We start from the raw sequence: 72,089 nt of genomic DNA, 5'->3' as shown, positions 1-72,089 counted from the left end.
AGCGGGGGGTGGGACACTGCATGGTCCCCTTTAGGCTTCATGAAAATCTCTGCTTTCTATAGCATTTTCTTCTTTAAGACACACTTTTTGATCTTTTTTGCATTTTAAAACTTTTAAAATTGGGAGATGTCTACAGTTGATTATGCATTCAACAAACAGAGTCCTTTTCTTTCTCTTGAGAAGTTTCATTAAGTCAGTGACACGTCCTACATTAGAGGCATGTGAGAATTAAGGAAGCAAAGTAATAAATCTCCTTCTACTTAAGGCAGACCACACCAGTTATTTACTCCTCAGAGTTAGTTTGTCGGATGAGTTTCTCAGCTGACCATCAACTGAGGCTAGACGCCGGAGCCTTAGGACAGAATGGAGAGTGAGGGCAGCAGATTTGCCACTCCAAAATGTGTCACTTTGGCATGGTGATTATTTCAAGCTGGAGGCACTTGAAAAACAGAAAATACAGCGAGAAGTTTTCTCTGAACTTCCCTCATCTGCCTAAAGATGGAGCCTCTACAAAGAACTCACTTGTCCTAAATGCCTCCCAGCAGTGCCATCACCAGGGAGGACTGGCCCATCACAAGAGAGGGGATGAGAAGCCAACCCTGCACCCGGACACACTGCACCCCGTCACAAACTAGCCTGCCTCCCATCTATTCTCCTAATGGCCCCGTCACGTTTCCTAAAAGTCATTTATCCTGCCCTAAAAGGCCTGCAGCCAGCCCTGCTGGCCTAGTGGTTAAGATTTGGCGCTCTCACCACTACAGCCTAGGTTTGTTTCCAGGTCAGGGACCCACACCACCCATCCATCATTGTCATACTGTGGCAGCTGCTTGTTGCTGTGATGCTGAAAGCTATGCCACCAGGATTTCAAATACCAGCAGGATCACCCATGGTGGACAGGTTTCAGTGGCACTTCCAGACTAAGACAGAATAAGAAGGACCTAGACACCCAGTTCTGAAACAACTGGCCATGAAAACCCTGTGAATAGCAGCGGAGAGCTGTCTGATACAGCGCAGGAAGGTGAGAGGGTGGCACAGAAAGTCTGGGCAGGGTTCCACTCTACTGTGCACGGGATAGCTAGGAATCTACTTGTTGGCACTAAAAACAAGAGGCCTATAACCCCCTCCCCCTCCTTTTCCTTATTAAGATGGTATTTAAGTCTGAATTCTAAGCCCCTTCAGCGAGTTACCCACGTCTCCCTGGGTATCCCCCATGCATACGTGAGGAATACATGTTGATAAACCTGTTTGCTCTTCTTTTGTTAATCTGCCTTTTATTTCAGGAGTCTCAGCTAAGACCTCTGAAGGACAGAAGGAAAATTATTTTTCTTTTCCTACAAGAGTGATACATCCTCTAGCCAGAGCCTTGCCAAAAGAAGTCTTCAGTCACCATCACTGGAAGTACCAGGATACTGAGAATTCGGAACAGGGAGGAGGCAGAGGGCTCCAGGAGGTGGGGAAAGAGATAGAAGGGCAGAGAAAAACAGAAGACAATGCACCTACCAGACAAGCGTCACTCAAGGCCAACCCTGCATCCTGCTTCATTTGTGCTCTTTACCTGATATTCCCATAGAAAAAAGGGTAAGAATTTGGATGGACAGTACCTCAAACTTCTTTCGTATGAAATATTGGCTATCATTCACAAATTCAGGCTTTCAAAAAGGCGTTAAACACTATATCCAATCAATTACGGTAAAGCGATCATTTTGTTGCTCTCTAGCCTGATTCCAGAAAATGTCTATGACCAAGATGTGCTTTTGTGTGTTGGGCATGTCCATGGCATAACAGCCTAGCCTTGTATCACTATTCAATCTAAAATAACATACAATATTACTTTAAAATAATGTCCTTTCGTTTATCTCGTTTGGTCCTCACTGTTCCGTTGTGCGATAAGGAGCACAAATTTGATTATCTGCTTTCTCAGCTGACTTGCCCAGAGCAGACCCTCAATAATGACTTATGGAATAGATAAAAATGAAGAAGCTGTAACTCAAAGATTGTGAGCACATGTGTGTGTGTGTATGTATGTGTGTGATTCGCCTTGGGTCACACTTTTCATCCAAAGCAGAATGCAAGTTTTCTGGTGTCTAGTGAGAACACTTTGCCAGCAAGGAACGGTCTTTCCTGAGCTTCTGCCAGTCCCCCTGCAAAGGATGAGAGTGAGCCCCAGATCTGACCAGGGTCAATTCCAAAGTGAGAGTTTCAGGAATCAAATGGAGGAGCAAGTAAGTTCTTTCACAGTTCTGGGTCCCTGAGGCCAAGTCACATGTTGGGTAGGGTCTGTGACGTGGGTGATGACTCTCAGGCAGATCACCAGGCAGATAGGAGGGAGGGCAGGAGAAGTCACCACTCTGGAGAACCGGATCTCTTGATCTTCTGGGAGATAATACTTTTAATTTTCATCATCGTAAGACGATGTCCCAAACCAGAAGGGGTTTGCCTAATTCATCATGCTCCCTGGCCACACAATGGGACCCCTGACAAGCAGAACATTGGGGAGTGAGAGAAATGGACACCCTGGATGCTCATGAATTGCAAATGCTTCTTCATTAAAGGATGCTGTCTTGCTTGGGACCATCTGCTTGATATAACTGGGCCCGGGTCCTCGGGCTAGAAACATCTGCTACTTTAATAATTTTACCTCTTAATTAAAGCACAACCAAAAGGAGGCCAAACATAGCAATGACCCTGGATATGTCAGACTTTAGCCACACAGAGTGGAGAATGCATCTGCCTTGCTTTGGCATGAATGGGAACACGTGGGTGTGCAGTTCACCCAATATATGTGTTCTCTACTGAGATCAAACAAATTTGGGCAAATGAAGCCCTGTTCCTCATTGACTTTGTGTGTCCGTTCAAAGACACGTTGTCTTCAAATTTAATTGGTCTTCCACTGGTAGGGCCTCCTGACTAGTTGTCTTTAAGCTGCTCTGCCCTGCAGCATCTTGGTCAAGTAGTTAATGATCTATAAATAAACACTTTAATACACTAAGGGAGATGCTATTTAAAGGAACACTGTCTTAATCCTTTTGTACCACAAAGAATTCTTTTGTAATACAAATAGTCACATTTTAATTGATCTGTTTTGTAAGTTCAGATTTTCATATCAATTTCACAGCCCTCATCAGGGAGACAACGTGTGGAAACACTCCAGTGTGTACACAGAAAAGTGCTAAATAAATGGTAGGTGACACTATTATCTCTCACTTTTGGATGAACCTACATTATTTTGAACTTAGGTCCAATTGTAAGCATGCCACAGAGATTCTGGGTACACGTCTGCCTACTCCCCCCACCCCCCCACCCCACCGCCTACCCCCATTAGTCTGCAGTCTCTCTAAGAGCCTAGACACTTACATTTTGTTACTGCACCAGGTTTGTTTTTGCCCACCGCCCGGAAAGCCAAACACTGAGATGACGAGATTGCAGCAGAAAGAGAGTTTACTCACAAGGCAGCCATGTGAGGATGCAAGAGCATGAGTCTCAAATCCCCTTTCCTGAAAATAGGGACTCAGGGACATTTATGGGATAGGGGGAAAGGTGGCCTGAAACATGGAGAGAGGTGATTGGAGGTGAGGAGAGGTGAGGTCATTGATGATCTGTGCAGGTGTAGTCAGACTTCACGCCTCTTCCTACGACCCATGTTCACAAAATGGTGGCGTTAGCCTGATCTGAGGGTGGAGTTTTTAGCCTCTTGACATCAACAGGTTACCTATCAGACATCTGCGCGGGCCCAGTTGATGGGTTGGCGGTCTCAACTGGCCTGGAGTGGACAAGGAGTTCTAATTCCTGAAAAACAGGTCTCACACCCATTACCATGGTGACCCAGGCTCCACAGAGATGTTCTCTATAGGAACCCAGTGGGAACCAGACAGCATGTTGCCTAAACAGCAGTTAACAATGGGAAGAGGAACAGTTAAAAGCCATAATCAGTAATTGCAAAAAGGAAAAGACCTTTAGTTCCTAGCCTACTTAATCATCAATGGCTAACTCTTTACCAGTTTCAATTTCTCTTATTTTGTTTCTCAAATAGTTGTCTTATACTGACTTCTACACCCGAGGAGTGGATGCTGCCAAAGGGATTAGGTAAGAAATGGGACCCTTCATTTGTTCATCATTCATTCACTCAACAGATACTTATTTAGCATCATTTTGTGCACCGGGAATACAACCATAAGCAAGACAAGGTAATGTCTTTGTAGAGCTTTGTTCAAGTGGAGTAGAGAGAAGCTAATACATAAATAAAAACAGAGCGCTCAATAAAATGTCAGTAATAAGTGACGTCTATGAAGAAGAATAAAGCAGATGAAGTAACTATTTCAAATAGGCTTGGTCACAGAACACCTCTCTTCGGAAGGCACACTTAGCATAAAACTGAGAAGACTGCCGGAGCACGCCAGGGAACATTATGTAGAAGGAACAGCAAGTGGAGCAGCCCTGATGTGGAACAGTGTTGAGTATCTTTGGGGAAGAGTAAGATGGCCATTATGCATGGAACAGAAAGAGTAAAAGGTATGGTGGGAGGAAGTGTGGTTTAAGAGGGATGTAGGGGCCAGATCATGTAGAGTCTTGTATGCACGGTAAAGACTTAATCCCAAGAGACTAAGTCTTATATAAGAGAAAGGATGAATGTCATGTCCTAATGGCTGTAAAAGGGAGGACTCGTTATATTCTGTTCAGCTCTTTCTTCTCTGAGGAAAAGAAGGAAGTAGAATGACTATAAAACCCACAACACCATTATAAGCCTATAAAAATTCACTAAAGCCTCTAACGTGTCACCAAGGACCCTGAGGGTCCAGCATCCACATTGGACAGCTGCAACCTGAATAAATTCTGCTGTTCTATGTGATCCAGGCTCAAGGAAGTGTCTAGCAACCAAAAGCAATCAAAAAGTCATTCAAGGGGCAGGCCAGTGTAGTAGCGGTTAAGTTTGCGTGCTCTGCTTCAGGGCCTGGGGTTCACGGGTTTGGATCCTGGGCACGGATCTAGCACTGCTCATCAACCCACCCTGTGGCGGCATCCCACATAAAGTAGAGGAAGATTGGCACAGGTGTTAGCTCAGAAACTATCTTCCTCACACACAAAAAAGTCATTCAAATACTTATTTGAATCACTGTAAGAGGGACTAAATGTACGATTGACAAAAGACTGCCTGAAAGCCCTCTCTTCTCCTCCTACTTGCTCACACTCCACCACTGTTTTATTACAGTTTCTCCTTTCCTGGTCCGCTCAGCTTTCTCCCCCACAATTTCACAGACACCCCGAATTTGCAGGCTCACCTCTCCTCCTTCACCCAAACACCCCACGCTGCCTCCCAACCAGGAGTCACTCCTGCCCCCCAGAAGGTGCTTCCACCCCGAACGGTCAGCTGTGCCATGTCTGCGAGGGCTGGAGAGACCCCCAAGCTCCACACCCCCATCCTCCTTTTGCAGCACTCCCCGGAGAGAAGAGCTCTTCTCCCATGTCAACTGCTTTCTCATGCGAATACCTTATAGAGAATTTCTGGAACAGAAAATTATTTGTTCTGTTACACAGATGAGAAAAGATCTGGCTCAGCATGGGGAAGTGGCATGTCTAAGAAGAAAACTAAGATCCCTCTGTGCTTGGAAGGGAACACTTTTTCCTGGATGAATGAAAAACCATATACGCCCCAGATTCTATGCTAGGCATTTACACCTGCACTCTCTCATTCCATCTCACAGAAGACTAAGCACAGGCTCAGAAAGGATGACTCTACCTTTCCGGTGACACCCGGCTCCCATGTTCACCATGTCTACTAAGGTCTAATCAAATTCTCTGTCCTCCGTGCTTCTGATTTCAAACCCACTTCTCTCTCAGCTAAGACAAAGGAATGGCATTCTCTGTCTTCAGTCTACAGACAGAAAACTAGTGAAAAACTAGTCTCCATTTTTCCCCTGAGGGCAAAATTTGAGAAGATACAGTTGATTTTCAAGTGAATCATCCGGGTCACATAGTTTATCTGTAAGTTGGGGTTTACCTGTTTCTTTGAACAGGCAATTCGGGCATGGTACAACTTTCGGAATGTCAAAGGGCTAAAGTGAAAAGCAGGCATCCTTCCTCACCCCGCAGTTATCTGGGTCTCCTCCCAATGCATCTTTCCAGAAGCATCCTGTGCATTTGCAGACAACAGATTGATGTGCCAATGACAGACTACTAAACTGATTTCCACTGTGTTGTTTCATAAAACACATAACGTTTCACATATTATATTTCATGTAATAGTATGTTAGCTCCCTTTTCATGTCAGTACACAGAGGTTTCCCATTCTTTGTTACAGCTGAATAGTGCACTATTGTGTGGATGGACCACAACTTGTTAACTAGTATCTTTTGACGCACATGTATGTTACTTTCGTTTCTTTACTGATACAAATCCTGCTGCCATATTTAATTTCACATCAGTTCTGATATATGTGGCTATATCTAGCATATATCAAGTAATTTTACCTAACTTGGAATGAATGCATCAAGAGTATAACATTTTTCGTTTTAATAAATATTGTCAAATTGACCTCCATGGGGCCTCTACCACTTTCCACAGCAATCAGTGTAGCATGAGCAGGTAACAACATTTTTCCCCTCATTTGAAAATCTCTTTACTCCAGGACACAAAATTGTCTCCTTCACCAAGCTTAGAGGAGGTAATTTCACTTTAAGCCTGAAAAAGAGTTAATCGTTTTGACTAATCTACTAAAACATAAACATAAACATGTACACTTTACTTTATAAAACATTACTTATACATGGAGAAAGCAACAAGTGTATTATCTAATTTTCTAAGGAACTCTCCAATTCTGGGCGTTTAAGAGATGGCAGACATCGATAGATGATGTTACCTCTTGCTAACGAAGCAAGCAGCACGGAAACTTTCTCAACTTGGATGAAAACTATAAAGCCACAAATCTAAGAATCTCCGCAAATCCCAGCACAAGAAACACAAACAAAACGACAACGCATAACACAATCAAACTGTTCAAAACCCGTGATAAAGAGAAAATGTTAAAAAGCAGCTGTGGGGGTGGGTGGAGACATGTCACCTCCAGAGGATGAAGATAATACTGCCAGCAGAATTCTGGTCAGACACAATGCAAGTGCCAAGAGAATGGAGCGACATCTTTAAAGTACTGAAAGAAACTGCTAACTTAGAATTCTATACACAGGATAATCATCTTTCAAAAACAAGGTGAAATGAAAACATTTGAAGGCATAGAGAAGCTGAAAGAACTCATCTCCAGCTGACTGGTACTATGGGAAATGTTAAAGGAAGTCCTTAGCCAGAAAAAAGGATGCCAGATGGAAAACAGATCTACAAAGAGATGAAGAGCTCCAGAAATAGTGACTACGATATGTAAGACATTTTCTTACTATGAAAATCTCTTTAAAAGATCATTGATGGGGCCGGCTTGGTGGCGCAGCAGTTAAGTTCACATGTTCCGCTTCTCGACAGCCTGGGGTTCACCGGTTCAGATCCCAGGTGCGGACATGGCGCCACTTGGCAAAAGCCATGCCGTGGTAGGCATCCCACATATAAAGTAGAGGAAGATGGGCATGGATGTTAGCTCAGGGCCAGTCTTCCTCAGCAAAAAGAGGAGGATTGGCAGTTGTTCGCTCAGGGCTAATCTTCCTAAAAAAAAGATCATTGATGACTGCCGTTCTGGACAAGATAGAGTAAACTTGTCTCTCCCTTTTCATTCCCACTACTAAGTACAACTATAAAGTCTGGAAATAACACAAGAGACAACCAAAGGAGAATTCTGACAGGTGGCAAGAGAAAGGCGGACTGGTTTGAAACCCCGGGACTGGAGGAACAACAGAGTGACAGGCTGTCATAAGACCCATTCTCCCCAAAGCCCTTTACACAACAGAATTAGGCCATCCAGCACTTCTTAATCCCCAAACTAGCAAAAGAAGACGTCCAAAGTAGGTTCATTTCCCCCTTAGGTCAAAGGGAGTCCCCATGGCAACTCCAGGAAACCCAGCAGAATTGGCCCGGGAACTGATCAGAAGCCCCCTGCCCCCAGTAGTAAGCAATCAGGGAAGTGCCATTCTTCCCTGCTGGGCCTGAGACTCTCCTCTCTCATCTAGAGACACTGTACAAATGGCGACACCAGCAAAGGGAAACCTGGACAACAAATGACCCCCTCGAGGAGCGCTCTCCTTCCGTGCCAGACCGAGACTCCCCTCCCCCATCAGGAGACATGACATGGCCAGGGGCAGCAGCAAAGGGGATTCCACCAAATTAACACCCATCCCAGGAAGCACCCTCTGCCTCAGTAGGTCAGAGTCTCCTGCTTGGAGGCACCAGGAGGCCTGGTCTGGGGAAGCTCCTTCCGTCCCTTCAGGCAGCACCAGCAGGGACTCTGAGATCCACAGCAGCATCAGATAAACAGAGCAGACCAAAATAGCCCCACAAAGCCTGTGAAAGCTAGATTGTTATTGGAACCACAGCCCACAAAAATAGGCTAGGACCTGTGTGCTAAACCTGAGCAATGTGACTTCCTAACAAAATTTAAGAATTTAGAAAGTCTTCTAACTTAAGAGTCAACATACCCAGGATAACAATACGAAGTTTCTTCTCATACCAAGAACCAGGAAAACCACAGCTTGCACAAGAAAAGACAGTCAACATTAATAGAGAGGAATCAGATGTTGGAATTATTTACCAGGGATTTTAAAGTAAGCATCATAAAAATGTTTCAACAAATTCTCTTATAATGAAAAAAAGAGAAAATCTTATCAAAGAAATGAAAGTGTTAAAAAAGACACAAATGGAAATTATGGAGCTGAAATGTACAATATCACAAACAAAAAAGCTTGCTGATGGGCTCAATAGTAGAGTGGAATGATAGAGGATAGAATCATTTAACATGAAGACAGAACAATAGAATTAACACATTCTGAACAACATAAAGAAAATAAACCTAAAAATAATAATAATAACCAGAGCCTCTGGGACCTGTGGAACAATTAAAAAAAAATTTTTTTTTTAAAGTTTGTATCATTGGAGTCCTAAAAGGAGAGGAGAGAGAGAGGATCTTGGAAAACTATTTGAGGAAATAATGTGTGAAAACCTCCCAAATTTGGCAAAAGACATAAGCCCTCAGCTTTAAGAAGCTAAGAAACCACAAATAGGATAAATCCAAAGAAATTCGTGCCAATACACATTATAATCACACTTCTGAAAATAAAGACCAAAAAATCTTGAAAGCAGCCAGAAAGAAATGATGCATTAGCTGTAGGAGAGCACCTTTTGAACGTCAGCTCACTTCTTATCTGAAACCACAGAGGTCAGAGGGAAGTGACAGTGTTTTTCAAGTACTGAAGGAAAAGTACTGCCAACTGTAAATTCCATATCTGGCAAAACTACCCGTTAGCCATGAAGGGGAAATAAAGACATTCTCAGACAAAGGAAAACTAAAGGAATTTGCTGCTAGCAGACCTCCCCTTAAAGAATGGCTAAAGGGAATTCTGCCAGCAGAGAAGAAGTGATAAAAGAAGGAATCTTGGAGCACTAGGATGAGAGCAAAGAACAACCAAAAAAGAGAAACATGTATATACAGTACACTATTCTTCTCATCATGAGTTTTCTAAATCACTTTTGAAGGCTGAAACAAAAATTATAACACCATCTGATGGTCAAGATTTAAAAATGGAGAAGGTAAAAGGATCTAAATGGAAGTAAAGTTTCCACGTCATTCAAGTGCCAAAATGTTGATATCATTAAAAGTCATATATGCATATTTTAATACCAAGAGAAAACACCAAAAAAAACCCTATACATGGATGTACACTCAAAAACACTAAAAGATACCAAAATGAATTGAAAGCAGAGTCTCAAAGAGATATTTGTGCACCGTGTTCATAGCAGAGTTATTCACAATAGCTAAAATGTGGAAGCAACCCAAGTGTCCATCAGTAGATGAATGGATAAGCAAAATGTGGCATATACATATAATGGAATATTATTCAGGCTTAAAAAGGAAGGAAATTCTGACACATGCTACAATACAGAGGAGCCTTGAGGACATTATGGTAAGTGAAATAAGCCAGTCACAAAAAAGACAAACACTGTATGATTCCACTTATATGAGTTACTTAGAGTAGTCAAATTTATAGAGACAGAAAGTAGAATGGTGGTTTCCAGGGGTTGGGGGGAGGGGAAAATGAGAGTTATGGTTTACTACATATAGAGTTTCAGTTTTACAAGATGAAAAGAGTTATGGAGATGGATGGTAGTGATGACTGCACATTACAAACATGTTTAATACTGAACTGTATGCTTAAAAATAGTTAAGATGGTAAATATTATGTGTATTTTACCAAAATAAAAAAAACTGGGAAAAAACACTATGAAAGACCATTATTTAGACAAATACAGTAACAATGTAAAGTAAGGCTAATAATATATGTATAAATGAAGTGTATACAACAATAACACAAAAGTTGGGAGGAGAGAAATTGAAGCATACTATTGTAAGGTTCTTATACCATACATGAAGGGTATTATGCCAATAGAAGTTAAAATATTATATGTTGAAGATGTATATTATAAACCCTAAAGCACTAAAATACAAAACAAAGATCTACAGCTTATAAGCCAACAAAGGAAATGAAATTTCATGATGGTTTTTCATGTGTCAACTTGGCTATACCAAACTACAAGGACACAGGAAGAATAATAGTCGTTTTGTGGAATACACATGCTTTCTCCCAGTATTCAATCAAACACTAATCAGGTGCTGCAGTGAAGGAATTTTGCAGAAGTAATTAATGTCCCTAATCAGTTGGCTTTAAAGTAAAAGAGATTATCCTGGTGGACCTGAATTAATCAGTGGAAGCCCTTTAAAAGAAGACTTGGGCAGTCCCTGAGCCAGACACCAAACAACAGTTGAATCTATAATTGCTCTCCCTTTGCTGGATTTTCCCTTCCTGACTGCCTGTAGACAGCAGCTTTGGCCTGTGGGGTTCTAGGATGCTCATGATCGTCTCTTCTTGACTGTCTAACTCATGTATTTCAGACTTGCTTAGCCAGCCGCCACAATCATCTAAGCAAATTCCTTGTAATAAGTCTATCCATCCATCCATCTACCTACCTATTTAAATCTATCCATATGTATATGTATCTCCTACTGGGTCTGCTTCTCTGGTTGAACTCTGAATGAGACAAATGGAATCCTAAAACATACTCAATTAATCCAAAAAAAAAGCAATCTTTTTCTTAAATAACCAGATGGTAAATATTTTAGGCTCATGGACCATATAGTTTCTGTACCAATTACCTCTGACTTCTTCACGTCTCACCTCTTCACTTCTCATTGTAGTGAGAAAGCAGCCATATATAATACATAAATAAATAAGTGAGGTTGTGTTCCAGTAAGAAGTTATTTGCAAAACACATGACTTGCCCACAGGCTGTAGTTTGCCAACCTCTGCTCTAGCTAGACTGATCAGAAAAAGAAGGGAGAGAACATAAATAACCAATATCAGGAATGAGAAGGATAAGAGATTGCATTATATTCTGCAGATAATAAAAGACAAATGAGAGAATTTATAAACAAATTTATAAATTTGATAAATTATATAATTTAGATGAAATGGGCAAATTTCTGGAAAGACACTCACTATCTAAACTTATTCAAGAAGAAATAGAAAATCTTGATAGCCCTATAAATATTTTAAGAAAATGAATTTGTTGTTAGTAACTTTTTCACAAAGACAACTCTAGGCCCAGAAGTCTTCAGTGGTGAAATTTATCACATATTTAAAGAGCAAACAATACTAATGCTACACAAACTCTTCCAGAAAATTGCAAAGTAATGTATACTTCCCAACTCATCCCCTGAGGCCAGCATTACTCTGATACCAAAACCAGACAAAGACATTGTAAGAAATGAAAGCTATACACCAGTACTACTCGTGAATCTAATCTAAAACTCCAAATAATATTTTTGCAAATTACATCCAACAGTATAAATCAGACCAAGTCAGGTTTATATCAAGAATTCAGGGTTGGTTTAATATTTGAAAATTAATCAATGTAATCTTTCATATTAACAAAGTGAAAATGAAAAAAAAAGATCATCTTCATAATTGCCAAAAGAGCATTGGATAAAATAACATTGATTCTGGCTTTACAGACAAAACAAATAAAACCCTCAGCAAATTGGGAACAGAAGGAAGTTTCTTCAGCCCAATAAAGGACATCTATGAAAGATACACAGCTGGCATCATACTTAACAGTGAAAGACTGAATGCTTTCTTCCTATGATCAAGAACAAGCCAAGCACAGGTGCTCTTACTGCTTCCATTCAACATTGCACTAGAGGTTCTAGCCAGTGCAATAAGACCAGAAAAAAAAAAAAGTTACCAAAATTAGAAATGAAGAAGTAAAACAGTATTAATTCACAGGTGACAGGATTGTCTACACAGAAAACCTGATGGAAACTACTAGAACAAACTAACGAGTTCAGCAAGGTAGAAAAATACAAGTTCAACATACCAAAACTTAACCATGTTTTTATATACTAGTAACAAATACTTGGAAATTGAAACTAAAAACCAGTACCACTTACAATACCATTGAAAATATGAAATACTTAGGAATAACTGATAAAAGATACATAAAGCTACAAAACACCACTGAGAGAAAAAAAGATTAAATAAATGGAGAGATACACCTGTTCATGAATCAAGAGACCCAATTTTGTTAAGACAACAATTATCCTCAAATTTATCTATGTATTCAAATCAAATACCCAGCAAGTATTTGATCAAAACCCCAGCAAGATTTCTATAGAAATGGGCAAGCTGATTCTAAAGGTTTTGTGGAAATACAAAAGACATAGCATGGACAAAAGAACAAAGTTGGGTGGTAAGACTAACTGATTTCAAGACCTGTTATAAAGCTACAGTAATCAAGACAATATGTTTTAGCATCAATATGGACAAATAAATCAAAGACAAAGAACAAAGTGTCCAGAACGACACCCACACATATACGGACAACTGACTCTTGGCCCTAAGGAAATTTAGTGAAGAAAAGATTCTTTTCAACAAATGGTCCTGGGACAACTGGATATCCACATGCAAAAAAAAAAAAAAAAAAAAAAATGAGAGAAAGAAAGAAAAAGAACTTTGATCCACACCTCACACTTATACAAAAATTAGCTCAAAATGAATCATAGACCTAGACAGAAAACCAAAGACTATAGAACTCTAGAAAAAATATGAGAGTAAATGATTATGACTTTGGCCTCGGCAAACATTTCTTAGATGCAAACACCAAAAACATAGCCCATAAATTAAAAAATTGATAAACTGGGCTTCACCAAAATTAAAGAATTCTGCTCTTTAAAAGACATTATTGGGATAATGGAAAGGCAAGCCAGAGACTGGGAGAAAATATTTACAAACCCTACATCTAACAAAGGGCTTATATCCAGAATGTATAAAGAAATATTGAAATTCCATAATAAGAAAAGAAACAACTCAATCAAAAAGTGAAAAAACATTTGAACAGATAGTTCACCAAAAATATACTGGTTGAAAATAAGCATATTAAAAGATGCTCAACATCATAAGTCATTCAGGGAGGAAATTAAAACCATAATGAGATACTAACAGATACTAATTAGAATGGCTAAAATTGAAGACTGACCGAATGAGGACAAGTGTGCGGAGGAAGTGGAATGCTCATACACTGCTGGTGGAGACACAAAATGACACACCCACTTTGCAAGACAGTACGGCAGTTTCTTAAAAAGTTAAACTTACACTGACTATAGGATCCGGTCATTTTATTCCTAGATATTTATTCAAAAGAAAAGGCAATATATGTTCATTTGAAGACTTTTACACAAATGTTCATGTCAACTTGATTTGTACTAGCCCCAAATGGAAACAACCTTAATGTCCATTAACAAGAGAATGGTAAACAAAGTGTGTTACTCATACAACGGAATACTTCTCCACAATTAAAAGAAATGAGCTATAGATACATTCAACGAATATATTTTCAAATATTTTCAAGAATGCACAATGAAACAGATGAAATTAATTTCAAAAATATATTTTATTTTACCCAATATTTCTAAAATATTATAATTTTGACATATAATAAATACACAAAAACACAGTACTTAAAGTCAATGTAAATTAATAATAACTAAATAAAGTTAAAAATTTAGTTCCTCACCACACTAGCCACATGTGACATGTGTTTTTAATAGCCACACGTGGCTGGTGGTTACTGTAAGGAGGCGTGTGGCCCTAGATCCCTTAAACATACTCTAAAGTTTCCCTGTGGTTAGTATTTACACAAAAAACAAAGGTCAATTCAATCCTTCAAATACTGGCAACCCACCTAGGACAATACAGCAGGAAAAAGGGAGGCAGTCTTGTCTTCTGTCAATGTCTCAACACTTCATTTTTAGAAAGAGATCGCAAGCGGCGCGTTGGGAACAATTGGATTGGTTCAATTGGTGCTAGTCCTTTGGACCCACTCTCCCGCGCCGTTGGAAGTCTCTAAAGCTCCCTGGGAAGTCTTTTGCAGTCTCAAGCTCCCCCAGCGCGCTCTCAAGTGTGCCTCCTGTTCTTCGTGAGGGCCACCTCACCATCACAGCGTGGGCTTCCCACCTCTCAACCCAGGAGGGTGTCAGCAAAAATATCCCATAACTCAGCAACTCTTCCTCTTGCAAACCCTGTTTTATTCTCTCCACTGCAGACATCTGGAACTTCCTCTCACCCAAAGGGCAGATTGCGTAAGAGATTATGGCAGAAAAGAGCAATGTCAATAAAAAGAAAACAAAACTGAGATTTTACATCAGCAAACTTTTCTTTTGTAGAGTCAGAAGTGAGAGCGACTCTGGAGAAATACACTAAATAGAGACCAATGTAAGGTAATTCATTCAGCCCAGAACACATGGATTAAAATCAGAAACTCGATACTGAGATTTGTGCTGATTTCTTCAGCTTGTATTAGACAAGTATTTATAAGATTACATTGTTGTATGCACACTTATAGGTGATCTCTCCCTCTCTTCTTTCCCTAATTAAAAAAAAAGTTCCCAGTGCTTGGAAATGAGAAAAATCATCGTTGGAGCTGCCTCGTTGCCTTGGTCACGGGTCCATCTTTTTGGGCTTTGTTTTCTAAGACATTCTCTTCAAGACCTAAAATGAGATTTTGCGTCCACCCTCTATCATTCCTCTCCCAACCGTGTCCCCTCCCACCCCACCAACCCACCCCCCAGAGTTTGGGGAAGAGAATAGTATGAATGCTCCTCAATTCCATTGATACCTGATGATAGAAAGATGTACAGGATATGGAATGGACGAAAAGTTTTCTATAGTGAATTAAGTATAGCAATGATGCCTAATTATGCGTCCTGCACACGTCAGCGAGGTGATAGGAATGAGGAAGAGAATTAGAGGACTTGAATGAAAGAATTTAGGACAAAGACAAACTGGGCCTAATAAAAACAGTAATAACAATAAAACCTAATAGATATTAGGCACTTATTATGTGCCAGCCTTATGTCACTTGATACTCAACTCTGCGAGGTAAATGCTGTTATTATCTTGGAGAGGTTGGACAACATGTCCAAGTCACACACTTAGTAAGTGAAAGAGCTGGGATTAGAAAGTAGGATGCCAGATTCTGAACCCCAGGTTCTTACCTCCACCGTATATGGGGCTGCCTTCTGAGTCCACATGGCTTTTAATGGCAACTTAGACCAATTCCTAAAATGGGTCAATTCAAGAATGAAAGAACCAAGAATATACGATTGTTTGACATTATGGAGACAGCCGTGGGATTGAATTTATGAAGATTAGGCATTCTTCTTCCCCTAACTCAAAGAAATCACTCAGAAGCCGCTTTCATGTCGTTCCCCAGACAAATCTCAGAATGCTCCACTCCTGAGGGGACTGAATGAGCCCCAGGGTGAGGCTTTAGTGCCAAACTTTGCCAAGGATCGATGCTCTTCACTTTGCTCATGCGTGATTTCATCTGAAACAGTGTGATGGTTAAGAAGGCTTGGGTGGAAATGATTCCAAGGTGCACGGCAGACACCCATTCAAAGCCTCTTAGCCTGTTAATAAGCATGTCTCTTTTAACTGCAACATAAGTGCGGTGGGACCAACAAGCCCCCAGGACAGATGGAAGAGCTTCCAAACACTCTCAGATGCTTCACGGTCAATTATGAGGCACCAAAACCAGGGTCCTGAACTCTGGGAGATTCCTGCCCCTGGGGTCTAGATATAGAAACCATAATTTGGTTCATTTGTGTCAAAAAAGCAATTTTGTGGTTAGCATACAAATATAGCTAGAGGTATAAAAAATATGAAAATGAATTCTACTCAAACCTTTTAGTTTATAAGCTTTAACTAAAGTAAGACAAACAAGGAAGAAAATGGTCCCTCCATTCTATTACCCAAGCAGGGGCTCCCTCTGCTGGAAATCTATTTTGAAACCCATAAATTGTAATTGACTCCTTCTTGAATTATCTATCTGGAAGTGGAACAAGGAAAGTACCCATAATTTAAACTCTCTAGACTAACATTACCCGTCTACATAGGTAAGGAAAGCCTTCCCAATACTTTCGGAGCTAAGTCACTGATTTAGCAAAGTAAAAGAGTATTCATCTGCTTTAGTATGAATAGAAGAAATATAGAAAGCTGCTATAAATCTTAGGAAAATGCTCCTAGAGAATGCTTTTATTATTGTTGTTGTTATTCTTCATTTGGCAGAGCAATAAAATTATCCTGGGAAATACCCAATGGAACCCAAAGGAGAATAAGCAGTGAAGGGAATGATTTTTTACTCAACACCCTGATGAGCAATTAGGAAATGTTTCTTGGCTGCAATCCATCTGAGATGTGGACTTAGCGTAAATTTCTCAGAGATTTAGGTCCTAACTAATGGTATAGGTGTTTCAAGGGGATCACCATATCTCCCCAACTCTTAAGCCTACATGCCTAGCCAGTATGAATCAGCATGTCAAAGATTTTATGTTCTAAATCTGCGATGCAGAGATAAAGCCTGGGCATTTTAAAATCTCATATTGCCTTCTTCTTAGCTCCATTTGGAAATTTAAAAAAAATGAACCAATATAAATTCCAAACAATGTCCATTTGAAATTCTAAACATACAGAATTAAATTTTGGAATCCACAGATCAGATTGTGAATAATAGAATCTAAAAGGCATTATCAATTCTGTCAAATCAATAGGTCGATCAATGGTGAATTGTCTTGCAATTCCCACCAGTCACTTGTACAGAAGCGCACATGCCGTGGAAACTGCCAAATGTATAGAAAGGGAGTCTTCCCATATAACAGCCAACAAAACAAACTGACATTTTCTCTGTACTAATAGAGACTGAATTCATACCACATTTCCATCCTCACCCGCCCCCTCCCACACACACACACACACACACACACACACACAAACCACCCCCCCCCCCCCAACAACACTCATTTAGTCTAACCAGCTGAGCAAGCTTGAACATCAAAGTAAGGAATCAGGATTCAATCCCAAGACATTCACTGAGACGTTCTGTGAACTCTGTGGGAAATCTGTAAGCAGGAGCAAGGTCTAAAAAGGAAGACGGTACGATGTGTTCATGAATAACGTAAATAATGTATTTGAATGTGAGTTAAGGAGTTTATTCATTTTCACATTGAACTGGAGATCCATGACTCTGCTAACACTTTGATTTTAGATACAAACCAGTTTAGAGAAATGCTCTCCCTCACAGAGAATACGGCTTTGTTCAAAGTTGGAGCTCATAAACCTATAACAGTATTGTAGATAACCAATAAAAATGTGATACGTTTAAAGGAGTAAAATTATATTAAAATACTGTTTTATAACCAGCTTTTTTCATTTCACAATGCATTGCGATTATATTTCCATTTTAATAAATATTCTTCTATAACACATTTTTAATAGTTGGTATTCCGTGTATGGATACATCATAATTTAATTAAATAGTCTTTTATTATTGTTTCCAAGTTTTCCTATTATAAACAAGTCTTAAATGAATATCTTTGAAGCTATATCTTTGCACAAGGCCTGGATTATTCTCTTAGAGTCAAATTCATAATGTAGAATTGGTAGGTCAAAATATATTTTCATATGCAATAATTTTAATAGATGTTAACAAATTGTCCCCCTGAGAGGCTATGACAATTTATAATCCTATACTAACTTGTCTTTTCCAATTTAGTAGGGAAAAAAAGAAACTGTTTTGTAGTTTTAGATTCATATTTTGAACCTCTTATATTTGCAAATTGCCTCTATTGAACATTCATCCATTTTTCTGTTGGATATCTATGATTTCTTATTCATTGGCCAGAAATTTTTATATACAGTGTTGAAAATAAAAACTCATTGATACATGTGTTAGAAACATTTACCATTCACTTATTCATGTAACAAATATCTGTTAAATGCCTACCATGTGCAAAGATATATACTAAACCCCATAGGCAGCATGGGAAGAAAAATCAGCTAATATTTAAAAGAACAAAAGTGTGGCGGCTCATAGGCTCCTAAGATGCCATACTGAATACCAAGAGGCAATATGTCATCTAGCATTTTGAGGAGAAAATCTGTGAGCCAAGCATTTTCTATCCAGCCAATTTACGTATTCAGGTAACAGAAGGTCATCTTCAGTTATTCACAGATTTGGAAAACACTGCACCCATGTTTTCTTGAAAAATTAGATGAAGATGTCCTCCAACAAACGAAGAAATGAAGCTCACTGAAGAATTCAAGAAGGGGGAAGGCATGGCCTAAAAACTCTGGGTGAGCTTTGAAAGCTGAGAGAACAATGATAGTAAATTAATTGCTGATACAGTTACAAAATTACAAAAAAAGATTGTTAGTATTAAAACTTATTTCCAAAGTATACACATGGTCAAAAAAGTAATAATACAAATTATAACAACGCAGTTCATCTTGATAAAAAAGGAGAAAAGGTGCATAGGGTGGTCTGAATATTTGTGTTCCCTCAAAAATTCCTATGTTGAAATCTTAACCCCTAAGGTGATGGTATTAGGAAGTGAGGCCTTTGGGAGGTGATTAGGTGATGAGGGTGGAGCCCTCAGGAATGGATTAGTGCCCCTATAAGAGAGACCCCACGGAGCTCCCTTGCCCCTTTTGCCATGTGAGGTCACAGCTAGAAGGCACCATCTCTGAACCAGAAAGCAAGCTCTCAGCAGACTCCCAAGCTGGTGGCACCTTGATCTTGAACTTGTTGGCCTCCAGAACTGTGAGGAATAAGTTTCTGTTGTTTATATGCCACTCAGTTTATGGCATTTTTTTAATAGCAACTGGAACGAAGACGGGGGAAAAAAGAGGAGAAGTAAGAAAAGAGTAAAAGGATATACAACACCTTTATGTCACACAAGTCTGAAAATTAAATATAGTTCATGAATTTTTAAAAATCTCCAAATGCAATAACTGGTAAAAGTAATAAGATATAAGTATTCCAAAACACTGCAGGAGAGGTCATAGTAAAGGATACATAGTCCTTGCCAAAAGGGGGCATTAAAAAGATGCTTAATGTTCAAAGTAAAGTAAAGGCATATTGAAGATGTGGAAAAAATAAAGGAAAATGAGGTGGTATGTTATATTCATACAAATTAAAATCCACTACAAAGAACATTGGTTAGGACAAATTGTGCCATGTTAGATTCTAAAGGGTATAATTCAGACATGGATATAACCATAATAATTCTCTATGCAACAAATGTCATAGTATCAATATTAATAAAGCGAGAAGTTATTAGAGATCAAAGAGCAAATGGGCAAAAAAAAAAATAGTAAACTGAATGAAAGTAGGAAAGGAAAAGCAAGAAAAATAATAGTTCAAGTGAATTAGAAGAAAAGCGAAATTGATAAATGTAATTTTTTTAAGAAAATTACAGACATAAACCACTACCAAGAGTAATCAAGAAAAAGAAAACACAAATATGCAAAATTAGGAACAAGAAAGCTGATGCAGAGGGTTTGAAATAATTATTAGAGAGCCAGGCCTGATGGCCTAGTGGTTAAAGTTCGGCACTCACCGCTTCGGTGCCCGGGTTGGTTTCCCTGTCACAGAACCGCACCACCCGTCTGTCAGTTGCTGTCTTACGGCAGCAGCTCACGTAGAAGAACTAGAAGGACTGACAATTAGGATATACAACCATGCAGTGGGGCTTTGGGGAGGAAAAAAATAAAATAAAATCATTATTAGAAAAGCCTGTACAACTTTACGAAAATAAGTTTTAAAATCTGAAGAAAATGCACAATTTCCTAAAAATATATAAATTATCAAAATAAATTGAGTTCTGATGCTTAAATAGGGAACAAATCATGCAACAGAAATTTGAGAAAGGTACCAGAGTGCTATTCTGTAGTTGACAGACTAACTGTGCAAGAACCAGAGTTTTCGCTGCTGAGTTCTACGTCTTCACAAAAGCAAGAATACTCATGTTACGTGAGTCCCTTAAACACACACATAAAGCAGTCGCCATTCACGTGAGAGCCCTAGCATAACCCTAAGATTAAAATCTACTGAAGAAGCACACAGAAACTTAAAAATCAATCTAATTTCTAAATTAAACACCAAATAAGCCTTAATAAAATACTAGCAAAAATAATCCAACAATATGTCAAAAAAATAGTGCCCCATAAAAGCTGGCTTTTAGTCCATTAACAAATGGATGATTGAGTCTTAAGAAAACTGTTGATAGGATTCACCATCGCAATCAGTTAAAGCTAGAAAAAATAAACAGTCTTCTAGATGAGGACTGAAGAAATTTGGTAACGTTTAATATAAATCCTTGGTTAAAATTCCTATTGAGAATCAAGAAATATGCACTTATTGAAAGAAATTATTTTAAATAACTTACTTATAAGCACTAGCATTTCCATTTAATTCAGAAAAAAATAAAATGAATATCACAGCTGTTACTTGGTATGTTCTGAAGGTTCTAGATAATCAATAAGGCAATAAACAAATTAAGAACTATGACTACGGGAAAGGAAGAAGGGGCTCATTATCTCTTTTTTTCTGGTTTTGCCTATGCAGTCATTATCTACGTGAAAAGCCAAGATAATCAATTGGAGAAATACTGAAAACAATAAGACAATTCAGTAAGGGGACCAAGGATAAAACTGGTTTAGAAAAATCAATAGGTTTCCAACACACCCACCATAACCAACAATAAAATGCGATGGAATAAAATCAATTCACAAAAGCCAAATAGCGTGTAAATGCCTAGAAATAAAGTAATATAAAAGTGTAGGATAGGAGCTATATAAAGAAACCAAAAAATGTTACTAAAGTATAAACAAAGAGCTGAATAGTTGCAGTTTATTCATACTATGTAACGGCATGGGAAGATATCAATTTTCCTCAAATTAAAATTTATAAATTTAACATAAATTATTTAAAAACACTGACTTTTTGTTTTCAAAATGAAAGAGGCTTCTTCTAGAATAGCTACATCAATTCTTCTGGCTGGAAAATCTGGACAAAACAATACAAAACAATACAAAAACAATCCAAAAAAAAATCTGTTGGAAAGCATTGAGAGCTATCAAGGCCACCAGGACTTCAGGAGCCAGCAGATTAGAGACAAGGAAACCCGCTCAGGTGAGCCCAACACTCTTCGGAATTTCCCAGTAAGAAATTTGCTGATTAATAAACAGCAGACCAAGAGATTGAAAAGCTGCCCTGAAAACAGATGCTCAGGGCAGAAAGGCTAAGCAGAGTTGTCAGCATCTCAAAGCACTGTGGAGACAAGACTGGAGTTGAGTTCCTAAGACCTGAAGAGTAGGAGGTCCTGGAGGGAAGAGAAATGCCGAGCAGCCAGCCTGACCCCCTGAGCTGCTACTCCCCTCCGTGCATTCGCCATTTTGTAAAGAGTAACTGAACGCAGAGCAGAAAGCAGCTGCTAAGAGGGTGGGTTCTAATCAAATATCCATTTCTATAAATTCCTAAGATTGAAATACTTCTCAGAAGAGCTCGAGGATGGAAAATAAATGTCATCGAAACAATCCCCTGGGAAAACCCAAGATGCTCTTAGTGAAGAAATATGTTAACTGTTCGTCTCCAATATCCTGTTTTGCTTTATATTGCTCAGAAGGAATAAGAATCTTGTCCCTTTAAAAAGCATCACCAAAACCTCAAAAACAAGAGGCGTACTACTTTTCAAACAGAAAGAACAGACTTAATGAGAGAATTAGGAACAGCTAGAGAAGACAGCTGTCTCTTTTCTTGTCTAAAGCTATACTAAGATATAATTCTCCTACTGTACAAGTGAGCCATGGAAAATATACAATTTATTGGTGTTTAGTATATTCACATCTGGGAAAAGATGAGCCACCATCCCCACAGTCCACTTGAGAACGTTTTCATCAACTCAGAAGGAAATATTGTACTCATTAGCTATCACAGCTCTACGTGGCCACCTGCCCTTCCCCACTCTAAGCAACCATCGATCTACTTTCTGTCTCTATAGATGTCCCTGGACTTTCTGGACTTTCGTGGAAATTGAATTATATAATATGTAGTCTTTGTGACTGGCTTCTTTCATTTAAATGAGGTTTTCAAGGTTCATCTGTGTTGTAGCATGTAGCAGTATGTCATTCCTTTTTATGGACAAATAATGTACTAGCATGTGAATAGACTACATTTTGTTTATCCATTTGTCAGTTGATGGACATTTAGGTTGTTTCCATCTTTTGACCATTATGAATAATGCTGCTATAAATATCCATATACAACTTTCTGCGTGGACATATTTGTTCATATCTCTTGGGTATACACCTAGAAGAGGAATTGATGGATCGTATGGTACCTCTAAGTTTAATCCTTTGAGGAACTGACAGAATGCTTTCCAAAGCAGTTGCATCATTGCTTTCCCACCAGCAGCACATGGAGATTCCAATTTCCCTACATCCTCGTCAACAAGCGTTAGTATCAGACTTTTATTCTAGCTAACCTGGTGGGTGTGAACTAGTATCTTGTTGTGGTTTTGATTTGCATTTCCCTGATAACTAATGATGTTGAGCATTTTTTCAGGTGCCTTTGGCCATTTGTATATATTCCCTGGACAAATGTCTATTCAAGCCCTTTACCCACATTTTAATTGGGTTGTCTTTTTATTGTTGAGTATGAGTTCTTTATATATATTCTGGATACAAGTCCCTTATCAGATACATGATTTGCAAATATTTTCTTCTATTTAGTGGGTTGTCATTTCACTTTCTTGATGGTGTCCTTTGGAACACAATAGTTGTTAATTTTGATAAAGTCCAATTCATTGATTTCTTCTTTTGTTGCAAGTATTTTTGGTGTTAAATCTAATAGTCCTTTGCCAAATTCAAGGTGATGAAGATTTACTCCTAAGCTTTCTTCTAAGAGTTTTTATAGTTTTTGCTCTTACATTTAGGTCTTTGATCCATTTTGTGTTAATTTTTGCATATGCTGTTAGATAAGGGTCCAACTTCATTCTTTTGCATGTGGATATTCAGTTGTTCCAGCACCATTTGTTGAAAAGACTATTCTTCCCCCCATTAGATGGTCTTAACACCCTTGTCAAAAATGAGTTGGCCATAGACATGTGGGTTTATTTCTGGACTTTCAATCCTATTCCATTGATCTTTCTGTCTATTGTTGTGCCATCTGGGACCACTTGCTTTCAGCCTGAAGAACTTCTTTAGTATTTTTTATAAGGCAAGTCTGCCAGCAAAAATTCTCTCAGTTTTTGTTTATCTGGGAAAATCTTTATTTTGCCTTCATTTTCTAAAGATAGCTTTGCTGGATAAAGGATTCTTGGTTGACAGGCTTTTTTTTTTGAGCACTTAGAATATGTTATCCCATTGCCTTCTGTCCACCATTGTTTCAGCTAAGAAGTCAGCTGTTAATCTTATTGGGTTCCCTTTTAGTAAGGGGTCATTTTTCTTCCTGTTGTCAACATTTTGCCCTTGTCTTTGACTTTCAGTATCTTACCATGATGTCTCTGTTTGTGGATCTCTGTGTTTACCCTACTTGGAATTCATTGAGCTTTCTGGATGTGTAGGTTATTGTTTTTAATAAATTTGAGAAGTTTTCAGCCATTATTTCTTTGAATATTTTTTGTTGTTATTCGTTTCTCTTTCTCCTCTCCTTCTGGTATTCCCATTACATGTATGTTGGTGTGCCCACTAGTGCCCCATATTTCTCTGAGGCTCCCTTGATTTTTTTTTCTTTTGAGGAAGATTAGCCCTGAGCTAATGTCCACTGCCAATCCTCCTCTTTTTGCTGAGGAAGACTGGCCCTGAGCTAACATCTGTGCCCATCTTCCTCTACTTTATATGTGGGACACCTGCCATAGCATGGCTTGAAGAGCAGTGTTAGGTCCACACCCAGGATCCAAACTGGTTTAATCCCAGGCCACCAAAGAGGAACATGCAAACTTAACTGCTATGTCACAAAGCCGGCCCCGAGGCTGTCTTGATTTTTGTTCATTCTTTTTTCTCTCTTCTTCAGCTTGCATAACCTCTACTCATCTATTTTCAAGTTCACTTATCTTTCTCCTGCCAACTGAAGTCTACTGTTGTGCACCTATAGTGAATTTTTGTATGTCAATTATTGTACTTTTCAACAACGCAATTTCCATTTGGCTCTTTTTCATAATTTCTGTCTCTTTATTGATATTCTCTATTTGTTGCAGCACTGTCATCATATCTTCATTTACTTCTTTAATCATGGCTTTTTTAGGTCAATACACGTGTTTACAATGGCTACTTGAAAGTCTTTGTTCTGACAAATCCGACATCTGGTCTCTCACATAGACAGTTTTTGTTGCCTGCTTTTTTCCTGATGTATAGGTCTTATTTCTCTGTTTCTTTGCATGCTTCATAATGTTTTGTTGGAAACTGGACATTTTAGATAATATATTGTAACAACTCTGAGCATGGATTTGTCTACTCTGGGGCTTGTGATTGTTATTTGCTTGTTCATTTATTTAGTGAGTGACTGGATTAATGTAGTGAAGTCCCTTTCCTCCTCACAGTGTTCACTCTCTGATGTTGTTCCTAGGGAGGTACTGCTTTGGATACGCCCATGGTCATCTGGGGATGGCAGAGCATTTGGTGAGGCTCTCTTTCTCTCCTTCCCTGACCACATCCAGTGGATAGATTCTACTAAATTTCTGCTAATTTCTCTACTGTTTTCAACAATGACCTAGGTCATAAATTGCTCTATAAATTAATCCCATCAAATTCTGACTCCTTTGAAGGAATAGTTTCTGAAATCAGTGTTTGACTTCTGTTCTGACCCCAGGAGGGTTCCTCCTAGTTTTAGAATCCCCTTGTTCTCTCTTGAAAACTAGCCAGCCTACAGTTTAGCCTGTATCTTGAGCCTCCTCCCAGTTGCCTTTCTCCAGAAACTCCACTATTCTTGAGAGCACCTTTAGGCTTAAATTTCTTCATTCTCTTTGTAAATTAAGTCCATTCCTTGGGAAGAGATTAGGAAGCAATTGTTTTATGTCCTCTTTCTCCACTGAGGCAAAAATATCTGAGGCAGGACTCTGGAGGTGGAGGCAGGACCATGGAAAACTTCTCTCTGAGTAATACTCCCACTCTAGAAGCTGAGCACTGGTGGTGAGGGGGACAGGCAGCAGCCTGAGGTCTGCTTGGCTTGCCTCTCCTGATGTGGAACCACCACCTCACGAGCGAGGGCAGGAGAGAGCAGGGCCCCAGTATTCTCAGCACACTGCACCCAAGGCAGAGCCTCTGTTCCATGAGCGGGGGCTGGGCAGAAGGGAGCCCCCACCCGTGGACCACACTCACCCAAACTTACCCTCAGCAACAGGGAGCTGAGAAATTCTGACATCGTGCTCCTCCCAGGAGGAAAGGTCTTGTCCTTGGAGCTGGGAGAGAGGGGCCCTGTATTGCTGGTCTGAGGGAGAGGGGCCTGTGTTCTTGTCCTGGGGCAGAGGGGCCTGTGTTCTTGGTCTGAGGGAGAGGGGCCCTGTGTTCTTGGTCTGTGGAGAAGGGCCCTGTGTTGTTTGTCTGGGGGAGAGGGGCCCTGTATTGTTGGTCTAGGGGAGAGGGGCCCTGTGTTCTCGGTCTGGGGGTGAGGGCCCTGTGTTCTCGGTCTAGGGGAGAGGGTCCCTGTGTTCTTGGTCTGGGGGAGAGGGGCCCTGTGTTCTCGGTCTGGGGGAGAGGGGCCCTGTGTTCTCGGTCTGGGGGAGAGGGGCCCTGTGTTCTTGGTCTGGGGGAGAGGGGCTCTGTTTTCTTGGTCTGGGGGAGAGGGGCCCTGTGTTCTCAGTCTGGGGGAGAGGGGCCCTGTGTTCTCGGTCTGGGGGAGAGGGGCCCTGTGTTCTCGGTCTGGGGGAGAGGGGCCCTGTGTTCTCGGTCTGGGGGAGAGGGGCCTTCTTTTCTTGATCTAGTGTGGAGGGGCCAAGTGTTCTTGGCTACAGGAGTTGACGTGGAATCTCTGCCTCACTGAGATGAGGTCACTGAAAAGTCTTGGTTCAAATACCAGACTTTTTACCTTTCTTACCAAAATTCCGTAGATGTTCTTCAATAGATATGTATTCATTTGCTTTTTTTTTAAGACTATTTTCAGAGCATTTAAGTGGCCCCTTTTTTTTTTTTTTTTTTTTTCGGTTTCCTGCATCCTGAAAGTTGATCTCCCATCTCTTTCATTTTCACACTTAATTCAATACCGGTGATGAAGGAGAGAGCAAAGCTGGAGAGCCAAGCTGGGGCCAGATTCTGTGCCAAACACTGAGCATGGGTCCTGCGGTTTGTTTAGTGGCTGAAAAAACTTGAGAGCCACATAATACATAATGGCGTCTGGTGCTCAAAACATGGATGTTAAGTACCTGAGCATCCTGTCCCGTTGTGGGGTTTGCCCTAACGGCTGCCTAGCAGAGTGTCTGCCAGTATCAGAAGCTCGAACACACTTAGAAAGACCTGCGGCAGACAGGTTCCCGAGGCAGCGAAACCGGCCCATGGAGGGGAGCTCAAGAACAGCCACGTCCAAAGGAACTGGTACCAGGTAAGCTGTTTCTACTCAAGTGTTTTCGTTTAACACTCCTCCGTTTTTGGTGGAATCCATGAGTTACGTGTAGAGAATACAGCTCGCGGTCAGAGTTGGTGTAATTTTTCTGGGACTGGCAATACCTACTAAATGCTTAAAAATATACGTGCCTTTTGTCTTGGCAATAGCCTTACCAGGAATTTAGCACTTGGACATACTTTAAAAATGCACCAGTATCAAGAATAAGGATGTCCACTGTAACATTTTGGATATTAATAAAAACCAGGACACACCCCCCACGTGCCTGTCAATGAAAGACTGGTGAGTAAAAGTTTGTGCAGCTACACGGTAAAACACCACACAGATTTTGAAAGAATGAATCAGAGCTCATTAAAAAGAATGAAGTGTATGTGGCTATAGAAAGATCTCCAATTTGTGTCATTAAGTGAAAAGAGTTACAAGTGCAGAATAGTATGAATAGTCTAATTTCTTTTGTGTAAGTTTAAAAAATACGTAAATGGATGTGTATCTGTGGGCATTGCCTTTTTTCCTAGAAGAAATCATGGACCATGTCTTATGGTTACCTTTGCCAAGAGACTATGGGTAGGTGGAAAAGAGGTTTTCACATTTTATCTTTCCCTCTAGATACATTTAGCATGTTGTGGTCCTAGAAATACGTTACTTTCTTTTTATTTATTTATTTATTTTTTTGATGCCAAAAGGATTACCTGGGTAGGAAGATTTGAGGTCATTTTTTTATTTTATTCTTCTTTCTGGTCCGTATTAATTTTCAATTTTTAGTTAAATGTTATAAAAGAGAGTTTACGAAATAAAAGTAGACATTTTCAAAGTACAAGCTTGTGAAGTGAAATTCCTAGTTTTTTCAATCACCTGTGTCTCACGTGCGTCTCACGGGCATCTGGGCCACCTTAGCCCATCCATCCGAGTCAGACACAGAGTGAGTTAGTCACTAGTGAAAATCTCAGAGGGGAGAAGCCCTTTCATCACAGATGTTCGAAGACACAAGAGCGTGAGGGGCCTGAAGTGGCTTCATTCTAGGCCGTTGCTACTCCAGGTGTGGCCTGTGGGCCAGCAGCATCAGCACCACTCAGGCACTACTGGAAATGCAGAACCTTCATCCCCACCCCAGACCGCCTGAGCCAGAATCTGCACTTTACAGGTGATGCGTTAGCACATCAGAATCTGAGGAGACTGGGCCAGCTCAGAGGTTGTGCTCCTGGTTGCGTGCTGTGATCACCAGCAGGGTTCTTTAAACGGTTCAAGGCACGGTGGGTCCCACCACAGACACAAGGAATCCAAGTCTCTGGAAGATTCTAAGGTGCAGCCTGGTATCGAAAATTCCCCAGAACAATCAATATTTCCTAATACCCCTTTATTGCAACATTTGTGACGAACCCTAATCTACAGATTGCTTTCTACCTACCAGTCACTATGCCAAGCGTTTTACACATATCGTCTCCTTTTATTCTCTGCAATCCTATAAACTTGGCATTGGCGTCCTCATCTTACAGATGAGGAAACAGAATCTTAGAGTTTAAGTAACGTGTCCAACCTCACACAGCTGGTGCGGGCAGAGGACAAATTCGAATCCAAGCTGCCTCATTTGTTATACTCTTCATTACAATGTAGTTGTTATTTGCTTGTGCCTCTCACTAAAATGTGACCTGTTGAGACTGAGAATTACGTTCTTTTTTTTTCTTGATCTCTGGTGCTCAGTTCAACAGAGGGGCTCAGTAAATATTGAAGAATACTGAGCGCATCACTAGCTTGATGTACCACAGATGCACAGTAAAAGGTCAATGGGTAAAAATGAGTATGAGCGAGACACAGCCTAGAAACCCGGAACTGGAGGACACGGTCGGCCCTTCCCTCCCTCAGGACAGTGTTAGGCACTCAGCTGATGCCAACTCATGTTTTTTCTGAAAGTCTGGCCTCAGGTCACCATCTTGTGGGCTTTCCACCATACCATGCTGCCCCTCCTTCTAAAGGTTAGGGATCTGTGCTACTTATGCTAAGATTCCCCTTTTTAGGTGACAGCATCACACGCCTCCGTGGACCCAGGCGGGTCATCAGAGAACAGAGCACGAGAGAGAGGGTTGAGAACATGAACACTCCAGTCCACTTGCAGCTTCCATTTCAGCAACACTTCCTGGCCCTCTCCAATTAGCTCTTCTGGAAGGCACAACATGCTCCCTGTAGCCTGTACACAAGCTCTGATTTTAGTCCCTCCACTCTGACGTGTCCCTCGCACTCACCCCCAGGTCCCCACAAAAACCCAGGAGAGATGAGTGAGTTACTCTGATGTTTATTTTAATGCATCTTAGTCCACACAGTTCTGGTATAAAATCAGAAAAAGCAAAGCGAGAGAAAAAAAAAAAGGTCTGGAGTCTTAGCATCAGAAGGGCACCGTATATACATCTACAGTTGGTGGCCAATACAAGTCATTGCCAGACAGTCCTTGGAGGCAGAGAACAGTCTAGACCAGCTGAGCCCTGGGAACTCAGTCCCGGGGGGTCTAGAGGCTTGTCCCGATGCTCCGACCGTGAGAGAAATGTGGGGTGATACAGGCTGTGTTTATTATTTATTTATTATAGTAATAATAGCAGCCTAGCCAGGCACAAAAGCAGTTATAAACCATTTATATTACACAGAATTATTCAGGTCTCCATTCTACTTTATGTTGTAAAATTGTTAATTGAATTTCCAGTGAGTCGTTTAGATGATTAGTGATAATAAGGAATGGTAGATACATAGCACCATTTCATAGGTTCGTTGTCACTGATTTCTCATCTAGACAAGTGACCGGGACACCCACCCTCGAGGGCAAGTATTCCAAAGCCACAAGCCACGTTTTTGCCGAGGGCTCCAGTTCGGGGGTTTTCTCCGAGTGTGCGTAAGGATTCACACAGAGGTGCGGGCAGTGTGTGTCTCTGTGTGACGCACGGGGTGACCCACAGTGAGAGAGCTTTGGGCTGTTCGGGTTTTCTACCCACACTTTGGTTGTCTACATGAGGTGGAGTGGGAGGGAGGTATCTCCTTTCAGATGAAAGGGAAGGGGCGAGATGGAGTTATTTTATTTCTGGGCAAAACCAAAAAACCAAAAAACAAAACAAAAATACTGAGCTTGATTATACGTTAGGATGTGAAGTTCCTTAGCTACTTCTTTAAGGTTCAACACAAGGCTGATGGTCAACATATAAAGCAAACAATACTATGTACATATATGTAAAAAGTGTTATAAATAGGTTTTATAAACCATAGATATTATATACATCTTCAACCAACACTAACCCCCCTCAACTGCTTTCTGTTTGGTTTGGTTTGAGTTTGGGTTTTTTGACTAGCATTTTTTTTTTTCTGTTTTCTGGTTTCCTTCCTCCCTTCCCCGTGCTGCTCAGAGCCTCAGACAGCCTGTCTGGGCGCCTCATTCGCGTTTCCGCAAGATCACGTAGACAACGCCGCTGAGGAGAGCCAAGGGGAATGCCACCCAGGCCAGAATGTAGGCGAAGCCATAGGAGTATGCAGAGTCAAGATGCCATTCCGGGTGCCTCACCGTGTAGATGGACGCTGCGCTCATCACGCACAGACCTGCGGAAGGGGAGGACAAGTTGGGTGATGGAGAAGTCATGGTGGGGGTCCCCTCTGCACTATCCCCAGTGCACCTTCCACAGGACCCCGGGCACCTGCCCACACCACTCCCTGCTCTTGACCCCACTCTCTCTCTTTCTCTCTCTCTGTCTCTCTCTCTCTCTGTCTCTCTCTCTCTCACACACACACGCACACACACACACAACAAGTCACTGATCTCTCTTTCTTATAGAGAAGGAAGTGGGCTGCAGGGAGGGCAGGCAACACTGTACCACAAGAGCTTGTCTAACTCTGGAAGGAATCTGCTGCCAGATCCAATAGGAACACGGGGAGCCATCTGCTCTCTGCTTCTAATCTACGTGACCCAGGCCATCATCTCCGAGGTCCCTCGTCAACGTCTCTGCCCCATTTCTTTTCCTTTAAGTGTCACCAATTCCCTGTCAACACCAGGTAGCCAGTGAGAATTCGAGTTGCAAGATAAAGCCATCTGTCTCTTTCCAAGGATGGCTGGGTGTGGGAGCCGCTGGAAACCTGCGAACCACTCTACAAATGGGTGGCGGCGTTATCTGAAACCAGTGCAAGTGAAACGATACTTTGCCACTATCAGAGTAGGGCCCTGGCAAAAGCACCGGGCTCCGTGCAGAACGCAGGGGCAGAGCTCCACGCCAGACCTCCTGGCAGGACTGCTACATGAGAAACGGAGCAAGCAATGCCTGTGGGCACTGCCAGGCAGCACAGGAATGAACACAGAGGGAAAAGAAGGTGCGGCGGAGACAGAAGGACAGGACATGAACGGAAGCAAAGCTGCAGAGGAAGGCGACTATGGGGGCAAGCTCCACTGTACCTGGGCCCTTCCAACAGTTCTTGGTGCCCCCAAGGCTGAGTTTGAAGCCCAAAGAGGGGTGAAAGGGTATCGAATACACAGGTGGGTCAGGCCACCCCTTCCTTGCCCACAATGCAGCCCTCCGGTGTGGGGTGGAGAAAAAAACCAACACCTTGGGCCTCATGAAGCAGGCAAGTTCAAGCGTGACGGCTCATGCCCATGATGGCTGTCAGCATCCCCTGCAGGGGAGGGTCCAGTGATGCTGGCAGCCCAGCCTGGGGCGGCACAAAGCCTGCTCTGTTCCCTCCTGAAAACAGGGTCATTGAGAGGCTCTGAGTGACTCTATTATAAATCCAGCAGGCCATGTGGGATTCCTGTGGTTCCAAAGCTCCCAGCGCCCTGGACCACCTACAGCTAACCTCGCTGCTATTCGGGCTGCTATTTCACTGGACACTGCAACTTTGTTTGAACAAAGTGCAGAAGTGGGAATCCGTCACATTCGCCACCCTGATAAGATTGTCTGTCTGCAAATCAGAGGAGAGAACTCCCACTTGACCGGCCTCTGTTGAGAAAGCCACACAATAGTCTTGGGATTACAGTGGGATCGGATCCAGGACCTACTACCTACAGAAAGTTCAGGAGACAGTGAAGACCTCTGTGTCAGAGGGGAAACCAGAGCTGGTGAATTGTCATTTGAGAAATACAGCAGTGTCGATCCGCTGGGAACACATTTTATTCGCTCTGAGATCTGTGACCCTCCCGTATCTTCCCCCACAGCTCCGCGGCTCACCTCTCCAAAGCGTTAATTCTTGTCTTTAAGAAATATTGAAGTTGTCTCTTTCACTGTATTGGACCTACCTAAAGAGGGCAGGATAAAAAAGAAGCTCACGCAAGGGAGAGAGTGGGGTATAAAGAGAACAGTAAAGGGCCCACGGCAAGGCTCATGGTGGTGGCAAGGCTTCCAAATGGGGCGATGTCTCACCAGCACCGGCATGAAAGATGCCATGGTCGCCGTGTAGACCAGCTGTGCCAGATTTCACTGGCAAAGAGAACATTCCATCTATGACCAAGAGGAAGGGAGAAAGGCAGGCTACCCAAGTGAGGTGACTAACTGGATGGCTTAATTTAAACGACATTTGCCCCAGTAGAATCTCAGAAGTAAATGAATTTAAGCTTCACTTCAATAAGCAAGAAGCTTAGACACTTACAAAGCCAAGGAGAGGATACACACTTTATAATTACCGTTGTCAGAAGACTGATGTTTTAGAGAATATATCATTACAAGGCTGTCTGTATAGAACGCAATAGATGTGCCCTGGAATATAGAGTAGGTAATGCCATCCAATAGCCCCTAAAAGGTGAGCACGCCTCCCAAGAAGTGGGCTGTGACTCATTTTCTCCGCAGCCAGCAGGTGGAGCTGCATTTATGAAGGTCCCTCATGGGGAAGGTGAGTGAGGCTACTGACACACAGGCAGCCCTTCCGCTTCCCCACAGATGAGTAGTCTGTGCTGCGGCAGATGGGGATGCCCTGGGAGAGGCCTGAGTCTGGGAGTGGAGGCCAGCTTTAAGTGGAAGGACACTGACCCTTTCCAGACAACATAAAGGTGCTGGCCATTCAAGAGTTGACAAGAGTTTCTACCTGCCTCAGGATGGCTGGGTCTGCAACAACGCCCTGAATTTCTACCTCAGGCCCTCTTGAAGAGGAGCCCTCGAGCCCTCTTGAGTAGTGACAATAACCACAGGTGAGTGATTGGAGCCAGATTCTTTGGAAGGGAGCAACCAAGAGGCCAAAGGCAAAGGAAGACATGGAGGGAGTTCTCGATACTTCCTTATCTCCATTCTGTTTGGTTCAGTAAACATGCAGTGAGTGCCTGCTGTGTGCAGGCACTGTTCTGGATGCTGAATATGCCAAGACAAATGATACACGGCCCCTGCCATCAAGGATGAGGGTCATCCAGAAACACACATGTCAGGAGAGACTTCCAATATAATACGATGTGATTTCAAGAAGGGGAAAGTGAAACACACCCAATGCCCTCAGAGCACAGGTGAGCGCTGAATCCAAACTGGGGCCTGGAGAAGCCTGAAGGGGGAGACTGTGCTTGACCTGGGTCTAAAGGATGTGTAAGAGGTAGCCAGGTAAAGACAGGTGGGAAGGGTCTCCCAGGTAGAAGAAAGAACATGAGAGAGGCAAGGAAGCCTGAGAGAGCTTGGTGGAAACCCCCAGCAAGTCATGATGAGAGTCTCCCGTAACGGGGGAGGGGAGTGTAAGAGGAGCTGAGAGCTCACTGAGGCCAGGAGAGAGGGGGCCTTAAGTGGCATGATGAGGAAGTGTGGTGAGAAGAATGTCTTCAGCAGAGGAGAAACATGATCAGATGTGTGCTTTAGAAAGACCACTCCAGCAGGAGTGCGAGAAATGGATTTAGGGGTGAGGACAAGGTGGGGGCAGGAAGGTGCATGAGTTGGCTTTTGCACAGCCGCAATGGTTTTAGTGCATAAAAGAAAAGAAATGGGCACAATGTAGAGGATGCTACCCGGTGTCAGGACCCTGTAGTGGACTGGATATGGAGTGAGGGAGAGGGGACTCTGGCAGGATTGCCCTGGTGGGTTAACTCTATCTGGGAAAACGGTGATGTCTTGGAAGCCAAGGGAATAAACAGTTTCCTGGAGTGAATAGTCAACAGTATTGAAATGAGTGGAGGAATTCAGCAAAAGGCTTGAAAGAGTACATCAATGACCTTCGCAAAAGCAATTCATTTGAGAGCCTGGAGTGGAAGCCAGAGTGAACTTGACTACAAAGTGAACATTGGGTGAGACCTCCGAGACCGTCAGTGGGAGGGGTCTCTGTGGTGTTGGTCTGCTGGGTGAGAGCCTGTGTCTCACCCCACCTCATTCTTCCAGCAATGAGGTGGGGCAGGAAGAGGCTGGAAGGTCCGGTGCCCTGAAAGCGTTGGGCTCTATGTCTGACCTACACGGAGCCTTCTCAGAACTACTGGCCCAGTTTCCATTTTCAGCATCCATGTGACCTGTGCTGCCCAGAAAGTCACCATTGCACTACTGGGTTCTGATCTGGGCACAGCCAGTGTAACATCGGGAACGACTCACTCACAGCGACGGTTTCTAATTGTGGAATCCGACTGAAGCTATCTTTGAAGCACTCAGAACAGGGAGGGCACTGGGCTTTTATTCAGCCCCCTGATTCTTTTATTCTAAATGCCCTATATCCATATCGATCCGTGTAAAACAAAACAAACACGAGAAACAGAAAAAGTCAAAGTCACTCCGGCCTCTCCTTCTACCATCCTTGCTGTTCGTTTTAACCACAATAAATAGTAGTTACATATGTGACCCGAGTTTGATTCTGCCAAGGGAACACAATCATCCAGTCATCCAACAAGTAGGTATTCAGGGCCTTCTGTGTGGCATGCACGGAGTTCGCTGCTGGGTGTATGTAGTGAAATAAACCAACACATGCGAATGTTTCTTTCAGGTCTGCATCTATGAGAATTTCTTGATGTTTTCCCATCTAGTGCAACCCAACCCAGCAGAGCTAGGGCAAGGATATCTACTCCCTGGGAAGAGATGGCTACAGGGTTCTGAAAATAAGAATGACTCCAAAATCCAAATGCAGAATCAGGACGGCCCTTCTCTAAGAAGGGAGTTTAGAAGAATCAATGGCTCATGAATGGGATGAGCTGTTGGTGGGGAAATATCCTAGAGGAATTTACATGGGATTAGGAGCAGTTTAATGGCTACGCCAGTGATTCCCAACCCTGGATGAATCTCAGAGTCACCCAGGGAGTGGCCCCACCCAAGAGCTTTTAAATGGGACTCTCTAGGGATGACGCCTGAGCACTGGCATTTTTAAAAAAGCACCCCTTCATAAAACAGTCATTCTGATGGGTCGGTAAGATTGAAAAGCACTGAACTAGACGTAGGCGCCTCTCAATACGTCTTCAGGAAGCAGCCAACCTGAGAAGTATGTAATCAAGGAAAGATAGCTCTTAAATGTGAGACTTGTGGCTTATTATGAAATGGAGAAGGGATGATGCAGCAGACCAGGTAGACCTGTAACCACACGCAGAGCTGTAATCTAGAGCAAGGCAGACAGCTCCTGAATCCACAGTCAGCCCCAAGAGCCCCAAATACCTTCCGCCTGCCTTTCCTGCACACTCGTGTGCGTGATCTATAAAGACCACAGCTGGGCCCTCCAAAGGGAAGCTGTGCAGAGATAATCCAGCCTGCAACAGCCACTTGGGAGACTCAGCAAATTCTGGTGGCTTCTGCTTAAAATGCCTCTGTGTTCAAAGATGCGTCTGCAGGCTCTCTCCTAGACTTTACCTCCCATGACCGTGGGGCCACTTTCTTCCTCCTTCCTCCTTTCCTCCCTCCCTCTGTCCTTTCCTTTCTGTTTTTGTTTTTCGTTTGATTGTTTTAGCTTTTCTCATTTCTCCTTGATGTTAAGCTGCCATTTTTCAAGGCTGTCATCAGCCCTTCTCTCCAACAATGCTCCCCTAATTTTCTCTCTACTTCCTGGCTGCTTAATAGGCTGTGAGTTGGGAAACACACATGACAGAGGGGTTTAGAATCATCAGGCATGAAGAGTCAAGAAATCTCTGAGTGAAGTCCCTAACCATTTTAGTTCTCAACTTTAGTAGAAAAACCTACAGCAAGTTCAAACGCAACATTCCAGAAACCTGAGGTTCCTAAAAAGACTCTCTTTCACATCATTTTGACTGGAGTTAAGAAGCACAGAAAATTCTTAGGACTTATAAATGACATCTGCTATTTTCGCTTAACATTTCTAACTCAGGAGAACTTCCTGTTCAAATATGGACCGCTAAACTGACAAACTGATAACCAAAAGTGAGGTCTCATGAGAGATAAGAAGCTATATTTGAAGGGGGTAAGGAAAGAACAAATCATGTGCTTTTAAATTCAGAGGTTTTCATAGCAGAGTTCTTTTTCTAAAAGGCTTGTACTGAGTTCGAACGAGAGTCAAAACAGTGAAGCGAGCACGGATTAGTAAACAAGCTGTGGAAGATTAGAAAATCTCAGCGCCTAAGGGTTTTTGGCTGAACTGAAATACTGTCACACACAAGGTGCAGTGACAACATGCGTGACTTAATGGCTCTTATCTCTGGACTTTGGGTTTTGACTGAAAATGATATTGCTAAAAAGACATTTGGAGACATTTAGAGAATTTAAAGCTGAAATCTGTCACAGGAAGAAGGGAGACGCAGGTGCTCTCTGCTCCAAGAAGGCTGTCAACAGGCACTTAGCTCCTCTCAGTCCAATGGTTTCAGTCTGGCTAGTTCTGATGGTGTAGACTCCTATTCATCTCAGATGTTTAAGCCCATGAGAATAATAAATGGTGCAAATTTGCATTGATCTTCCGCTGGAAATCAGGTTCAAAGAAAGATCAGATAAAAAGCAGAGTTTCTGCCTTGGATTTTGCGTCCCTTAAAAGTTTTGCTATCTCTAACTAGAAGGAAGTACCTATCCATATTCACTCCACATGGTATGAGAGGGAGTGGAGGCAGTCAGTGGTCCTTGCATGAGCTGGGTGTTCATTTACGCTTTCCCAATTTCAGTTAATTTATCAGTAAAATAACAAGTTCGTATAGATCAAATATAAGTATTTTATGAAACTTCTGGTTGCTAAGTCTGTATTACTTTATCTTGAGGATACATTCATCGATACAATGGATTTGATTATCATTGATATGGAACTATAAACAGTAAGCCATAAAAGAAATCCAAGAATACATGCTAGTTTTCTATATTACTGCTGGAAACAGAGTGAATGATAACTCTGCTTCTAACGTACCTAGAAATCTCACTGCATTATTAGCAGTTTAACAAAGCTGGCAGCGCTCCGGGAGCCTGGCTTGCTGTAATAAAACCTGTGCAACAGGAAAGCACTATTTGGTTTTGAAATCCCCAAACTGTGCATATTGAAATGTTATATTTAAATATTTAATGAGAAGTGGCTCTCTAGCTTACTTCCTTTTTCCAGGAAAGGGCAACTCTCTGGCTTCTAGAAAAGGTCATCAACATTCAACTTCAGACTGTCTTGCCACATAGCCCTGTGTAAGCCATTATTTCTGCACATCCATCCGTCCATCCAGGACATATGGGCTGTTTCAACCCTCCAATGACTGCTCCTGAGCACAGGATGGTGACTCAGTACCGGGGACATTCTGACAACTAACTCAAACAAGAGATGCTACTCCCTTTGCCTACTCTGAGGGTCCGAATCCAGAACATTTCACAGTGCCCAGGTGTTCTCTGGTACCTATGGAGCTTGTGATTTATTCACTTGGACTGTAGAATCCACCACCACATCTGCCTCTTATTTCTCTCCAATGCCCTGCTGCCTCAGTCCACTGGCAGTTAATGGGCAGTAGGACAAGAGTCAATGACATGAGACGATGGCCAGAATCTAGAGACAAAAGTTGGAAGATGCCACCCTCTGTAATAGAAGCTTCTAGAAGTCTGCACATTTTGCATACGGGTAATCTGTCCCATGGGGGAACTTGAAAGCAGTTTAGTGGGGAGATGGAGACCACTCATGTTCTCATGGCCTCATGTTTGGAAATGATGGCACATTATGCAGAGGTGCCAAAATGAAGACACCTGAGGATGACAACAGTAAATCAAAGCCAGTGGGCTCTAGGAGCTGGAGTAAAGGAGAGCAAGAATTTGTCAGCGCGGCTTCATCACCGCTTAGAGGTAGGAGACACATACCTGAGAGCAACCGTGGCAGCTCTCAGCAGCACAGCAGGGCCATCTCCATGCTGAAGCAGGGCTGGCTCCTTGGGCAGACTGTAATCTACAGAAATCCGCCCTAAGACTGGCCCTTGCTCTACTGATACCCTCAGCATTTGCCTCTGATCATGTGCCCCCCTTGCAGCTTAATTCCTGGCCATAGGTCTAACTCGGTTAGGGACCTTCCTTCCAGAGCCCCTAAGTCTTGTTTCCTATACACCTCATTCCATGGAGAAGCGGAGATTTCCCAGATTCTAAGGTATATGTACACACACACACACACCCCTGTACTTTACAAAAACCATCCGATGAGCAGACTCATGAACATCAGCCATTCTAGGGCCACATCTTTCTACTTATTGACCATTTCATAACCTCAGATAGGCCCAGCTTCTACTTTATTATGTCCAACTTACCAGCAAGGATCTGGAAGATTCCAGTGATGTAAAACCGACCCCCCTTGGTGAGGGTGAAGAGCTGGCAGAAGAACAGGAACAGGGACAGGACGCTGAAGATGATGGACAGGATCATGGTGGCCTGGACAGACTGCAGCCATTCTGGGGGGAGGAGACACCAGGTTAGGAAAAGCCACCATGGCCAGGGAAGGGCTCTGCCACGAGGACTGTGGGGCCTGGCGCACCCTGAGCCCTGAGAGCCACAGCGCTCCCAGGCAGCAGGAGCCCTCCTTGACGAGCAGAACTCAGACAATTCGCTTTTGCACTCTTAAAAGTCATTCTTTATTTCACTGCTTCTCTTGGAGAAAAAATGTATAGTACGTGTTTAACTGTGGACACTGTAAGAAAAGACTGTAAGAAAATATCTGGTGCCACCACCAGGAGTTAAACTCAAGTTAAAATATATCAAATTCCAGGGGCCAGGCCCCAGGCGTAGTGGTTAAGTTCTGCCTTCTCTGCTTCTGTGGCCTGGGTTTGCAGGTTCGGAATTCAGGCACGGACCTACACCACTTGCCAGCCATGCTGTGGTGGTGACCCACATATAAAGTGGCAGAAGACTGGCACAGATGTTAGCTCAGAGCTAATCTTCCTCAGCAAAAAAAAAAGAAGAAAGAAAAAAATTGAATTCCCTTCCAGTGTTTTTGCCAAATGTGTTATTTACATATATGTGTGTGTGTTAAAGAAGGTCCAAGACCCTCCCACTGCCTCTCTTTTCTTGTCCTCAGGGGTTTTTGAAGGGCTTATTGGAACCCTTACATTCCGAGAATAGTTTAAAACCACTGTTCAAAATATCAGCATCCCCAAGGAGATATAGAGATCATGGGGATGGCTAGGAAGAAGAAAATGGCATTGGAGCCAAAACTAATTTTGTAGAAAATTAGAAGAAAATGCTGATGGAGAACAGCATGCTTTATCTGGCTATTAAAATCCATTTGCTCGGCCAAACTGTATCATGTCTTGGTCAGTCTTGATCCTTGTCATTAGCCTCAGCACAGAGCAGTCTGTGCTCAATCAGACCATCAGATAGGACCATGGATTATACTTCTGCATCTTTGTTGACCCCCTAGCCTTAGATCAAACCTCGAAGCTTCCAACTGAAATGCAGGCAAGAAAGAGAATTCTGCAGTTCACCATTGACTGCAAAATAATGTCACTTCAGGAAGGAAGCAGAAGAGGAAACACTGGGTTCAGCACTCAGAGCACTACGTGTCCACCTCGAGAGCCGCAGCAGGCCTTGCCCGCCTGTCACTGCGTCCTTTCTTCCAAGTGCCAAAGAATCGCTGGGGCCAGCGCCGCTCTAAACAAGAAAAAGCGACTGGAAGAGCCACAGGCTTTTACCCCCTCAGCTCAGTAACTGGCTGATGATGGCTTAGAAAAACACGTCAACGCTTAACACGTATTCAAAGGTATGAATCCTGGATGGTTTGTAATTAATAACCGAATAAGATGAACCTGGTTCGAGTTACAAACAGCTCATGGCAGAATTTTAAGGGTGCCGGTGAGAGTAACTGTTACTACTGTTTCACGTAAGACTTTTCCAGGCACCGACTGGAAGCATTTTAGAACTGGAAGAAACGCGAGAGATCCACTAATCCCACTCCTTTGTATGAAAGAGATCTCCGGGGATGTTTCAAAGAGCCCAACTGGCTCAGCCAAATCTGGGAGGCCTTTGACTCCAGTCTAGTATTCTTTCCACTATGACGGAACACGTGCTTCTTTTATTTCTCAATTTCTTTGTCAATTAAGGTAACAAAATAATGTCTGATGAGTTGTGAGCCATCTTGACTTCATTTTTATATATCCCTAATTAAATCTGTTTGACGTTATCCGACATGGTCATTCTTCTGGAGGAGCAGTCTGCAAACTAATGTTGCCATAATATTATTTTTAAAAAATAAACCAATTATCCAGCACTCTGGTAGGTGAAGTTAGCTAATTGAAAGAAATCTGAGACCCAAATCCAGAACTAAAACAAACAATGATTCAGTTTTGCTGGGAAATGTCCTTCAATGTGCCCCCTCATAAGGAGCAAGCCTGGTGCACATGATGTCCTAGATTTCCTTCTCCAATTCCAAGATCTTTACCTTAGCCTTTACCTGCACTTTCATTAACAACAGGAACTTGTATCAGACCTCATATTTACAGGAAACTCAAATCTTACATATTAAATCTACATGAATTGGAAAAGTCTCTTAGATTTAATAGAGTAACTAAATCCTTCCAGAAACTTCTTTTACCCATAATTTGAAATTTAGTACCAACCCCATAACAACTGAGTTATTTTGCCATTAGCTGTTTCTCATATCAGATCAGAATTAGGGGATCAAGGGAATTTTTATTCAGTGAGCATTTGTTGAACACCTACTGTTTTGAGCCAAGCCCTCTGGTTAGCTCTGGATGATACAAAGTTGAAGAAGTTTTTCAACCATAAGCACAATAAATAAAACACTTACATGAAGATAGTAAGTCCAATTACTTACTATATAATCAATCACAATATATGTGAATGGGTTCAAGTCACCCATTATAAGATGCAGAATTTCATCTTGAATTATATAATTCTCACCTATAGTCTGATACAAGAGATACACCTAAAACAAACAGTCAAAAATCAAAAGATTTTAAGAAGAGGCGCCAGGCAACTAACAGAAAGAAAGCAGGTGTAGTAATAATAGCATCAGACAAAACAGAATTTAAATTGAAAAGGATGAAAGCAGTCAAACAGGGATATTTCGTAGCAAAGAAAGATACAGTTTACCATGAAGAAATAACAGTCATAAAACTTTATGCATATAATAATATGGCCTGAAAAAAGCATAAGGCAAAAAATAATTGAAATATGAGAAGAAATTGATAAAGCCACAATCTTAGTGGAAGACTTTAGTGTATCTCTCAGAACAGATAAATCCAGTAAATCAAAAATACAGTAGGACATAGATTATTTCTATAACAGGATTAACCAATTCAATTAATAGATATATCAAAAATTTGTATCCAAAGAAGAAATATTATAAATCAGATTCAAACACACATGGGACAGTTTTACAAACTATGTAGTAGGCAGCAAGAAAATCTCAAAGAAAGCAGACATGATATAATCACAACTAAAGGCAAACAGAAAGTAGAAATTAAAAGCAAACTAGCCAAAATAAATTTGGAAATTTAAAAATAGTATTCAGGCAATCCCTTGGACAAAGAAATCGAGATGAGAAGTAAACATTTCTGCAGCAAGAAGGATATTGAGATTACCACATGGCCAACCTGCAGGTGGTACCCAAGCAGCCCTCAGAGGGAAATACACACCCTTACAGCATTTATGAGAAAAGCAGTGAAAAGAAATGAACTAAACTTTCAACTCAATAAGTTAGAAAAGAAAGAATTAAATCAATCTAAAATTAATTGACAATACTGATAAAAGCAGAGATTAATGAAATAGAAAAAATGAGACAAAAATACAGTCAATTAAAGTATCTGGTCCTTTGGTGGGGGGGATCAATAAAGTAGACAAATTTTATTAAAGCACATAAAAGAGGTGCTAAAACAGATGGGGCTGGCCTGGTAGCGTAGTGGTTGAGTTTCCACCCTCCCCTTCAGCAGCCCAGAGTTTGTGGGTTCAGATCCCAGGCACGGACATACACACTACTCATCAAACCATGCTGTGGCAGTGTCTCACATACAAAATAGAGGAAGACTGGCACAGTTGTTAGCTCAGGGTTAATCTTCCTCACCAAAAAAAAAAAAGAAAGAAAGAAATGCTAAAGAAACAGAAACATACTATGTTCCTGGATAGAAACGCTCAAAGTAAAGATGCCACTTTTCTCCAAAGTAATCTACAAATTCAACGCTATCCTAATTAATATCCCAACTGAAACTGGACAAAATTCTTGAAAAATTTATTTAAAAGACAACGAGCAATAATAGCCAAGAAAAATTTTGAACCAAACACAACAAAAAACAAAACCAGTGAGGCAGGACATCACCTACCAGATGTCAAACATATAGATATACAAAGCTTATATCATATTTATAATATAAAGTTTTAGCAATTCAAACAATGTAGTATTAGCTATGAAAGAAAAATAAAACAATGGGATAGAGTTAAGACTTTGGAAATATACTGTAAATTTAGTATGTACTAAACAGAGAGTAACATAAACAGTAGGGAAAGAAGAGAACAGATAGTAAGTGGTGTTGGCTATCCACTTGTCAAAAAATGAAATGAGATCTGTAGTTCACATCATTCACAAAATTCAATTCCAGATGCATCGAAGAGCTATGTGTAGAATTAAAAAAGCATGTGATTCACAAAGGAGAAATATGCATGGCCAATAAACATACCTAAAGGTGCTCAACCTCACTAGTAACCAGGAAAATTAAAGCAAAATCCACAAGGAATGTGACACCAATGTTTACCCACCAAATCGGCAAAAATCAAAAAGTTGATATCAACAGAGTCCATGTGTGACAGACACCTCTACGCGTTCTTCACAGGAACAATAATTTACTAATCCTCTTGTGACCAGCAATTTGGCAGAATACATTTATATTAAATATATATGTAAATAACATAATGGCTACAATCTCACTTACCATATCCTGGATAAATACTCAAACATATACTCAAAGAGAAATGAATAAGGGTATTCATTGTAGCATCATTCCCATGAGTGAAAATAAATTAGGGTATATCCCCACAATGGAATATTTTGCAACAATTAAAAAATCATGAGTTAGAAAATGAATGACCTTTCAAAGATCTCAAAGATAATGAAAAGAATAAGGTGTACACACAACATGATGTCATTCTGTGAATATATACCAAAAAACTATATAGCTAGATATATACACACATAAGCATGCATGTGTGTGTGTTATTCAAAAAAGAGCCAAAGATGTGCCAAACTGATATCAATGGTCACCCCGGGAACCAGAGCTGGAATGAAGGTCAGTTTGGTCAAGAGGGCCTTCCACTTAATCTATATCATTTGATTTATTTGTAATAAGGAGAATCTTTTCCTGTAATATTTGAATAATTAAAACCAAGTTAAAAGGTTACAAGGTAAAGAAGACACGGCAGTCAATAATAAGAGCCGCTGGAATCCTGGGCAGCACTGAGCTTGCACATGCAGAGAGTAATGGGACTTATCCTTTCCTCAAATGCCATTGAGTCAGAAGGTACACATGCACAGCCAGGGGAAAAGAGAGTTGAGCCAAGAGGAAGCAGCCTCCATTCCAGCCCCAAAAGGCTGGCTGAAGATTCAAAAGCCCTGTCGGTGTTGTTTGAAGGGAAGCCCACAATGCCCTGAGGAGATTCCGGAATTCATAGGACATTGCCCCAGAGCCAGAGTCATTCTCTGAATGGGACTAGACTAATGGCGGGCAGTAATGGAGAGCGCATAGCACACCCTCGGGCGTGGCAGGCATTTGATCCGTTGTGAAGATTCGCGAAGCCTGACTCCCCCAGCAGGCAGTCATGTGCGTGGGTTACAGCAGCCCAGGAACGGCTCTCTAGACTAGCTCTGCTGACCACCTGCTTAACTTGCCACTTAACGTGCTTTTGGCCTTGAACTCCTCTTCTCTAACACGAGGTCCTAGCTATCTCATAGGGTTGTTGTAATGCTCAAACAAAAGAATGGATATAAAAGCTCTGTTAAAGGAGGATGCCTATTTCAAAGGCTGAGGTTGAGGGTCGGGGAAAATAAGCAACTGACAGACTGTTCCAGGGTATGGTTCCTGGGGCATCTCCATCTGGGTCACTCCAAGAAATGGTACAATGGGGACCACAGTGTTCACATAAGCCATATTATTAGGGCACCAATCAGAACTCCAAAAAGTACTTTGATGCAACTTTGGGATCAGCTCGTATCTAATCTTTAGCACAAGGGTCAGCAAATTACCTGGGAAGAGTCAGACTGTAAATATTTTAGGCTTTGCAGGTCATACGGTCTCCATGGCAACTACTCAACTTTGCCGTCTTAGCACAAATCAGGCTTAGTCACTGTGTAAATGAATGGGTGTGGCCCTTTCATCCAATCCAACCTTATTTAGCCATCAAGCAATGGGCCAGATTTGGCCAGCAGGCTACCGTTTGCCAACCTTTGCTAAAGCCAAACAAGTCAGATGTACAGAAAATAATTATTAGAGTTGAGAGACCTGAGATGCAAGGGAAAAAAGATGCCCATTACAGACTTGTTGTATATAGACGGAACCTAATGACGGAACCAACATTCCAGGTGGCAAACCTGAACTTCTACCCAAGCCCCAGTGCAATTATACTCTTCTTCTCAACCTGCAAATTCGCCATCATTAGCAGAGCCCCTGATGAGCGCCGCTGTCATTCTCCAGGCCTCATTCAGTGCCTGGTAAGTATTTGCGGAATTCCCAATGGCAGTGTTTGATCTCCAACCTTGGTGCTGAGCACAGGAACTAAAAGCCCTAAAACTCTTTGCAGTCCTCCTGATCTAATGAGGGAGTCAAGTAAAAGGGCTGCTGACAGCTTTCTGACGTGGGCCGTGGCTGCAAGCAGACCCAGTTCCCCCAGCAGCTAAGGGGAAGCTTGAGTTGCACAATGATCAAAGCTCCCTTCAAGGTCAGATTCCAGCTGCCACAGCAGCTAAGCAATGAAGGAAATACATCTGCCCCCTCAGCTGTATTCTTAGCCCGGGGCCGACAATCTCGTGAGTTAAGGGCTCAGAAAGGATGAAGCACTTTAAATGTACCAGTTCATCTGCGTCTTTCTGCATCCTTCATTACCAGCATGGAGCCAGCCGCCTCTCTCATCCCCGGCCCCACCTCGAGTCCCACTCTGGGCAATTCATAAAAGCTTTCTGACTCAATTAAGAGAACAAATTTTCTTGAAAATGCAAGGAAGGACGGTTGCATGAAAGTCAGAGCATAAATTGGGGAGGCCATTAGGGAAAAAAGCCAGGAGGAAAGAGGCCATCAGGGGATGAATCACAAGTGGAGGAGATAGTGCCACCCGTTTGCATAATGCTGGGCTGTTTTCAAAAGGCACATGACCATCAAGGCCTGCTCCCCACCCTCAAACCTCCCAACCCACTGCCATCACACAAACTGCCATTTTCCCTACGTCTCCATATAAATGTCATTCCAGAAATAGCTGACTTGCCAAGAGTGCTCCAGCCTAAACAATGTGGCCTTTGGCTTACGCATCGCCCACCAGCTGGAGCATGTGCAGGGCTTCACCTTCCTTCCCATCCAGACCAGCTGGTAGCTTTCAAATGGGGCTCAGGTCTCAGGCCGCCTTTGCCCGTGACCCGTGCAGAATGCAAGTCCGAATGCGGTTCCTGCCCACAGACATTGGCCCGGAGCTCTCGAAAATGAGGAAGGCCACACGGGAGGCCCCTTCAGAGCACAGTCATGGGGGCATTTTAACGAGAGCAAAACCTATGGCTGGCAACTAGTGAACGCAAACGGATCAGCAGGTAGGAAGAACCTTCGTGTCAAGGTGTGCCAGCTAAACCTGATGCCATCACTCAATGAACTGCGCTCCTAATTACGAGGCTCTGTGACGGGCACAGGAACTAGTTTATCTGAATATAATGCAGCCATCGAGGCACCTGAGGTTACCTGAAAATATTAAGCTGTTTGAGGCTTCCTTTATTCACTGGTTGGAAAACTCTAGTAACAGGAGGACCAGCTTGGGCTGTGCTTCCCAAAGGATTATTGTCAGAAGACTGACTCTACCAGTTGATTAACAAACAAACAGATGGAGTGGGTTCCAGGGTCAAGTATATTGACCTTCATCCTTGGGCATTACGATATACCATGAAATAGTAAAGGCTACAAGAACATTTGCCATGAAAAAAAAAAGACAGCTTAACTTTTAAATTTTAGTGTTTTTCAAATTAATTTATCAGAGAACTTTTTGTTTTTCTTTTTGTTTTTGTTTTTAACAGACCACTTAGAAATGCTGGGTTTGGCCGTAGAAATGACAATGGAGAGGAGAGAGGCATTTTTAATTGCCTGATCATGAGCTGCACTAGTGGAGAATGTACAGGGGGGATAAGGGATTGACTGGGTTGTTTTCAAGATCTTTGGGCTTAAAAGGCATTCTCCATATAAAAATAATCAGAGGCCCCCTCTCCTTTTTAGTCCTAAAGTATGGGGAAAAAAAAAAAAAAGGCCAAGCATCATGGAAATTAAGAGCTAGGATCAATACAGACCCCAGCCCACCAGCCACAGTAAACCACCCACCCTTCCCCAAGCACAGTGCCCTTCTCGCCTCCCCTGCCCACTGAAGATCTACCCAGTTTCCAAGGACCAGCTCAAAGGCTTCCTCCACTCAGGATGCCCCGTGTCACAATTCTATCCTGAATATGAAGTGGCCCCGGGACTCACATGACATGGTGGGCCCCCACTCCACGCCCTCCTCAACGCTCAATCCATTAGACAAGCAGGGCACCTGCCCAGGTCCCCAGTGTGTCAGAGGCAGCACCGGTGCAGAAAAGCAAGGACTCCTGAGGCCCAGTCTTCTGGGCTTTCCACTGCAACACACTAGGGTGCTGAGAAATTCAGTCATACGTTTGACATCTAGTGACGTAAAGGATCCTACTGCTTTCTTTCGGTGTTGAATCCACCAAAGATAGAAAGGGAGGAAGGATAAGGGGTAGGACAAATGGAAAGAGCTTCCCTTGTTCTCTGCTCATCAACCTCCCAAGCCAAACCACCGTGCCAGCTTCAGAGGAGCAAGAAGAGGCCCACGCCTGATATCTGGAGGCAGTACCTTACACAGCTGGCATTTCAGAGGAATCTCGGCAGCACCAGAGAAGCCACTGAAAGAAGGAAGCATCACCCAGAGGAGGGAAGACCGGGAAGATAAAGTGTAGTCTCCGAATATTTCAAGAGTCTGTCCAGGGATGCTACGGAGGTTTAAACTCCTTGAGGAAGTCTCCACCTGGTGAAAACCAAGTCTAGCACGTCGGGCATGAACGAGGACAACCAGAAATGACTGCACAAAAGAGGGGACAGTCTTGGCTCTAACAAGCTCATTTCTTCATAACAACATCTCCTGGCACGCCTCCCACATCACAGGCCACTCCTTCCCAATCACTTCTGCTAACTCCTTCCTGTCCCCCATTAACACCTGACGATCCCAAGACTGGATTCTGGACCCTGTTCCCTTCTTTCCACCCTGTCCTCTCATATACTCCCCAAGTAATGTTATTCAGCACCACGACATCAGATACTCTCCTGTATAGACTCAGGATCCCCCATTTGAATTTCCAGTGCAGACCTCTCCCCGAGCTACAGATTTCCAAATCTAAGCGCTCTGCTGCCGTCTCCGATGGCCAAAACACAAATCCTAATTTCTATTCCTCCCCCAAAACAGCCTCTTCCTCCCTGTCTCCCCTATCTCAGTCTAAGACCCCATTGTACACCTAGTTACTCAAGCCCAAAAACCTGGAAGTTATCCCCAACAATCCTGTCCTAACCCCCCCACATCCAATCCATCAGCATTGTCCCCTTCTCCACCCCGTCTCCCTACCCAAGCCACCTGACCCACCTCCTACAGTTCCTGTGCGGACTGAATGCAGTGCTCTTAGAAGAGTACTGGGCAGCTACATGAGCCGCTGATATTCTTACCATCATCATCACCGTCACCATCATCATCATCATCATCATCATCATCACGCCCAGCCTGGACCACTGCCGTAGCCTCCTCACTGGTCCCCAGCCCCACCCTTGCCCCTGCCTGAAATACATTCTCCACATAACAACCAGAATGAGCTTTCAAATCACAAACCAAATCACGCCACTCTTCTGCTTAAATGCCTTCAATGATGCCCCAGTTGTCCCCCTCAGCACCACGGCCAGTGAGGCCTCAGCGATCCAGCCCCCACCTTCCTCCCCGCCTCACCCCACACCCTTTCCTCCAGCTGGCTCACTCAGCCGCACTGGCCCCTGTCACTGGGGAGCACACCAAAGTCTTTCGTGCCTCAGGGCTTGGCCCTTTCCATCACCTCCTGGAATTTTCTTCCTGCGGTTCTTCACATGACTGGCCCCTCCCCGTCTTTTAAGTCTCAATCCACATGACTATGGAAGGAAGAGGCCTTCTGTGACCAGCTGCTTCCTCCCCAGCGGCGGCTTTCTAGTTCATCACTCTATTTGTCTCCTGCAGGGCAGTTTCGACAACTGTTGATTTATTGTGTATTCTCTGGCTCCCCCAAGTAACTGTGAGCTCCACAAGAGCAGAGGCCTGGTCTTTCTGGTTCATCTCTGTGTGCTCAGTTTCTGGAACAGTGTGTGGCACATAGGATGTGGTCAACATATTTGAAGAATAAATGAATGGACCACATTGTTAGCTCTTCAAAAATGAAAGGGGCTCTCTTGAAAGGGAATGAGTTCCCCATCACTGGTAGGATGAGCACACGGCGGACATATTGCAGAGTGGTGTGAAGCTGGGTGGGACAGGGAGGAGGGACGGACTTGATGACCTCCCAGGTCCCTGCCGACGTTGGAAGTCTATGTGTGTGCCGGCCACTGCACACTTAGAAGGCTTTGTGCCAGACATCCTTCTCTCAGGCACCGAAAACCAACATCCACAACCTCAGGCTGCATCCTGGCCAATCCCTGCTCCTGAAATACAAGGGATGCTTTCTCAACTGTTACCAGATTCCCCCAGCATCCTGGGAATGCAACCGAAATCTTTTAAAAAGCAGAGACTGTAAGCTTCAAGGGCCATATGGTCCAAAAAGCATTCCAAATTAACTCCTGGATGCTGGCATCTGATGAGAGACGTTGAGGGTTGAAACACCAACATTATGACACCACATCCCATCCCCTGCCTCTCCTCGCCTGCCTCGGCATCCCACAAGCGCCTGTCAAATCAAGAGCCATTACTTGGGCAGATTTTGTGGGTTGGCCCGGGGAGCCGCAGAGATTTCAAATTGCAAAACATGAACCCATAAATGCAGAGGGCCTCCTGTGTTTTCTGAAATCTGACCAAAAGTTGAGCCACAGACGAGGAAGTGGTCTGATGCCCTTGCTGAAACGACAATGCCACCAAATGGATAAACAAGATACTCCGGAATCACAGAAGACGGAGACAACAGGAGACCGCCGTGCATGGAATCAGGGGCTCCTGAGACTGGCAAGATTTATTTTTTTCTAATTTTTAATCCAAAATATTGGTCTAATGCTGCCCAAAACCTACTGATTGCCACGAGTTTGTTGTTGTTATTGTTTAGAAAGGCAAGGCGATGAGTGCCCCTTTTCTTGGCTTCTGATCTTGGCTTGGATAATTTGGAGAATTCAAAACAAAAAGCATTAGTTCACTCAATGCAAGGCCAATGTTTTGCTGAACCTTCTCTGGTCAGGAGATTTTAAACTCCCCCATGCTATGAGGGCCTCCGGGAGTTAGGTGCCTGTAGGACTTGGGGAAGAGGAGGCGTGGCACACGCCCACCCCCAGGTGCTAGCCAGAGCTGCTCAGATCTTATTAGCCTGAAAGGCAAGGCTCCAGGACCTGGCCTCATCTGTCTCTGGATGGCTGGCTGCCATGTGCACGCTACCCCACAGGCCCTGCCCTCAGGCCCTGAGACCCCACTTTCTTAATCAAGGCAGAGAGAACCTATTTGTTACTCAATGCTAATTTCCTAACACAGTTATTTCCTGATTGTGAAGGTAAAAGATCTCAATGAGGAAAATGAGGAGGGCAGCGGAGGAAAAGAAAACCACGGAAGTGCTGAGAACCCCGCGACCCAGGATAATACTGGAAATAAATCGGTGCATTTCTACTTTGTAAGATTTCTGATATGTTCTGTCTTATAAATGCCCGGGACTGCTATTCCAACGTGGAAGAAAATAGACAGTTTAGAAACACATATAAGATAGAATAGATCTAAATGCAATTGTAAAAATGAGAGAGGCCTCCATACGCAGCAAACTCTGTACCAGAGTCTAGAAGGACCTATGGGATGGCTTGCCATCCTACCCCTTGCTCTCTCTGTTCCCACTATTCTGGACTGCGCTCTGCTCCTCAACTCTGCCAGGTTCCTTCCCTCCCCAGCAATCTTGTACCAAATGGTCCCTCTGCCTGGCACCTGCCACCATGTTCCTTTGGCTGACTCCTGGTCATCCTCAAGGGGTACTCCTCCAAGAGGCCTCCCCTCCCCACCCCAATCCCTCATTGCACATCACCCTGTTTTACTCTCTTAGTAGTTCCTATCACAGCCCCAAAGTATCCATGTTTGTTGACTGATTCACCCAGGAAAATGTAAGCTGTTGCTCACTCTTGTATCCTGGTGCCTACAATGGTGTTTGGTACATGGCAGGTGTTCAACGAATAGCTCTGAATGAAAGAACAGAGAAAGGGAGAAGGCACAGCAAGAGGTGGAAGTTCACGATCAAGGAACTAAGAAAAGGCTGAACTTCCAGAATGAAGGGGAGGAGAGATGGGAAATGAGACAATGGGGAAACAGATCATTCAGGTAGATTCCTAGGGACCTTAGTAAAGATTTTCATCTGAAGATTGAGACCAACAAGGTGCCTCTGAAAGGTTTTAAATTGGGAGTAATATAACTAGGTTTGTATTTTTTTAAATATCATGCTGGATTCAATGTGAAAAATGAGTTACAAAGAAGCAAGAAAGGCCAGGAGCTGGAAGGCTGCTGCCGCGGCTCTGACAAGTGACTGCAGGCGTGGCAACAGACAAGGACTGAGAGGGGCCTGTGGGACTTCTGATGCTTCTGGGAACGGAGGGAGAGGGAAACCGGCAGCTCGCTGGCAGGGGAGGCAGAGTTCACTAAAATTCTAGAAACTGTCAAAGGAACAGACAAAGTGGAGGAGGATGAAGACCAAGTGGCTTGGCGGTGCCTCTAAGACACCCCAGTGGAACTGTCTAGTAGGAAGCTGGGTATTTGGGTCTGGAGTTCAGAAGAGAGGTCTGGACTGGAAGAAACAGAGATTCAAGAGACATCATGAAACAGTAGATTTCGTTACTGACTGGGGAGGTGGGAGAGAAAGAAGTCTAAGGGTTCTACAGTTTCCCATAACGGGTCACTGCAAGAATGTGGCACTGCTGATGGAGCCCAGGATACAGTAGAGATGGAATATTTGAAGATTCAGAAAACACTTGGGCCTTGCTCTGAAGTAGCCTAGGGCCCAGCAGAGCTATCGTAAAAGAGTACAACTGGCTATGGTCAAAGCCGAGGAGAGAAGCACTTCAAGCCAGGCTTTCTGCGAGGTGCATGCTATTAAAGGTCTATGAACTGAGAATGCCTGCTTCCCGAGAGGCTGAATGACTGCATTCTCAGCCTCATTATAACTAGGTGTGGCTGTGTGACTAAGTTCCAATAAAAGATAGAAACAGAAGTGTGTGGTCTATCTGGAGTTGTTTCATTAAAAGGGAGAGGGACACATTCTTCTCCTTCTCCTTTCTCCATTCAATTGCTTGAAGCATGGATGAGATGGCTGGAGCTCTAGCAGCCTTTTGATCTGTGAGAATGAGGGCCAAACCCAACAGATGGCAAAGAAACGAGCTAGAAAGTGCCTGATTCTCTGACAATTTCATGGAACTGCCACACCTATCTCGGGCTGCCTACTTCCAGACTTCCTTTAAAAGAGAGAGAAATAAACTATCTTATTTTAAAAAACCACTGCCATTTGAAGATATTTTGTTATAGGCAATCAATCCGAATCCTAACTTGCACCCTAGCCCACTGGTCTACCCGGCACCTGCAGTGCTTTCCTCTTGCTTTAGGTCACGTCACTGCCTTGACAAGGAACATCCTCCTCCTTGCCTGTGTTTATTTAAATCCTGCCCATCCTTCAGAGGATGGATCAAATTCCACCTCCCACACGAGACTTGCCTTCTTCTTCCTCCCCTGAACTCTGGCCCTGCCTGCCTGCCCCCAGTCCTTGGACATCGGCCTCCGCTGCCCTCACAGTGATTCATCCCTGACTCCTCAAAGCGGCTCAGGGCCATCAAGGGCAAGGTCCACAGCTTCCAGGTCCTTGTATTCCCTGAGCCCGGGCCGAGTTCCAGAATATACCCCCACCACTCCTCTTCCTCCTCCACCTGCAGCCAGGATCAGGATGGGGCCAGAAAGTGTGTTAAGAAATTCAGAAAATGGGAAGGCAGGCAGAGTTGAGAGCAGCTGGCAAGAAATCTAAAACTGCTCCTAATATCAAGAGGCAGCTTCGGGGGAAGGTCTGATCTGCCTCCTTCAAACTGTGTAACATTCACTTGGGACTACCCTGCCGTTGACGCGGCACAGGGCACGGTTCATACGGAAAAGAGAGCGACTGGCCAGGCCTGGAGAGGTGCTGTGCCCCGGCCCCACACACACAAAAACGAGCCCCTTCAGAAAAATAGCGGGTCACGCAAACCAACGCATTTTCACAAAGCACACGCACAGTGTATTCTTCACAAATTGATACCCACAAGGAATTACTATGGATTACTTAAATAAAAAGTATGTTGCAACCATTCTAAGAGCAAATTCAGACCAAGGTAAATCATTTCCAACTCATAGCGTTCAGCTATAAAGCAGTCTAATTGTTAAAAATGATGTATTTTTTCAACACATTGTTTGTCACAGAAATTGTTAAACCCAATCGAAAAGGTACGGGGGGGGCCCCGAGGATTGACCCCCCTCGGATCTGCAGGTATAACACAGCCAATTCGTCAGAAGATATCAGCAGAGATAAGGACACCTGGGGACGCTTAAATGGAAACTGCTAACTTAGAATAAGCCCACATCCAAATTAACCCAGCTTGCTAAAAGCATATCCAGATTTCCTCAAAATGCCCTTCCCGTGGGCACTGAGAAGACAGATGCAGAGCGACAACACTCAGGGATCCAGCCCACAGAAAGCCACCATGCGGATTTGGAAGCCACGCTCAAGATCCCATAATTATTGTAAAGGAACCCAAGAAGATGAGCTTGGCACACAGAGCCAGTTGAGAAACAAGAAGCTTCCTGATGTAAACAACACAAGCGCCTCTTGGAGATCTGCTGCTAGTGTGGTGCGGAAAGTGAGTCAACAACAGGCCAGGAGGCAAAGTTGCTCTCCTGCCTGCTGAAGGCTCCAGCACAATCTCGAGAGCTGCTCCTCTGTCGCCTCAATCTCTGTTGAGACCCAGCTGGGCTTCAACGCGCCTGCCAAATTGCCCCCTTCCGGGCCTAAGAGTCCAGGATTCTGTGCCAACCCCGCATGGCCAAATGCCACTTGGGAAGGGCGCCTGTGCGGCTGCCTGGTCTCAGGGAAAGCCTGCCCTTTGGGGCTGAGTCACCACGTGTGACCACCAGGTGTCAGTGGTGAGCGAGGAGACGCCCATCCTAGCCTTCAGGGAACCTCAGCCAGAGCCTGAAGGGGAGACACCGGATGCTGTGGCTTTGGGGACAAGCAGTGCCATCTCCTCATTCTCAGGCACTCATGAATATTTCAGTTACTTGGTTGCCAACTCACCATGCAACCTCTAGGACGGTTTTCATTCAGTATCCTTCACACACACAGAGGAAAGATTAAGGACTGCTCGGTTTAAAGACTGGGGCCTCCCCTCCTTTCCCCCCAGGAAGGTGGAAGCGTAAAGCAGGCTTCTCCGCTCCTTGCCTATCCTCCCAAGACGTGCTAAAAATGACTATTCTAGCAGTTTCTCTTTATACTGAGGTTCGAGCTGTTCAGTTTGTAATGCTTCAGTGACAGCTTGGGTGCTACTGGGTGCAGGGCCCGTGGGAGCAAAGTGCGGCAGGGAAACTGGACTGAGCAAGGCCAGAACTTAGGCCACTTCACTGCCTGCTCTGTGGAGCTGGATCTAAACTGGTTTCTCTCATCAGGTGTAGCATCTTCAACAGAAATACTGGATCTCTGAGTAGCTGCAGCAACACTGAAATCTGTACTGTATTGGTCTTTTACCCCCAGGGTATGTACCATATCTATAGCCTCCTCCTTCTCCAGGCCAAGGGCACATCCTTTGGAACATGAGACCATGCCGAGCCAGAGCCACTGTGTCCTCAACACCAAGCATTGTGGCCCCTTCCAGGGTCCACGTTACCACTAAATACCACCAACCACCAAAAAGAATGCACGCTATCTATCTCTGCCTCTCAGCATCCACAGACACAGGGCCCCCAGCTGGCACTCCTCCCCTCTGGGTACCTGAGGTATCTAGTGGGTGCCTCTGCTGCCAATTAACCCCTTAACTTGAATTCAAGTAGACCTGCTTTCCCATGTCTCATAAGCAAAGATGCTGAGGACAGAGGAGAAATACAAACTTCTGGATGAAGGACCCTCCCACACTCAGTTTAGGGTTTTGCAAATAGCTTCAAGTCCCCGTCTTGAACAAGCAAACATTCAAAGGTTTTTTGTTGCTTTTGTTTGTTTTCTTTTTTGTGAAGAAGACTGGCCCTGAGCTAACATCTTTGCCAGTCTTCTTCTATTTTGTATGTGGGATGCCGCTACAGCATGGCTTGATGAGTGGTATATAGGTCCGGGCCTGCGATGTGAACCATGAACCCTGGGCCGTGGAAGCGGAGCAGATGAACTTAACCACTATGCCATGAGGCCAGCCCCCAAAGGTTTTGATACTAAGTGGCACCACTGAGGCCCAAGACCTGGAAAGGCAGTCTTGTAACTGGGAACCAAAAACTGGCCCAACCATCCTTGGGACAGCCCCACTGTCACTGCAACAGGAAGAGGCAGGACATTTCTGGAGAGAGACAGTCACCAAACCAAAGACACCAGTTGGATCAAAAGTCCCAATGGGGTCTGCCTAAGATTTCACCATCATGCCCCCTTTACTGTTTATCTGTGTCAACATTTCTTCATTCCCGAGAAGCCTTCCACCCAGTGATGAAGAGGGAGCCAGGGCATTTCTCTAGGTAGAGAGAACATGCAACGGTTCCCAGGATCTCAGCTAAGCCAGGGAAACCACTGACTCTCTCCTTTGTCTTGGATTCACCGCCCCCTGTCACATTCTTCCCCACCCCAGCAACAACCTTCAAGCTGGTGTCTTCCAAGAACAAGTGCTTCAGGTCTGGACTGAGAACAGTGTCACAGATAGAAAGGAGGGGCTTGCAGAGCAAAAAGCCGGTCTCACCGTTTGCTGACGATGAGAAACAGTGTTGGACGTTGCCTGAGGTAGTGCTACAGTTCTGCCAGAGGTCAGTCGCATGTCCATTGCCCACGATCCATTGCTAGAAAGAACCAGACAACAAAATCAGGGGAGGTAGCGAGGAGTGAAGGAAGGGGGGAGGAGAAGAGCAAGGGAAGGCAAGGAGCAGCCTCCTCGACCCATCTCCCTGGCCTGCCCCCGCCCTGCCTGACGTTGCACAGCCAGAGGCCCAGGCACGCTGGACAGAAGACCAGGTGGCGGTCTGGCTCAGACATCGGGCTCAGTATTCAGGAGGGCCAGTGTTTTGCAAGCGAAAAGCACCTTGTAAACGGGAAAGGACCACACACAACAGAAGCTATTACATGCAGAGGTGTGTACTACAGTAGAAGGGGCCATGGACTCAACCCAGGACACCTGCATTCAAGTCATTTCTTCTGCCCAGATCTCCTTCGGTGACATTCCCCAAGCCACCACCTCTCTGAGCCTACTTCCTTACTTACAATTCCTATCGATCCAACAACATTATGGGCACAGTTAAGATGTAATAAAGATACTTGTAAATGATAAACCAATTCACAAATCCTCAACATCATTGTTTCTCACTCTGACATAATTACTTCTCGACCTTTGAATCAGACAAGAAGATCAAGGCCAGGACTTGCCTTATATTAAGAGGCGAAAGCCACAGTCACTGGCTGCCTGAGTCTGTGCTCATCTTTAAGAAAAGAGTTTCAAATCTAAGGTTCTTGACGGTTGATGGTTCTATAACACGAGTTATCCTGATGACTCTACTAAAATAAAGTAAAGTGTGGATGCTCTACTAAAGAGGTCCTGTTTGCACATCATAAAGCAGACCTGGGACTGGGAACTCTTTTCTAGAAAAGCCGAGTTTAACTTTCCGATGGCAAGTCCTAAAGGGTGTTTACCAGCTAAGCCACCCATCTGAATTATGACATTTGGAGAAAAACAAGCCTTCATAAATACTCCACTTTCTTTCTCAAGAACCAGCATCAAGAAAAAATGCTAAACAAACCTATCAAATGAAGGCGAGGGACCCTGGATCTGCACCGAAGTTATGGGGCTTACAGAGAGGTCCGCACAGCCCTCCTAGTCCAGCACTTGCTTGCTTCCTATCCCTGAGTGTGCTCTGGTTTTCTCAAAACAACCGAAAAGGGGCAGATTGCCAAACTGCAAATTGCCCGGGGATGTCTGAGCCTTCTCCTTGTCTGCAACTGTCACACAGTCCTGAACTAGAGGGAGCACAGCTGGAATCGCTGCCCCGGAGGCCCAGCACTGGGTCAGCACTGGGCGCCCCGCCCGCCCGCTGCCCTTCGGACACTCACGCTGACGATCGTGGCGACGAACAGCAGCACCAGCACGGCGACGTGGAGGACAATGATACCCAGCAACAGGAGGAGCATTGTAGCGGCAAGTTCTGCTCAGCGGAGTTTCTGCCTGCCGGGAGAGAGAGCCGAAGCTGGACGTGAGGCCGATCGAAGCGGCGAGGGAGGGAGGAGCGCGCGGAGGGTCCCCGCGCGAGCAGAACGCCCGGGCCTGGCACTGCGCCCGCCCCCCGCCCGCCGCCTGCCGCCCGGGTTGGGGCGCCTCCAAGCCGCCCGGCGGCCGGCCGAGAGAGGGCAGCCGCCGACCGTAGGATCCCCGACCAGCGCTCAGCGGGGCCCGCCTGCGACAGAACATCTTTTGCTTTTGGAACAAAACAAGTGGTACGCACGTCTAAGTCACCCCAGGAGAAGAGGTTTTTCCAGAATAACGACCAGAGACCACAGCAGCCTCCACCTACCCCGGGCGCCTCCCGGGGACAGCCCAACTTGGGGAAGGGGACAGAAAGAGGAAAGCGCACGTTCCCCTGTGGGGTGGAGATCGAGGAGAGGGGTAGGCGCCCAGATTCCTGCGAGAGGCCTGGGGACACCAGCGGCGTGCCGTGCGGGAGCGCGCGGCGGCCAGCTGGTTTCCCAGACCCCAGTGCGCTCCGCGTTCCGCTAGTCTCCAAGTTTCCACCCAGTTCTGCCAGCGCAAGGGAGCCGTCCTGGCCCCAGCCGGGCCTGGCAGAGACACGGCGGCTCCGGAGAGACGGCGCAGAGCCGGCCGGGAAGTGTGGGGAGGAAAGAAAGGCCGGGGAGAGTCGCCCGGACCCTGCGCTTCCCGCCCGCCGCGCGCTTCCCCGGGCAGCCTCGCGGGCTGGGCCGTGCCGCTCCGGGCTAGCCCCACGCACGGTCGCCGCGGGACGACCCTGTCCAGCCTCGACGCTGCGGGACACAGGCCCAGGACTCTGGATGGAGAGGAGCAGATGTCCGGTGGGAAGGAGAGGCGGAGGGTAAAGGGTTGAGTCTCAGGAGAACTGCAGTTGGTCGGAGGGGGCAGGACATCTTCTATCCGAAGTTGTGCGGTCCTAGCCCTTCGTTCTACCGAGTGCGGAGCTTAAGACAGGGGTAACCTGTCAGAGGATGTGCAGGGCTGTGAAGGACCAGCTGCGTCTTGGGGACCATTTCAGGACAGTCTTGAGCCAGGGAGACAATGTTTCTGTAACTCGGTTTTAAAAGTACCCAATCCCAGACCCTTCCCTTCCGCTCCACAAGCAATACATTCAAAGGAACCCTGGAATGTTCGGGAAGAAATAAGCACAGTTTTCTGATGTATCCCAGAAGGTTTAAATTAAATCCAGTGGCTCCCAGCGCCGGAGAGGTACCAGAGAGGGAAGATCGGGTATATGACTAGAAATGGGGAAACCACAGGCGTCCAGGACCCCCGGACGTCCACCTCAGGGTCCGCTTTGCCAGTGAGTCCCCGAGTAGGCGCCTCTCCAAGAGGCGAAAACTGCTCCGCCCCTGCCCCATATGCGGACCCCATCACCCGCGCCCCTTAGGGTTTACAGAGCACAAGGCACTCCGCACTGTAATCCTACAGGCCTAGTAGGAACGATACGAGACAGACTGTGGTCTGTCTGCCGCGCTCGGGACAGAAAGCTCGGAGACCTGGCTAGTCCAAAGCCCGCGACTGCTCCGCGCTTTCTGGCACCATCGACGGAAGATGCCCACGTTTCTCCTCCATCTCCTCTACTTTCTCTACCAAAGCACTTACAGCCCAAAGGGATAGCTGTCGCCGATCCTCAGAACGGCCTCAGGCGCAAACTCGGTGCGTGCGCTCGGCTGCTGGCGTCCCCAAAGTCAGCTGCGCTGCGGGGCTGCGCGCGCGAAGCAAGGGGCCAGAGGGAGGCTCCCGGCGTTCCCCTTTAACGGGAACAACGCCCTGTCTGCGTCGCTGCAGTAGGGTGTGTCCCTGGGTCGGCGTGTGCTGGAGGGCGGGACTCGGGGAGGAGAGAGGGCAGGAGGGAGGGAGGGCAGTGACAGTTACACGGCCTTAAATACGCCTCAGGAGAAAGTTGATCAAAACCCTGCGACTTTTACTCGAAACTGGGAGGCAGCTGAGCTTTCTCACCTCCGCTTCCCCGGCTCCGCCGAGTTCGTGGAAACCAAGTGTTGACCAATAAACCGGCCCCTCCGCCCCCTCCGCCCCCTCCGCCCCCTCCGCCCCCTCCGCCCGCGCGGGGAGAGCCCGCTAGAGGTCGCCCCCGCCGGGGCCCAGCTCCGGGCTTGGGGCGCGCGCACGCGGACAGCGCCCACGCGGGGCCCGAGGCTGGACTCCTCTCCTGCGGGGAGGGAGGAGCTGGCACGTCAGCGCTGGAGGACGTCCCTCTGCTGTCGGGTCCTGGTGCACCTGGCCTGCCCTGGCGTCTTAGCTGGGCACACCTGCACCACGCCCGCCCGCCCACCCTATCAGTGTCTGCTCCCCGGCATTGTACCGGGTTCCTAGGCTCTCAGGGGACCGATCGAGTGGGCCCTGCTTGGGTGAGAGTTAGAGGGAGGAGGGAGAGTCTGCCAGCTATGAAACTGCGGGCCCTGGGGTCGGGCTCCTCGCAGCCTGGGTAAAACCAGACCACAACCGGGGATGCTCCAGGCGAAGTTTCCCTGGCTTGGCTCCCAGCCTCGGCGGGCATCCCCGGTCACAGGGTGGGGAATTGGCCATTTGAGGTGGAGGAAGAGCAGCCAGGGAAATCAGCTGATTCGCAGCCTCCTGAACCTGGTGGGTCCGCATTACAGAGATAGAGGCTGACCCTTCCGGGCGCGGCGCTGGTGCGCTGGGCAGGCCAGGCTTGATGCGAGAACAGGGAGCCCGTCTGTGGGTGTTAGAGGCCTTTGCCTGCTAAGGACTAACGCAGCCGTGCACACACACACACACACACACACCCCTCTACTGGCTAGTGTACTCTGTCATAAAGCCTCCTCACTCTAAATGTCAAACAATTCCATACTATTTTAGTTTTTATTTGAAATAGCTGCTTATTGTAGCTAATTGTATATTCTTATTTTTAAGTAAAACTAAATTATTTGAAAAATTCTTCAAACAATGGTCTTTTCAAAATTCTTATATTATCAAATTGAAAAAGAATACTTGTAAAACTCTTATTCAATGTCCGTCGTCTGGCGGTCACTTCAGCAGGACTTTACACATGTCCCTGAGGGGTGGTGTGGTCCGATGGTTAGGCATCCCGGCTCTGGGCTCAGACAAACCTGATTACCTGCTTGCTCAGGGCTGTGAATTTGAATTTGCCAGAGTTTGCTGAGCTTGGGTTTTCTCATCAGCAGATAGGAAATAATGCCTATTTTAAAGGGTTATGGTGATGATCAAAGGAGAAAAGGGTGTGAAGCAGTTAGCTAGGGGTCTGGAACATATTAAGGGGCCAGTGCCCAATAAGTTCTTGTCTTTATTATTATTATGTCGCATTTACCCCTCACAACAGCCGTTCCGGACAAGCCTGACCATCCTGAACTAGAATAGCTCATAACTCCCATAGGCTGGGAGCACATGTGTGAGCGGAATAACAAACTGAAGAAACGGAAGGATTTTCTCTCCTCCAGGGGTCATTTTATAGGTCAAGTTTGCCCTAGGAATTATTGCCTTGCTTTATGCCATCCAGACTTTTATTTATTTAACCAACATTTATGTGCTCACCATGTACCCGGGACTATTCTAAGCACTTTACAAATATTAGCATATTTAACTCAGGATTTTCTTTCTCTTCCTTTTTTTCTTCTGAGTAAACTTTTTACTGAAGTCTATACATCTAGAAAAGTGTGCATATTGTAAGGCATATCTCCTTTCTTCCTTTCCTCTGAACCCCATATTGTAATCAATAACCAGGACCCAGCACACCGTGAGCTGCGGGACATGGGAACCCATCCATCTTTCACTGTCTGGCTGGGCTCCCAGTGGTGGAAGACGAAATGCTGCCCAGGGCAGTGCTGAGCAGGCTTGGCCACACCCAGGGCCGGCCAGGGCCCGCTACAGGTGGAAGCTGCTCCCCAACCTGCTTCCAGTCTGAGGTCCCGTGCCAGCTGTGGGCACAGAGCGGTTTCCCATCAGGGAAGAGCACCTGGACCCCTTTCTCCCTTCAAATCTGGATGTACTGGAGTTTCTAGATGCTCTCAGGTGGTTCTTCTTGCCACCCCAGCCAGAGTACATGTCCAGCTTTTAACCAAGGATTTAAAAAATCCTCTGACTCTCGAGCCAGTTCCAACACAAATGCACAGTCTCCTCTGCAATCCTTTCCATTTGCGGTTTGCAGGGGTGGGAGACCGGGCTGCTCTCCGTGCAGCATAAGCACACACCACCCAGAGGCACAGTTTGCCAAGGAAACTCACCGGGCCAAACAGTGTAACCCCTTCCTCCACGCGGCTTTCTTTGCAGTCAAAAGCAAGGGATGCGAAGGCAAAGCCCTCCCCACAGGGCAGCGGAGAGACCAGCGGCCGGCTGGCAGACTCTAAGCCCCACAGCTTCCAAACAGGCTCCCCGAGATGCTCCCTGGTGGTGCTCCCTGTAACTGAAGCCAGACCAGGCGTCTTTCCAGTTTATTCAGGGGCTGGTCCAATGCTGGGATATGTCATGGTGGCCTGAGAGCTTCTCAGCCTCTACTATTTAAAGAGACAGCGCCCAGCTTTGTGTACTCTGCAGAACACATCCCAAGAGACCCTGCAGGGCATGGAGAACCTGGAATCAACGGCGACAGGAGCTTTAGGTATGCCTGAAACCTGTGGTGCCAAGGCTATTCTCACTGCCAGAGCCAGCCCGTGTAACAGCGAGAGGCCCCCGGGTTCTCAGTGCCCTCCCCTCACCTCCAGGGAATTCTGCAAGGATGAAATCTATGTTGTGAAGGGTCCGTGTGCATAGTGTTATATGTGTGCAGATAGGGTTCCTTTTTAATCAAAATCATTAGAAAGAGCTCAAACATTGCACAGATAATCTCTCACAGCACCGCCCAGGGAACCAAATGTCTCCAAGTCACACGTCAAGTCCACTTTGCTCTAACCCCCAGCTGGAAAGGGCCCCTGCTACCTGCCCTGTCTGTCTAGACCCCACTCCACCTTGCCATGCTGGCAGCTTATTAGAACGAAACTTGAGGAAATGGGTTCTTCCGGCTGTCTTTCACGCGCCCTTAAATCGAGTCATTATTAGATGTTGATCTTCACGTAAATTCACGTAAACTTCTATTGGAAACTTTCTAACCTGTCCGGCAGGATAGGCTGGAAGAGCCATGGAAATGTTACGGGGAGGGAGACAAAGGGAGGCACCGTGTTCTTCAGGCTCTTTGCAGCTTATACCCCTGCAAGCTCTCAGAAAGAGTCCTCTGCTTCTAGCAAGTTCTCCCGGGTGGAATTTCCAAGACAAGGGGACTTGGTTTCACTGAATGAGTTTCCTGAAATTCTGGTAATTTCCCTACCTCTTATGTCAGGGGTCCCCAATCTGGAGCACCCCGTAGAGTTTGGACGAGTCCCTCTTGGCCACACTTTATGTCTTTTTGGGCTCCACAGTCAGGAGGGGTCCAATTGGCCTCCTCCCCTGTTTGCTCTGCTCCCAGCCAGCATTTGCAGTCTCAGTGAAACGAGTTGGCCTTCTCCCTTTGTGGATGTCAGTTTTATTTCCCCAGCAGCGGTTCTGCTCCGCAGAATCACCTGAGAGCTTTGCAAACCGCCTTGCCCAGGCCTGTGCCCAGAGCAGCTGACTCGGTGGTCCAGGCTGGGGCTCAGGTGTGGGTACTTTTTAACGCTCCCCTGGATGTTCCCGTGTCCAGCTAGATTGTCACATGGAGCCAGGTGGTCTCTGGTTTCCTTCCAGTTGTCTTTTGTTGTCGAGCCCGAAGCGAGGTAAGGCCCGGAGTGGACTGCAGTGTTACACAAGTTATGGTTCACAGTCTTGTCAGACAAAACAGGGGCGTGTGTGTGTATATTTGGGGTGTGCGTGTGTCTGTGTGTGTGTGAGAGAGAGAGAGAGACGGGGGCATCCCTCAGTCCTCTTCTGACACGGCAGGAGGCTGTGAGCATGGTTTTCCAGCCTCCCCAGACAGCGCCCTTCCTGGGTGCTCCTCATAATCAGACTCTGAAGGCTGCATGACAGAGGCTGCTGCCCCTCAGGCCGGGACTAAGCCTGGAGACATCTGAGAAGATCATTTCTGCTCAGAAGAAGCAGGGTGGGTGGTGAGGAGCTGAGGGTCATGGATTTTGCTTCTGGCTGGATAGGGACGATCCGATCAGCCCTCCACCCTTCACGAGATCCACGTTCCGGGACCTGCTCTCCTGGCACTGGATTGCCTTCGATTCCCCCCGTCTCCTGCAACCAAGCCCAGAGGACCTGCTAGCTTTGGCTGTGACCTGGTTGACATCATCCTCGAGGCTTCAAGGCACCAGAGCTGTCACTGCTGCACTTCACTGGCCCCATCCTCCACGTACCAACTCACTTGTCTCCACCTGCCTGGGCCAGGCTCTCTGCCTCCCCACTAACTCAAGAGAGGACAATGCCGTCCTGGTCCTCTCTCCCAGTTCTGATGGCCCTCTTCTCAGCCAAATGGGACCCCACCCCGGGCATCTGTGTTAAGCAACGTGTCCTCAGATACATGGGGAATATCCACTGGGCCACTTGCCATATTAATGGATGCAATATTCACCAAATCACATTTATTATTGTTATTATTATTTTCCACACTTTATAGATCGAGAAAATGAGAATTAGGCAAACTTCTGAGGAAACAGTTAAGTCACAACAGACTGACTGATTCTAGCGCCCGGGCTGGTCTGCTGCACCATACCGCCTCAGCTTCTTAGCAATAAATCATCCATAAGTCGTTGATAAAAATCATAATAACAATGGGGCTGGCCCCGTGGCCGAGTGGTTAAGTTCGCGCGCTCCGCTGCAGGCGGCCCAGTGTTTCGTTGGTTCAAATCCTGGGCGCGGACATGGCACTGCTCATCAGACCACGCTGAGGCAGCGTCCCACATACCACAACTAGAAGGACCCACAACGAAATATACAACTATGTACCGGGGGGCTTTGGGGAGAAAAAGGAGAAAAATAAAATCTTTAAAAAAAAAATCATAATAACAATGATATCTCATATTTACTTGATTGCTACTGTGTGCCAGACACCATTCTGAACATTTTACACAATTCAGATCATTTAATCCTTACCACAACTTTATGAAATAGGAATGCTATCGTCCTCTTTGATATGAGGGGGAGACTGAGGCACAGCAAGACATTGAGTAACTTTCTCAAGACACCCTGTAAAGAAATGACAGAGACCAGATTCAAACAGGCGTTCTGGCTGCAGAACCCGCCCTCCGTTCCCTGGGCTATTTTGCACCCTCCAGTGCTCCTCATTGTGCCCGGCATTCATGGCACATCTATACCTCTTCCATGGTGCTTCCAAGGACCCTATTATAATCTAATTTCCTTTTTTCACCAATGATACTGACACATTATACCTATTTACACTGTTTACATGTTTCTTTTTCCATTAATAAAGCAAGAAAATGTCCTAAACCCTCCACCGATTGCACCATTGTGAGTCTCCCTTTCAAGCGTCCTGCCCTATCCTGCCGATGGGGCCCTGGTGTCACACACCCATGCAGTCCAGCGCTGGGTGGATCCTGCACATAGCTGACAGCTCGATTTCATAAGACCGTCACTGTCGTCCTCAGGGAGTGGAATCTAAGCAGACTCTGGAAGTAGGAGGCGGCCCTTTTTTTCTTCACTTATAGTTACCAAAATCCTGTCCCGTGTAGTATCTTATTTGACAGGGAATCATTATGACCATTTTCTGCGTGAAGAAACTGAGGCTTGGAGAATTTACAGTGTTTCCTCCGGGGACCAGCGAGTCAGTGCCAGGCCTGGAACTTGAAAGCACTTCCTCTGATTTCTGAACCTGTGATTTTTCCATTATGTGGACTCGCCAAGAGAAAACAGAGGGGAGTCTCACTTGGGCATTTGTCCAGTGGATGAAGCTGTCGGAGCGTCTGTCTCACCAGGCACTCGGTCAGTATCTGGCGAGTCTTTATACTACACACGAAGCCTTTCCTGTTTCCTCACAGCCAGCAGCCTGTGTGGGCGTTCTTGGCGAGGCCCAGACACAGCTGGTCTGAAAGGGCCCTCAAAAGTCAGGTTGCTTGTCTCATCCAGACTCATCTAGACTCTTCTGAGCAGCTTATTATTAAAGGGGAAGGAAGGAAGGGAGGGAGGAGAGAAAGAGAGGGAAGGGGAAGAGAAGGGAGAAAAGAAGGAACAGAAGGAGCCAGTTTGACTTCCATGAGCAGATCCTTCTATAAATGGACATGTTTGAAATTACGTCATCTCTGAGTCCCCAGAAGATGTTCTCTGTGAGCAACTCAGAAGCAGGTAGAAAGCAGCCTAAAGACACACAAACTCAAGTTGGCACGGGGCCATTCCCTAAGTTACATCTTTAAGATTTACAAATTTATCTTGGGATAAATTGCTTCTTTAGCTCCTTCACCTGTGGGAGAAACCAAGCACAGAATGATTATGTTGTGCCATTGGAATGATATAGAGTACAAAGATTTCTCTGTTCCCAAATGCATTGTTGCTTAGGAAAGCCAGATTCCACAGATGCAAGTGGAGGGGAGAAAGCGGTCTTTTCTCTGACATCTTATGAGCTGGCAGAGAAAGGATTCGGGAACAGTTTAAGCAAGAAAGGGTCTGAAAGAACTGATTTGTACTTGGATTGAAAACTCTGAAACTCTTCTAAGACTCTTACTCCTAACGGACATGTTTCTGCTCCAGCCAGGGAGAGGCTCAGTGTGGTGGGGAAGGCAATCGATTTTGCCACACAGCAATGATGGAACAGGAGAGGAATGGACAGATTTTCTCGGCCCTGCAGACAAGGTGTGGCAATGCAGAGAAAGGCAGCCTACGCTTGAGGTCAGAGTTGTCCTTTTTGAAGGAGGAGGACAGGAAAGGCCACCATAAGCCAAGGCAATGCTTGATTCAGGCAGACGAGGTCACGCCAAACCATGGGGCATTAATCTTCCTCGAGAAGAACAAGGCGTACACACACGAGCAGTCCTGGAAGAGAATCTGGGCGAACAATCTTCGTCCCCCGTGGTGCGCCGGTCTGTGCGCACCTCTGAGCTGGAGGAACAGCGGTTGCACTTAAAATGAACTTGAGAGCAGATGTTTTCTTCATCTGGAGTCCCTGAACCACTTATCAAGTGTGAAACCTCAGCTAAAGCCAGGGAAGTTCACAGAGAAAGGTCAGATCCTTTCGAGAGGTTCAAGGCAGAACTGGGCAAGGCTTCAAATATTTTTACTCTTCATTGTTAAAGACTAGGAAATATCCAGTCCAGGCGACTTCAGTGGGAAGCCTGGGCCTCATGTGACAACGACCTTAGAAATCTGACTCAGAAATTAAAATTCTAGAAATAGAATTAAAACTCTAGAAATAAAATTCTAGAAACAGCTGGCAAATGGTGGAGCCAAAATGTAACCTTTGACAATCTGGAGCCAAGACCACTAAACTCTACGAAATGCATAGTCTTAGACACACCCCACATTCCACAGTGACAAAAACAAAAGCAAAACCTGCAAGACTGTGAAGCATGGAGAATTCAGTACAACAGAATTCTTTCGACACTACATTTCCAAGTTCTACCATAAAATGGGAAAAATAAATTTGCATGAAACCAAACATATCACAGGGTTAGTTATGATTCATAATCACACATCTTAGTCTCGTGCCTCCATCATGATGAATCTCTGACTTTCTGGCTTATGTGGAGAAAATGGGCACTGAACCTACCCCAGGGAGGGCTCAGGAGGGCCACGGGCCAGACATTCCCTCATCTTTTGTGCTGTCTCCAAATGGGGTCGCATACCCAGGCACAGAGGTAGAATGGTGGAATTGAATTAAGTTGTGCAACTCACAATGAAATACATTGTGCATCTTACAATTCAATGGTAAAATGTAAGCATTTATATGGACCAAGAACTTGGTAACCTCATTTTCTACTTATTTAAGTACATCAGAAGACTCAGAAGAAGAAAAAAAGTGGCTTGGACCTTTATTGATCTTGAGGGACCCTCCAGGGTTTAAGTATGTGACTTTGAATCTGAGAATGCCTACAACCGACAGCAAAAGCATGGTCGGATATGGTTCAGATGAGAAAAATGCACTGAAAATTATGGTCCATTTGACCAAGCGGGAAAGCCCTTACAGCATTGTCTCACTTCTCAGGCTCTCTCTCTTTCTTTCTCTCACGCCTCTTCCATCCCCATCATGGTGTGCAACCATAATGAAACAAACATACCAGTAACATCTGAATTTCACTGCCTTGTGAGTGCCTCCACCACTGGGAGACCTCAGGATCATTTTGAGTCTTCCTTCCTAGCAAGGCATCTTTCAAGGGCCGTCCCAGAAGACGGTTTACATCGCATGCTCACTCCTATATAATCTTGGATCGTTGAATACCAAACTGTGTCTTGGGGACTAGATTATGAAGTATTTTCTAAATTTACTGGACCGTGGAACTTTTGTTCCCAGATTCTCTCCAAGACTTAGGTTCCATGGCACTTACATTGGAAACCTTGGGCTACATGTCCTCTCCAGCTCTGACATTCTAATATCTATCAAAGGAGACAAATGGAAGAGATGGCATTTCTTCAAACTGACTATAGACATTTCAGGAAATGAAAAGGCAGATTAAAGGCAGGAGGCATCGCTAAGGACTCCAGGCCAGCTAACTTTCCCCAGTCAGGGAAGAGAAAACACCCATAGAAGCCAGCAAAGAGATTTGTTGCTGTGATCCTGAGTTAGGAATTGGGTGGAGGTCGTTCCCAATAGCCACTCAAGTTCTCCTTTGCTGTATATTTATTCTCCTTTTAGGGGGACCACAGTGTTTCAACTCAGGGGCTCTAGGGGTGGCCTCATCATGGTCTTTTGAAGAACACCCAAGAACCCAGTTATAGCATTATATGAATGATCCAAAGGTGGCCTCTGTGTATTGGCCCCTATGTTGTTTATTTCTTTACTGAAAGCTGAGAGCTGTTACCTCAAAAGCTCGCTGGCATTTAACTCAAAGTTTTTCACATCCAATTATTTTAAAAATAGCCCAAACAAGCAGATTTTTAGCTATGTAGAATCTGTCTGCTTTGCATGCCCCAGGAAACCTTACCCCACATCTGCCGGCCAAGGATGAGGTAGAGCCTCGTGGTTATAAGACCCCAAGCTGCTATGGCCCTTCAGAGTTCTCTGACTCAGAGACTCCACACCGTGGAGCTGAGCAACATCACCTAGACACGTAAGTGCCCTTTGAGGACACATAAGTCCCCACTTCCCCAGGAGTTCCCTTTCCCTCCTCCCTTTCTGGATGGTGGCCCATGTGCCCGCTGTGGCCTCTGGTCAGTCTCCTGCTGTGAAGGACCTTGCCTCTCATGCAACCATGTTCCATCACCACCCAATAAAGTTTGTTGTGTGTCACTGCCTCTTGTGGTCATATCTTTTTTCCTAGATCAGCCCTAAGACCCTCTAACAAACCCTCACATATATAGAGAGAGGTGAGACACAGAGGAATGATAGGCCTGGCACAGAAACACAGTGATAACCTTAGGATTCGTGCATGCAAAGAAGGGCAGGAAATCTTCCAGAGAAACAGAAGCATTCTGGTGGTATTGTCACACAGGCCATTCCAGCTTCCTCAAATAATCCAGCTGAAGAACTTCTTCCAGAGGATCCAGGGTGAAAGTGGGTGACATGGATTGCCAGTGATGGGCTCCCAACTGGAAGACCTCCTGAAAAAGAATCTTCACACTATCAAGCTGAGAGAGAAAAGACCTGTTGTGAGGCTGAATGTGTGGACTACTCAGCTATGGAGCTATGGAAAATAATGACCTGGTACATAAATCTGTACATGGGCCTGGTGGCAGTCCACGAGAGCCCTGCACTCAGACAGCACACAACTGGGTGTGCTCCCGCTCAGGTGACTGATAGAGCCATTCTTCATCCAACAATTTCAGTGGCTGATCCTTAACCCTCACTCCTCATACACAATGTGATGTGTGAATACCTGGGTAGAGTCGAAACTGGCTGGTGTAGTCTTAACAGCTGCACACTGACGCATCAGCTCCCTGTCTCCACCAGTGTTTGCTTCTATAAAGGAAACAAAAGCCATACAGTTCCTCTTGCTAAGGTCACTGGACTTCGCTGGCTTCTTCCATGATGACAGAGTAAACAAAAGATGACTAAGTGTTTTTGGCATCCAGGGCCATCCAGGGCCATCCACAGTCAGAAGCAGACTCTGGGAGAAGTATATTTTGAACATCTTAGCCTTAAGTATGTAAGGAGAGGGAAAACTGAAGGCCTTTTAAAGCAATATTCATTCAACAGCTATTTATTGAGCACCTACTACGGGTCAGGAGGAAATAACATCACTTTGCCTCTTCAATCTTCATTAGAAGTAAAAACAGTCACAAAATCTTCCCATCCCTACAAACATGCCTTTTTGCAACGTAGCTTTTCCATTCCCGCCACGAAAAGGTGCAATCTATTCCTCCACTCTTTGAATCTGGACCTGGCCATGTGGCCTGCTTTGGCCAACGGGACATTAACAGTATGACACAAGCAGAGGCTTAACAAGCACTTGCTCTTTAGAGTGTGCCCTCTTACTGCTGGGGGTTATTCTCTCATCATCTGAACAAGCCCAAGAAGCCTGCTGGATATTGAGAGACCACATGGAGAGCAATCCCAACCATCCCAGACAACCCAGCAAAGACCCTGGACACGTGAGCCACCCAGGGAAAAACAACGGATCCTGGACCAGACAGAAGGGATGCCAAATGAAGCCCAGCCAACCCTTTGGACCATGAACACCAACAATGTGTTGTTGGAAGCCACGAAATTTTGGGGGGATTTTTTACACAGCATAAAACTAACTGATACCTAGGAATCCTAGAGTTGGAATTAGGTACCAAACATGTTATATTTAGAAGTAGGACTCTTTGCCAGCAGGGCAGAGGCAATTCCCCTGGCAAACTGACTTCCACTCACTCTTGGTGCTCTGGGGCCTGGAAAACTGACTTTAGTAGTTGGCTCAGCTGCATCTCTGAGGAAGGAGAGTGGTAAGGCCAGAGAGATGGTGGAGATCCCTGAGGTTCTGTGGGAATCGCTTGACTCTGTGGAGACTGTCAGTTATTTTCTGAGGGTCTTGTGGTTCTACGCAGAAGCCCGTGGACCTGTAAAGAGTCTGTGTATCTGTGGGGTGCTCTAGGATGCAGCGCAGAGCAGCACTTCTCAAACTTGCTGTGGAGAAGTGCCATTTTTGTTTGTTCTTTATTTCTAATCCATCATAATCAGTTACATGATCCTACTTGGAAACATGCAAGATGGACGTGTCCATTGATCATGCACTTGGATGTCATGCAACGTAAAATTGCTATAAAAATTTTAAATTCTTACCCTCAATTTCTCTACTTACGTCACAGTAGCCCTGTAACAGTTTGTGAGCTGGCATTGGTCCCATGCGTGGACCACAGTTTGAGTAGCATAGCTGTAGAGAGGGCTGAGGCTGACCCTACAGTGCATACAGCCCCTGGCCTAGAACCATGAACTTTCATCTGTGGCACGAGCTTGACTATTAAAATTTTTCTTTGAACACTAAACCAAATGGCATTTCTTCAATTTCCAATGCAAAGCCTATGGAAAATCAAATCACCGGAAAACTTTTATGAAGAACAGAACCCTTACTTGGGAAGGGCGCTGAATAATAAAAACCATAACTCTCAACATTTAGTGCCTCATTGCCCAGGAGAAGCAGTTGCACTAGGAAGCATTGTACAGACATCCGTGAGCCACGGTCTTGATGGCAACGCTGATCTGAGCGTCAGCCCTGCCCTGAACGCTGGTGCCAGCCCCGCTGGGGGAGAGTCTGCTCCAGGGTCTACAGGAACAGAATGGTGCTCCAGCCAGCGGAACCGTGCACCCCATGCTCTGAGCAGCCATTCCCATCCACTGAGCCATCACTTTTTTTAACAACCTGCAGACACCAGGAGCATGAAAGGTATCATTTCCAGAAAAATCTACGGGGTGCTTTAAGGAGTGTCCCTTAAAGTATCTTGCTGAGGGAGGGTCTTGCAACATTAAGATTTTCCCCTCACACGCCAGAACAAAGGTTGACATATTTGCATTGTTCTACAGAAGGCGTGAGAATGAGAAGAACAGCATCCGACCTGTCAAAGAGGCAGGGCTGCCGCAGCTCCTTGTCAATAAGATTCTGTTGGGACCCAGGACATTCTAAAGCCTCTTTTCCTTCGTCTGGAGAGGATGGTCACCTCTCAATGGTGCCACCATCAATCCACTGTCAAAATCAGAACCTGGAGCGTCATCCCAGACTCTGCCCCTTCTCTCAACTCCAGTCACCCTACTGGTCACCAAGAGTTAGCAGCTCTACCCCCGAAATGTTTCTGCTACCTCCATTCTCACTGCAACTGCTCTGTTCCAGGCTACGGTTTCATTTGAATTACTGCAAAAGCCAAATGCTCTCCCTGCCTCCATTCTGTCACTATCTAATTACCATGAATGATAACCATCATCACCAACTTACTATGTCCTGAAGATTGTGTTAAGTACTGAACTTGTGACCTGAGAAATAGGTACTATTATTTTTTCCCCAACATTTTATTATGAAAAAAAAATACAGAAAAGTTCAAAGACTTGCACAGTGAACACCCAAATACCTACCACCTAGATTTCACAATTGCTAACCTCTTCTGCAGTATCTGCTTTATCACATATCTGTCCATCTACCAACCCATCTTAGTTTTTATTCATTTAAAAGTAAGTTGCAAATATCAGGACATCTCATTCAAATATTTTGGCATGAAAATCATTAACTAAAGCTCAATATATGTTTAACTGTTTTAAGATAAAATTTACATACAGTAAAATGTG

At 44.8% G+C, this 72,089-nt stretch overlaps 1 protein-coding gene across 2 annotated transcripts; it reads right to left on the bottom strand.

Annotated features, from left to right (window-relative positions):
* Positions 1 to 29,358: 29,358 nt before the first annotated feature.
* Positions 29,359 to 61,757, bottom strand: PMP22 (peripheral myelin protein 22). 2 transcript variants are annotated; one of them, XM_014864189.3, is made up of 5 exons: positions 61,507 to 61,757; positions 57,130 to 57,241; positions 55,772 to 55,868; positions 38,669 to 38,809; positions 29,359 to 30,657 (listed from the first exon to the last, which is right to left on the bottom strand). In XM_014864189.3, the coding sequence occupies exons 2-5, from the start codon at positions 57,205 to 57,207 to the stop codon at positions 30,494 to 30,496; spliced, it is 480 nt and encodes a 159-aa protein (XP_014719675.1). In that variant the 5' UTR covers positions 57,208 to 57,241; positions 61,507 to 61,757; the 3' UTR covers positions 29,359 to 30,493. The 2 variants fall into 2 exon arrangements, with proteins under 2 accessions (XP_014719675.1, XP_014719673.1); XM_014864187.3 differs by lacking the exon at positions 61,507 to 61,757 and adding an exon at positions 58,886 to 59,274.
* Between the last annotated feature and the right edge of the window lie 10,332 nt (positions 61,758 to 72,089).

This window comes from Equus asinus, chromosome 13 (genome assembly GCF_041296235.1).
Source record: "Equus asinus isolate D_3611 breed Donkey chromosome 13, EquAss-T2T_v2, whole genome shotgun sequence".
NCBI lineage: Eukaryota > Metazoa > Chordata > Mammalia > Perissodactyla > Equidae > Equus > Equus asinus.
This window is presented reverse-complemented; position numbering and strand designations above follow the sequence as displayed.

What these genes read in the sequence shown, in the direction of transcription:
- PMP22 (XM_014864189.3), bottom strand. Translation starts at nt 57,207, where the DNA reads ATGCTCCTCCTGTTGCTGGGTATCATTGTCCTCCACGTCGCCGTGCTG. An exon ending in TCGTCGCCACGATCGTCAGC is followed by an intron (nt 55,869 to 57,129) that starts GTGAGTGTCCGA and finishes GGTTCTTTCTAG; the next exon opens with CAATGGATCGTGGGCAATGG. An exon ending in TTTCTCATCGTCAGCAAACG is followed by an intron (nt 38,810 to 55,771) that starts GTGAGACCGGCT and finishes TCCTCCCCCCAG; the next exon opens with AATGGCTGCAGTCTGTCCAG.